We start from the raw sequence: 72,089 nt of genomic DNA on the forward strand, positions 1-72,089 counted from the left end.
CCTAAACAAAAACTATACTTTAGTATTGTCAAAAGAGCCAAAGTGATCTAGGAAACAAGGTTATTATCTTTGAGTTGAAGCCTGTAACCGTAAATCAAATAACTCATTTGAAAATATTTTCCTAGAAGCTTAAATGCAGGCACCTGTTTTTGAAAAAAAATCTCTCCATGTAATTAAGAGAGGAAGCTGACGCATGGGCTTTGCTTTTGCTACTTAAACCGATTAATAGGGGAAGAAACCTGGTTAAGCTGGTGCTCTTGCTTGCTGACTAGCAGGGTTGGTTTTGATCCATGGCCTCTGGTATTTGGATTATTTGCTTTCCCCTCTCTTAATCTCTGTGGGGAAACTTTCCCTCGCTATTTAAATATTAAATCCTCGCCATACTGGAATGTCGCAGTGTACTGCATACAAACAGAGATATAAGGGCTCAGTATTTTCAGTGCAAACCAGTTTTGAGTTTCAACTCAGAAGGCCTTTGTTCATTTGCTCTGAGGATACACGCATGTCTTTTGCTGGGAATTTTACATGTATTTGAGCACCAAAGACCCAATAAGTACTGACGCACATCAGAATCCTTTACGTGTGTGGACTGCAGCTATGGTTTCCCTTTTCTGGCAGCAGGGCCAGGACAGACTGCAACAGCAATCGTAAGACACCAAGTTTCTGCAATTGTGATGTTTAAATACAGTTTATCTTAACAGGCTCCAGACTGAAGCCAGCCCCTTTCAGCCTATCAGATTTTTCCTCCAAAGATGTTGCAATGCCTAGCTAGAGGAGAAAGGTAGCATTATTCCATTCTTAAAAACATTGTTTTGAAAAAAATAATCTTTCCCTAAACCTCCTTTGTAAAGTTTCATCTGCTAACTATTTGCTACATACGTAGCTCACCTTAGTCTTGGCTGACACCACGCACCGGCAGGTAGCTCTAATCCCCTGATAAATCGTCCACTGTTACGATGGGCACGTTTTCCTTGTCTCCCCTTTTTACAGGCTGGTTCCCCGCTAAGCAATGGCAGCACTTATTAAAGATAATGGTGTGATGATCTTGGTGTGATGGGGAGTAACAGAGTTTTAAAAATACCTTTGCAGAAGAGTAATTTGATTGCTTCTTTTTGGAAGATGCATTCCACTCAGAGAAATGCCAGTGTCCTTCCAAGTGCGTGTTCCCATGGTTGCACTGGTACAGCACTGAGCCCACTCCTGAAATGCAACTCTCCTGAGCTCCCATACACTTTAACAAAGGCTAGCAATGACACCGTGTGGGGTTCAGGCACATCTCTGGTGGAAATACGTTAGTGCTTAAGCCCCCGGACTAATCCCACAATTGTTACTGTATAGACACAATGGGAAAATCAGGCGTCTAATATGGAGTTATAAATCCAGAGATTTAGTAAATTGCTTTTATTGCTTCTTACAGCTACTTACCAGCTTAGATTTGTTGATGTGTTCTGTGCATTGTATATACCTTCTGCAGCTTGTTGTAATGTTTATCTACTTTGTACAGAAACAGCAGAGGAAGAGCAAAAGAGGGGAAGTTTTAAAGTTACTGCTCCTTAGCAATTACTAACTTCACAGATTTAGGTATCATGCTAATTAACTAACAAAAGGCCTTTAAACTAGAACTGACATAACAGTGCAGACAGGTTTATCACCAAACATGTGAAATCTCTTGACATGTTAATTATCATGCTACAGATGAATTTAAAGTTGAGGGATCAATATATAATCTGCCAATCCAAGACTGCCAAAAACCAATCTGTCCCTCCAAAATAACCGCTTGCAAAGACAACTGCAAGTGCATCTAGCTCTGCAGAAAGACACTCAGATATGTTCTTAGACTATATATGCTTATGCAGAATATATCAATATCTGGCTCCATCTGGGTATCTTAAACACAGGAATGGCGTCCTCATCTGCAGGCCTGTTGTCCCCACTTTGCTTCCTAGCAACTCTTGTTATGTAGAGATTGTGTAATATAGATTACAAAGGTAAAGCCAATCAGGAAAACCAAAAACCAGCTTTTGCTGATGAGCTAGCTGGGTGCTTATGGTTTTGTGTTTCTAGAATAATCGTTTTAGCCTAAAGCTGACATTGATGTAGAGAGGTTTTCCTACGCTCTTCTCTGAAAGTGCATCTACATACCATCAGTTGTGTGTTTCCTTCCGAAGCACCTTTCTTTCTAATTCCCTGACAATTTCAGCCTGGGGTTCTTTACATGAGGGCGAATTCCTTTTTAAGTGCAAGTGTTGATAAATGCTGCTGGGAAAATCTGGAGAACAGGAATCTCCAAAAAATTCAACAAGAACTGCAGGAGCATATGCTAGGAGAAGTATGATGTTGGGAACACAGTCAGGTTTAGAGCCACCAGATGTAGCTACTGAATAAGGGCAACACACAGTCTGTGGTAATTTGCAATACAGCCACCAATATAAAGATAAAAGGTGAAACTCCATGTGTTATTTACTGATAATCAAATCACTTTTACAATATAATCTTTTACAGTTGTAATAGAATCTATTAGTGAATCTTAAAAAACGTGAGAAGTTAGGAAGGCAGTTTACACATAATCTAAGTAGCAAAATATTTGTTTTCCTTTCACTTTAATTACAGGTACAGGAAATTTACACAACCAATACAAACACTAAATATGTGAAGTATTTTCATTCTTTTAATTTTACAACAAAATACATAATAAAATAGACTTAATTATCCTAAAAAAGCTTACCAGTCAATTGACATTCATTATTTGAGTTAGTGCTTTCATCTTTATTTTGTTGCATCAAATAGTATATACGTTGCATATAAAGCACATAAGCTGCAATATCCTGGAGCAGATAATGTCAGTATCTCCTGCGCAATTGCAATTGATTGCTAGCTGAGGCATTCTGGTACTGCTGTGAGGCTATTGTAGTGTTCACCAAAGGGGAGGATATACATTGCTGAATATAATAAAATGGAGAATAATGAGATATACATGTATATAAACAGAATTGTGGTTATGTATAATATAACATTCAGGAAACATCATTGATGATATCATGTGATATGTTTTCCATTATATAAACAACTGTGCATCTTCATCTGGATTTAGAGGTTGGTATTACAGGGTGCAATGCAATTCACACGAATTACTGACTGAATATCCATAGTTTATTTGAATGCTCTGAAACCAGGAGAGCTGAAGCAGGTTGTTCTTTCGGTGCAGTAAAAATCTAAAATCCCATCATTTCTCATAGCAGAAGATTTCATCAAATCTCAGTTATCTACACTTTCTCTGCAGCTGGGAACTTGTATGACAGTTGTTCACTCTTATCATCAAGAAGAATTCCAAGCCAGTGCCTGAGATCTGAATGTGTATCTACAGCTGGACACCTGTTTAAATGCTTAAGTGTATACTTGTAGGGAAAGAATAGTCGTCAATGTCCATCAGAGAACTTACAGTTCCAGAAACTGGACAGCCTGAGTAATGTCTAGTGTTTATATCTTATTCATGAAACAAAAATCTTGTAGATGAAGAATTAGTGGGAGAAACCTTTGTCACAGACCAGCCAGTCAAGAAGCCTGACTACTGAAAGCCAGGAGAATGCATTGGTGGGGGGAACAGCTTTTGGGTTTTTCTTTAAGTAGGAGAGGCTACGAAGAAAGCCCCAGAGAACATACAAGCTCAAAAATGCTTTAGTAAAACACAGTTAGATCCAATAAAGGTAGCTATGCTATATTAATTGCTGAAAAATACAAAATTTACAAGTTGTTTAGCCATAAAGAATTAAATCTGTAAGAAGGCAGAAGAGAGGAAGCTGATGTTCCAAGTCACACCTACTACTAGGATTCACAAGAAGAGAGGTAATGATGTGCTCTGTGTTCTTTTCACAGTCCCACTTCAAATCCAGGCAATCATTTTGAATTTAGGAGCCTGGATACTTTCTGGGGTTTTTCAGTCTCAAACTCAGTAAGTGGCAAAAGCTTTCTGAAAAAAGAGTATTTTCTCTAACATTTTTGGTAACAGTTTATCCAGTAAAGTATATGAAATATGTGAAAGTATATAAAGCATGTGAAGTACACAATGATCTGTCTATATTTTTTCCTTGGTACAAATATATATAGTAAAGGAGGAGACTGAGAATTATATGGAATTATGAATACTAACTCCTGCATTATAAACTGAACATTTGAAAAGTAAATTTTGTATTTCAGACACTCATCTGCCTATTCAGTTCTTCATATTCCAGGTATCATGATTATTTTGTTTCAAACTGACAAGATCTAGAATATATGAAACAAAATACACTTATTGAAGAGAGGTAATATCTATCACTTTAAGAACATGGCATATCTGCAGGTCAGAGTAAGAATTCATTGTATTACCAATTATTTTATGCACTACCTTGCATCATGCCCCCTTTCATCTCTACGTTATTAAGAAATACAAATTAACTATGAGCTATATGTAGTTCAAATGGACCCTGCTAAATTACTCTTCCTTAAAAGTTCTTGGCACTTCTTGGACTTTGCAAGTGTCTTCAGATTCCAAAAGGAATATGAAGCCAGAGGATGAGGCACTCTGGCATAAACTGTTAAAGCCTGTTTACAGTACCATAAAGGTCATATGTGTATTTTTTTTTTTTTACATAAATAGAAATATTAAAATCTGGCAAGCCAGTTGAACAGATTGATGTCAATATTTTCAATTATATTTTTACTATAAAACAAGCCATAAGGTCAGTCTGTAGGAATTAAAGCTGAACATATTTAAATTAAATACTTACTAAAGGGGTGATTATCTGCAAAACATTTGAAGCAGATGGGTGTCTGGTGATGGCTTCTTGAACGTCTAAAAATAGCATAAAAGTATATCATAAATATTATGTAAACCAAATACTACAATAGAAATATGATTCACAGTCAAATATGCAACACAAAACTTCCCAAAGATTGTGGAAATGTAGTTTAATAGCACTGTTCTTTTCCCCCTACCAACAGCTGCTGAAGTATATGCCGTATCTGTAGTTTTAAAGTTTGCAGCTAGATATTATTATCTGAACAACAAATTTAGTGTCAATAAAGAAATCTAAAGCTAGAGAAAAGAATGCCAGCTACTCTAAGCTGCCAAAAAATATTCCAGACTTAGATTGGCTAGTGACTAACTGTTATTCATTAAAAAGACCGCTATGAAGGTAAACAGTTTTAGTCACTTAATTTGGTAACATGTGAAAACAAAGCCAAAAAAGGGGGTTCAAAAAGGTCACGGTTTAAAAAAGCAATGTACTTACATGACATCTAAATAATTACAACACTTTACTTACTCACAGGTACATACTTACCTGTGCTGACGTGTCCTATAAGACTACCTGTAAAACTTCACAGCTTCTTATTACCAATTTTAATCCCCAAATAATTAGGCAAGCTAATTAATTTTCTAAGATACACACATATATATGTATTACATTAATTTTCACAGTATATATATACATATTACATTAATTTTCACATTTGCAGTCAGTTCACACCTATGATTCTTTCATTGTTTCTTTCATATTCCTTATGTACTTTTCTTACAGTTTGCATAGTTTTCCTTTTCACACTTTGCAAACTTCAGCTTTCTCGCTCCTAGTTCCTTTGCCCCTGTTTCTTTATTTCTCTGTTATTTATACAGCAATTTCTCTTCTATTTTCTTGTATTTCTCTTTTCATATCTAGTTTCTTAACCTGAGCCCATCATACTAAAACTACTCTCTGACAAAAGATGGAATTCTTCACTTCTATTTGCCTGGAAGCAATAACCATGAGGTATGATATAATGAAATTCTGAACCACTGTCTGATGGGAGCAGGAATTGTAAGCTACAGCTGCAGAAATTTTCTAAGTGGTTGCAAAGATCTTTTATTCTGCTGTTGCAGTTTACAGGAAACTGAAGCCTTTTTCCTCCAAGTCAAGCAATCTACCATCTGATGTAGAAACGTATGGATACTGTGCAGGAGTCCTAGTTTAGTTTGGTTCCAGTCAATAGGGAGGTAAACGTGGGTAACCTGACCATGAAATGGTGCAGTCCACATGGAAAGTAAGTAGAATTATAAAATAAAATCAATGGACTTCCAGAAAGCAGACGCTTATAAACTCCAATAATTGGCATGTAAAATTTTATATGAAAAGAGTCCAAGAAAAACATAAAATTCAGGAGAGCTGGCAGTTCCATAAACAGCAAAAATGGCAAGCAGAAGTTATTCCAATGATATGGAAAGCCAAGCAGTCCAGCGAAGAGACCACGTGGACTAAGGCAGAAGGTCCCTGTTGATTTCAAATACAGGATGGAGCACACAAAATGCAGAAACTATGTCAAACCAATGAGAATTTTTATGAAAGACCTGTATGATCATGGAGGTCAAAGCAAATACTAACCATTACGTACAGTAGCAAGAGACCCAAAAAGTATGTTCTACGAATATGTTAGTTATAAAAGGATGATGAATGAAAGTGTTAGCTAACTAATCATTGGAGAGAAAAAATTATCAAGAACAAGTACAGACTTTTTCTCCACATTCTTCAGTAAAATGTCAACTGCAATGGGACAGCTCATATAAAAAGCACCAGTGTAAAGCAGGTAAGAAATTAGCCTGTCACAGAGAAAGAATAGGTTAGAGAATGCTCAGGTAAGTTTGAGATTTTTAAAATAGTTGTTCAAGTGATATTCACATAAACATTCAGGTTTGGCTGCAGTAATCTCAGAACTGTATTTGTGATCTTTAAGAATTCACGGAGAAGAGGAACATCCTAAAAGACTAGAAGAAAGGAAATGAAAAGCCATTCATTATAAAGGGTTACATTTGCAAAAATATAGGGTGTATAATATAAAGGGTAATTATTTGCAAAAATAATTGCAAAAAAATTAGGATTGATGAACACCGGACCAGATTCCTAAGTGAGGCTGATACATCTGTATCTGTACACTTCAAGGAACAGTTTTGACAAACATCTGTTGGAAACAACAGCTACAGTTGGGCTGAGACAGTTTCTGAAGGTGTCCTGCAGTCATATTTTGAATTACTTTTTTTAATCAAGGCAAAGTCACCACTATTTTAAATCAATCTCATTGCCTCTAAGAAAGATTTCATGATTTTGATCTCCTGTTTGCTACATTTATTAAAGAATAATATGAAGAAAATAAGAAACATATTTCTATCACAGGATTCATGTTTTTAATCCAAATTAATCCATGACAACAAAATATAAAGTTACTTCATCACTTGATGTAGGATCCTATTTATTATCAAACTTACTTTGTAGCCTTTGATTGAGATGATCAAGAGACTGGAAAATCTTCTGTTCTTCTATGGAAAGCGCACTCATGCCTAGACACGGGGCCTTGTTAAGCAGCGGGGGCTGTCTGGCTGGTTGCACACTTTCCATAGCTGCCAGGATTTCATCTTCTGCAACTGGTGTACTTGCTAGTTTTTCTGCCATAAGAAACTGGAGAGTGCTTTCTGAAACTGAAGAGATTACAGAGGTAACTTCAAATGAGAAGTGCTCATGACATTTAAATATACTGCTTGCTTTCATGACTATAGGTCTGTGAGACACACAAAATTCACATTAAGAGATCAAAACGGTGGCAAAGCCAGGAAGCACAATGCGTCAGAAAATGACATAATTAAGATCACTAATGCATCTTACAGTTGGCACCAGCGCAAGTTCTACCGACTTGGGAAATACATAACAATAGCAAGCAATACCTGTCCATATCATACAGTTATGTATGATACATACAGCTATCATACAGTTAAATACAAACAGGAATAGAATGAAACTTGACTGTATGTTGTAATGCATTTATAAAACCATCAATCTCATGACACATGATGCTACATCTTACGTTTTTGTGGAAAAAAAATTAAGTCTACACAACGAACTAGAACTACTTAGAATCACTGATGCCAAAAGACACAAGTGATGTTACACAGTGGATATATTAGGTCACTACTTTATGTATAACAAAGAATTGAACTGAGATTTGTTACTATACCTTCATCAGACTTATAGGTGATATTCGTATTTTGTACCGGATCAAATGCAGATTGAACAGGACTCAGCTGGACGGTACATAACAAATTCTATCAAAAATATTATGAGAATATTTTAAGTGTAATTTAAGGTAACTATACTACTTTCTGAACTTTTTTATTTGTTATTCTCTATTACTAAATGTTTTCAAGTGCAGAAATATTAGTGTATACTAATAGTCATAGTGATGTATTCTAGTTGGTTTTATTCTTTTCATTAGCAGTGACAGCAAGCTGACTAAGCACATTGATTCAAAATTGTGTGACACTGAACAAATCTTTGATATTCCTGAAACTCTTTCCATTTTGAGGATCAATAAGCTTTTTCTTTTTTACAGTATCGAATATTTACCTGTGCACGATGAGTAGGCTTCCATCTTGTAGAGGCTACGTTTTGCCTTCTGCGTTCTGAAAAAGTTCTGTGTTCATTTTCATGGTTGTCAAAAATCTGCTTTTGTCTTGTAACAGGAACAAAGCCTTAAATGACATGCATACAAAAATAAACCAAAAATGTGTAAAAACATGATAAAATAGTAGTAGCAAAACTAGTAATGGTGAGCAAATGTCTCTCCCCAAATTTAGACGTTTACCTTGTGTATGTTTACATCTGATCTTGCTAAATGTATTTTCTCACAGTGAAAAGAGAGAAACAGGCATTTCTAAGGCATATTTAATTGCACGCTAGCATAGGACTATAAAATACAGATGTAGATTGTATGTGCACATTTGTAAGCAGGTTAAGTGAAGCCCCACTTTGAATCCCAGATAATAAAGACGGTCGGTACAAAGATAGAAGGTGGTCTCACCATTATAAGAGGGATAATGAACAGTGAACTATGATATAAACAAATATCGAATAATGTGCCAAAAAGTAACGTTTTAGAAAGTAAGTTGCATTTAGAGAATAATCCTAAAGTCTAATTGTCCGACACAGTAAATACCTGTTGCCAAGATGCTTGTATTTTATATCTTAATGGATTCAAACATTTTTTAAGATTACATAGCGCCATGCAGAAAACATGTAATAGTTCACACAGTTTATTTGATTCACAGAATGCTACCATTTTCATTAGCAGTGACAGCAAGCTGACTAAGCACATTGATTCAAAATTGTGTGACACTGAACAAATCTTTGATATTGTCCCACCTTGAGAGGTGGGAAGGGACCTCTCAAGGCCATCTGGTCCAACCCTCCCTGGCCCTCAAGCAGGGCCACCTAGAGCCACTTGCCCAGGACCATGTCCAGACGGCTTTTGAATATCTTCAAGGATGGAGACTCCACAAAGTCTCTGGGCAACCTGTGCCAGTGCTCTGTCACCCTCACAGTAAAACAAAAGTATTTCCTGATGTTCAGAGGGAACCTCCTGTGTTTCAGTTTGTGCCCATTGCCTCTGGTCCTCTCACTGGGCACCACTGAAAAGAGCCTGGCTCCGTCCTCTTTGCACCCTCCCTTCAGGGATTTATAGACATTGATAAGATCCCCCATGGCCTTCTCCAGGCTGAATGGTCCCAGCTCTCTCAGCCTTTCCTTATAAGAGAGATGCTCCAGTCCCTTCATCATCTTTGTGGCCCTTCATTGGACTGCCTCCAGTATGTCCATGTCTCTCTCGAACTGAGGAACCCAGAATTGAACGCAGTCCTCCACGTGTGGCCTCACATGTGTGATTCCAATGCAAAGTCATGGTTTAAAACCTTAGTTCTACATCTTGGTATTTTGTAGTTAATCTTACTAATTTATACATCCATATACTAACTTTAATGACAGTGCTGCTGTACAGTATTTTCCCTCGGCTAGAGAGGCCTAGCCTAGACGCTGTACATCAAATTTATCTCAATTTTGTCTGGTGTAATAATACATTTTCAAAATTAAAGCATCAAGTTTCAAAATTAAAATTAAGTTCTTAATTAAACCTTAATGCATACAAACTGGAGATGCAAATCAGCATCTTCATGTGCAACTCAGGAATCTACATATCCAAGGAGATATTATATTCTCATTTGTAAACGCAGTTACTTGATTTGTAAATGCAGTTACTTGATTTATACTTAGGAAGATATATTACCTATTTATTTATATAATAAATATTTACATGTGCATCTTAATGTACAGTTCAAGATTAGACCAAGAGGTCTTTTAGTGATTTTAACAGAATTTTGTTTCTTTAGTTGTTATCACAGTGATATTTAACAAAGCAGAATTCTTACCATTTGCAGAAAAAGAAAACAATTCATTGATTCTAGAAGCAGATTTGAAACTAGTCATCTGGCTGCTGCTATCAATAGTAACATGGGACACATTAGCTTTAAAAGGTTGCCATTTAGTTATATGTGAATTATTGTAACATGACACATGGTGCTCAATAGCACCTGAAAAGAAAAGGAAATGTGATCATGTTATATTGAATACAAGGGAAAAATTTAAAAAGAAGCAAAGAAGAAACCCCTTATTGTATTAGTAATCACATAATGTTTTTCTGAAAAGCAAAATCCGAAGCTGCTCTATTGATATGGATCAACGTTTCATTTAATTAGTTTGCAAGACATGCTAGATCTATGCCTAGGAAAAGACTCCTTTGAGAAATGTAAGACAAAAATATAATTAGCAATAGTATCTTTAAGGGCATGAGATACTGAGCTGTCTACCCCTGTTTAATTATAAGCATGTGAATTAGTCCCGTATTTGTCACTGGCTAAATGTTAAACACAATTTTAAGGCATTTTACTGACTGAACACCAAAGGACTTAAAATAATTCTAATATCCAGCTACAGTATAATATGTGTCAGCCAGAAGATATACCACCTGAAGCCTGGGAGCCCAATTAAAGGAAGAGCCTCAGGGACAACTATTTTATTTATTCATCTTGTTCTCACTTATTCTTTCTGTACATTTGGCCAAGCATTGCAGCAGATCAAATTTTCTACGGTGTCCTCACAGACCTCCCTGAACTCTGTAATAGTGCCACAGCAGATCTTTTACTCAAGAACAATGCAGTATTCAGTCTCTCATAGCAAGCACTTCAGGACAAAGACTATGGTGATCTATGTGCATTTGCAGGCAATAGAACAAACAATAGTAAGTCATTAAGCGTTATCTAGAATATTTAAAATAAAGAAGACTTTCAAAACACAAAATCTAAGCAGATACTGCCATCTAAGCAGATACAGCAGATACATACCAAATTTTAAAAAGAGGTTACTCAGCTCTTCCTCTACAGGAGCTGGAGCTATGTGACACTAGGCAGTAGCATTTAAAGTTGCAGTGAAGACAGTATTAGCAGCGCACACAACTTTGACCCAGTAAATTTCCCCGATTCATTGATCATTGATCTGATGTGCAAATAAGAACATCAAGAGACAAGTATCTCTGCTGGAGGCGAGGGATGGTAATGCAAGGCTTCATTCATTTCCAATGTAAAATCAAACAGTCACACACATATCTTAAGCTCATCTGTTTGACTTTGAACTGGAATGGACAAGCAGATAACATTTCTCATTTCCCACCCCTGCTTTAGGCCAAGAATATTCACCTACCTCTGCTCTTACACAACAGAGCTGTTCTTAAAACTATGTATTACCATAGATAAAACTAGGAAATAAGCTTTTTTAAGTTATGGGAATTACTTATTTTGCTAGAAAGTATCTTTGAGCTGCATGGCTGATCCTCGGGGTGATCCCAGTATGTGAAGTGCTTTGGAGTTCTACTTGTACCTGAAGCAGGGTCTGCAGCTTCAGGAGCTCTGCCTCCAGCTGCAGCCCTCAATAGGAAGCAAACCAGCATACAATATATGGATTACAGGCACAAGGATGCCGTCAGTGCCCAAGGCACAGAATATAGCTAGGCTGCAGAGGAGAAACAAGGCAAATCAAAAAACATGAAACATATTTTGAAATGTAAAAACCAGGAGATTAAAGTTTATCCTCCCCAAATTTCTTATGCATTTTTCCTCTATCTTACAAATCAATCTCTGCATCACATTGTTCCCAAGCTTAATTTTTAATAAAATGCAGGATTGGCCCTAAAATTTCTTAAAATTCTTTATAAATCAGACATACTTTGCTTTGCAAAGCAGAATTTGTCCAGTAGAAGCTCTTTATTTTCAAACTTAAATTTAATCTTTTTGAGCATTAATGGTATTACTGCAACTAAAACTTCATAATTTTAGGCATTTACAGTGTCAGCATTTAAAAACATGGTAGATCTACATTTCTTTCTCAGGTGGCAGTGACTGTCAGACAACAAGCTATGACTCCCAGTTACCTTGTAAAACTTGCTCATAAACTTACTCACTTCCTCCTATATCATTATTTAGACCACCTGTCACATCTGCTCATTAGTCAGGAATATAATCACAGGGAAAATACTTCCTTTTCATTTAATATTGTAGAGAGCTATTAAAAATGGGAATCGACGTTTGAGAGGCCTCTGGGCACCACTAGCATAGAAATGACAATGACAAATGGTGAAAACTTGTTAAAACTGGCTGTATTGTGTGAATGGATGAAAGGCTGGATGTTTTAACCGAAAACAAATTTGTGATGTAACTGAAAAAGACTTTCTTCTGAACATCCCCCCACCCCAAACTCAGAAACATGACTCTTACCAGTAGCAGGGTCTTTTGGAGCTCGGGCAGTATGTGCTCCTTGCCAGGAGGTACTTGTTTTTCCAGCTGCTGGGATATGATGGAGATGTAATCCATTTTCTGCGTTAACATGTCTTCTTTCAGTGCAGGTTACTGGACAGTCTTGACAGGCACTTGTCTGAATTCTATTTACAGAACAAGTATTTATTGCCCAAGGTTTGTATTTGGCCATGCTGCAGCCAGGTGTAGGCATCGCAGTGGCCAAGTCTGAACGACAAGTAATACTCTCACTGTTTTCTGTACCATTTCTATTTAAAACCTGATCTGCTAGCAAAACATACCTTTCATTTAAATCATTCCTGCTTGTAGTGGTAGCTTGAAGAATTGAAGGCAGCAGTGGCTGACACCCAGGGTTGGCTGCGTTGTTGCCACTTCTGTTTCCCGGCAGAGGTGCGGATGGTGGGTGAGGTGCTAGCAATTTCCCTGGAGCTTTTAGAGTTTTGTTGGCTTCAGTGGCCGACTGCAGTCGGATTATACTGCCTGTTCTCTTCTTGGGCATAAAACTTGGCTGGGCTTTTACAGTTCTTGGTCTTCTAGTTATTTTTGCCTTGGTTTTGAGTTGATTAACTTCATTAATTTTAGAATTATTACTACCTACTGGGGGTTTACTTTCTTTATCTTTTGAGACCATCCAAGCTTTTTTAGCAGAAAAGGATCCAGTAGACGTAAACATATTCAGAGACATGCATTCTTTGTTTGATTCTTCAGTATTAACATTTGGTTTTGATATATGAGAGTTTTCCTGATGATTTTTTAAGAACATGGGGTTTGAAGGTTGAGCAACAATACTTAAATTAGTCTTAGGAGCATTATTTGTAGTTTGAACGTATTGCAGCTGTTCAGAAGATATTTCACTGGTGGTTTTTTCATAGCATTTTTCATTATTTTCTATTATTATCTGGTTAATTTGATCACACCATCTTAGGTTTCTATTGCATTTTTCATTTTCTGTGCATTTCTTTCTTATTTTTGCCAGTTCTAAACTGTCTCTGATAGAAGACACAGGTTGAGTTCCAAAATTGATCCCGTGGTTCATAACCACAGCTTTGAAATGACCAGGTTCATATTTATATTCCTTCTTTAAGATACTTGTGAATAATCTTGCTCTTTTTCTTTCAAGAATATTGTTTTTCAGAGTTTTGTGCTGTGCAGGAGTGCTAGAATTTAACTCCGTATCAGACACCAGTGACACAGTTTCTACAGTATTTACCTTTTTTTCCTCCTTGTTATTCTGTTGCTTAACATCGCACAGAACTGGGGCATTTGGTATGTCCTGAAATAAAGATGATCCTGGATTAATGTCATCAATACATTTAGTATTTTCTCCTTTTGTTTCAGTCATTTTTCCTGAGGTATTTTTTAAAAACCCTGTAGTGATGTTTTTGTGCTTTGGTAATGTATCAGCTGTGCTGGGAATGCCAGTGGAACATCCCTGGTTAGGAAATAAGATTATAGATGTTGCAATAGGTTGACTGGAGGTTTGCACAGATATAGTTCTTTTTTGTGGGGTAATTTTAAAACTCTGATCTTGCATCAGATCCTGAACTTTTTCTCCCGGAATAGAGTCAGGGCTGGCCCAGGCTTTGCTAGGACTGAAAACAGGATGACCAGTGGCTAACATGCTAGCTGTTCCAGAAGGTGGCTTGCTTCTTTCTTCTTTTATATTTTGCAGAAAACTAAATGCATTGTTTAGAGATTTCTTACCAGAGGTAGAGAACTCTACAGGGTTTTTTTCAGATCTGTGAGAAACAGATGATTCCTCTTTTGAATTGTTTACGTGTTCAGCAGGAGATAGAACATTTTGTTTAGCTAAAAGATCATGAATAGGTAAGTTATGGTTGTTTTGAGAATCTACATTTCTCAGACAATTATTTAGATGCATATTTTTAGAAGAAGTACTTTGAGCTGTATAAAGCAAACCATTATTCCTAGTCTGTGATTTTTCTGGATTGTACAGGGCACAGTCACACTGTGTAGTCAAAGATGATTCACTTGGTGTTGTGTAATTTCCATTTTGTTCTCCAGCCTCAAGGCTGTCAAGGCTTGACAAGCTTTCTGAATCATCTGTTGTCTTGACTTCTTGATGAAAATTCTGAAATACAGGCATAAAACCAGACTGTTACATTTATCAGAAATGGTTTTTTTTGCTGATACAAATTTTTCATTAATGAGAGCTCAGGCTGAAATACAATCAGTATTGACCCTAGTGTTTTTACAACTTGGGGGTCATAGCACCACGATTGTTTCTGTCAAGTCAAAATTTACCTGTGTTCAATTAAAAAAGAAAATTACGTGGTTTGGGTATGAAATTCAGAGGAAAGAGCTGCATAGTTCAACAGATTTAATCCTAAGTTTTATATCAATTCTACAATATCAAAAAAGGAACAAGATTTGTCTAAACAATACTAGCGTTTCTGGATTGCCCTATGGCACAGGATGGTTTTTGTATTCTTAACATGCAAGGGAATTTACAAAATGAAAGAAAATCCATAAAAATGCAGATCTGATAGTGGATCTGCCCCAAACTGGAATTTTTCCATACTAGACTAATATGTTTGTTTTCATACAAAGTGCCTCAAATGATAAGGATTTAAACCTTGTCATGGCAAACACAGAAAACATCTCTCGGCTACCATAATCACAGTAATTAACAACCCCCTTCCCCCTAGTGAACTCCCCCTTCTCATCTTTCAAAAGAAGAAAATATCATCTGATCTATGAGGACAGATCAGATCTAAGGGCGTACGGAGGCCTCATCCACTCCCTCAACTTCTTTGTCAAACACTGATGTAGTGATGAATAAGAGCAACAGGCATCATACAAATTGCCGGTGAGATGACTTCATGTATGTACTATGTAGGCATTTTCTTTACTAATACGTCTCCATTCAAACACCAAGATGCCTGACATCATTTAAAATAAACACTTTTTTTTTTAAGTTCAAGATTTGAAAGTACACAAAAACATCAAGGAAAACATGCACATCAACTGTTTTCACATTCCCATACACTCCCTCTCTCTCTGCTACTTCCACACAACTGAGCAGCCAAGTGATTTTATACCAGATGCTGGAAAAAATCATGGTGAAAAACCAAGAGAAGCTGCATTAGATATGCAATCTTACGCAATGAAGATTTTTTTTTTTTATTAGTAACTTTAAATGGAAAATGTTTCAAGTAGCAAAATCTGTTAACCTAGGTAAGTGATTATATATCCCCTGACAATTACAATAGAATTAACATTTTGAAAACTTACTAAAGAATGCATAAAATGAATTATTGAATAAGAACATATTTTTGTAGTAAAACTTTGTTTATTCTAATAAAATTGTTACACCATAATACTGCATAGTTTATAGCTATACAAATATTTTAAATTGCAGAATAAAAAGCTTAGTGAGTCCTGAAAGGCTTTTTATGATTGAATTAAATCTTATCATGCACTAAATGTCCAGAGGTTGGTGCAGTCTTCCATTATAGTTATGATCTGAGATAAAGAAACTAAATAGAAGAACAAAGAACCAAGTGTAAGGAAAGATCCCTTTGGGGAACATTTTCAAACTAAACCTATACAAACTGGTGTCTTTCTAATAGAAAAGAATAAATAATGCTTTGTTAGTTATTTATTAACCTTTATGTTTGGCTAAATTATATTGTTAACCTCTGCTTGAACTTCACCAAACAAAGAAAAGGCATATGTTCAGAGTTTTCTGTACCAGGCCAAATTTAAGAAATAACTTCAAAATTTTCAGATGGGAAAAAAACAGTAAAAAGAAATTATAGGTGTCAGGCTTAATTTTTGTCTAACCTGGAAACTGCACCTGCATAGCTAAACATGCGTTTTTAAAATGACTAAGTTAAATAGAAAAGAAATTTTATAAGGATTGATTTAAAAAAAAACCTGTTCCGATAGCAGGTTAACTTAAACTGGTAAATCTGGAGGGTGGAAGAAAAGTTGCAACTTTTAAAAATTAAGATAAAAAAAATTCTACCCAGTTGTGCTCCAGAGGTTGAAAATAGACTTGATTCTCATGGGAACACAAAATCTGGCATTGAGGCAACGTCCAGAAATAAGTTAGGAACTAAAGAATTAAGAAGGATTACTCATTTAAACACATACTCACTTTTACTTAGTTCATGCAAATGTAGTTAATTTACATTTATTTTGTTGCATCATACAATTTAATCATTTCACACATTGAAGATGCTTATCATTCTCATTAAAGTATTTACATATTTTATTTCCCTTTCTAGCCTACTCTGTAATGAAAGTGAATGTCACATATTCTTGTAAAAATGCATAACTAGAACCTCTTATGCAGACCTCAAAAAGCATTCAACTATTATTCATTCTTTTTTAGTGGTCAATAGCTACTGGGAAATAAACGTGGAAATCCCAATGATTTAATTTGATTTAATCTGTGAGAATGCTATAGGATGGTAAGGAAACAAAAGTGTTCCTAGAGTGTATTATCTTTTTATTTTTTGGATTTGCAAATTGTTTCTGTTATATAAGTACAATTTATTGTATTGACCGTTGCCTCCATTATCTTATGTCCTCACGCATGAAATCTAAACCCAGCCTGTCCACATACTTGGTACTCTGGAAAAGGGAACACTTATGAGGAGTTAAAGAGGTCACTCAGATGTCTTAAGGCTTAGAACAGCTGTGTCAAGCAATTTCATTTCAGTAAAGCACTAAAACAAAGAGAAAATGTGAGCCTAAGAAATCTTTCATGAGGCCAATGAAAGAACAACATTGAAACAAGTAAAATTTTAAGAGAACCTGACAAGTGAATTTTCTGCCGAAGGACTCAGTCAGAACACTATTACGCTAAAGAGCTGCTGTATGTATATTTGACATTTTCTGCAGAAGAAGTGCTGACTGTACACAATTCCAAGAGGTGAATGGCAACACTATTCTGAAGATCAATACTGGAAAAATGCTACCTACTCTGAAATCTCAGGCCCCTCACCTCTCACACTACTTTCTATTTTTGATAATTTTGACTGGTTTACTTACAGGAGTTCTTTGTGTGCTAGATGTGTGTATATATAATGTTATACTTCACAATCATTGTGAAGTAAAAGACAATGGTCATACAGACACAAAGCTACCTCTTAAAGCCAGTGACGTACCTAAACACCTTTACTGATTTTGAGTTTATCAGCTATGGAATGGGAATGGGAAAGTCCATTAGAAAATTAATAATCTCTTTTCTATGTGAGTTTGGAAAACATGAAGTACATGGCACTACACAATCCTGATTTCACAGATGATTTGGGTAGACCCAAGAAAGCAAATGTCACTGAGGCAGGATTTTGGTGCTTATATTACACAAGAGATCCAGAATACTCTGCCAAACCCACCAAAGAAGCTATGGAGGTGTAGGATGACCAGAGAAAAGTTTCCTACCAACACCCCTATCTTTCCTAGGCTAACTCCTAGGTGCCTAGGAAACTAGCTATCTATGAACCTGAGTATGTAAAAGGACCCGATTTGCTTGTTTTGAAAATTATTACAGGATGCTAGAAACACAGGTTCAAACTCCTTGGGATAAAAAGAACTAAAGTTTCCAATTTCTTAGGCACTCAAGTACTTCAGTAAGCTGTAAGGAAGGATTTTTAAAAATAAGTGATCTGAACACTGAGTGTCAGCGTTGCACTCTGACTTCCAGTTTTAATGAAGTCCTAAAGTAAATGTACGTAACTGCATAGGAAACAGGTTTTCAGCTAAGCAGTTTTTTCTGTTGCTTTCTATTAATTAATTTAGCATGTCAGTATTCAGAGTGCTGGTTCTCAGGATCCTTACTCCAGGTGCCTAACTCTCTCACATACTAACATAGTCATTCAACTCCAGAAGTGGAATTCATAATGCTAGTTTTTAAATACTATTGAAATCATTAAGTGATTAAATGTTGAGGCGCTGAGCACCACAATGCATTAGTCCCTTTTTTGTTTCTAACCTATTAATAAATTTGCTTTGAACAGGCACCATCCCCCCTGCACATTTAAGAGATGGGGTCAGGCAAAAATAACATGGGACTGCGCAACTGAAAACCATCATAAGGCAAACAGATACGGAGAAAACATAGGCATGCATATGCAATATTAATTCTAGAAGTTTTTAACTCAATTGGTTATCTAATAATCATTTTAATGTTATGTCATAATTTAATAAGCAAATTAATAGTTATTTATAATCTATGTTATATTCAATGTCATTTTGGTTATCCCAAAAAAGGAGAAAGGAGATCAGTTAAAACTTATCCATTTTCACTTTTTTGGAATTTGCAGGTTGTAGGAGAAACAATGTTTTAAAAAATATTTTGTAGATGCAGCTATTTCTAGACAATACTTTAGAGACAGAAATGAAGGGGAAATAATTCTCAGGGATTTTTTTCCAGTTGAAAGCAAAGAAATAATCCTCCCTCTCACTGATGGTTAAGGTCTGAATGATGAGACTCAAAATCCTGAAATTATTCTTTTCAGAAAAGCTTTCCAACAAAGTCTGATTTATGGGGAAAGAAGGAAAGAATAACTGATGGAGGAAAGTATTTCTTTGTCTTCTAGAAAACTCAGAATCTGTCTTCCTGGTTTATTCTTATTCAGATTTTGGTGTAAAATACACGAATAAGGAAAAGCATTAGGGTTGACAGATTTGAATGAACTGGAGCTGTAGCATCAGAAAAAGATTATTAACACTATTTGACCAGTACACACTTCCTGAAAGACCCACAACTACACAGTGTGTGAGTATAAAATAAAATAATCCCTAGTTCAGCTGAGGAACTATCCTACCAGGTCTCTCTGACTTGCTAAAAAATTAGTGTACATTTTTGCTGTCTAAAGAGCATTACCTTTTCTTTTAGCAATGTAAATACATTGCAAAGATGGACAGTTTTTAACATGCTTCCACTCTATCCTGTGAACTGCACAGCGGCAACCAAGGCAGAAGGTGGATTTACATCAGGAAATCCTAAAGGTCAGATACAGAAATACTTTTAGAATCATAGACTATCCTGAGTTGGAAGGGACCCATGAGGATCATCAAGTCCAAATCCTGATTTCACACAGGGCAACCTAAAAGTTAAACCATCTATCTAAGAGCATTTTTGAATAATACATAGTTATACCTCTCTAGAAATAAGTTTATCTAATGAGACAATTTCATGTAATTGCCAACATTCACTGCGTGCTTCATTAATATAATCACTTGTCTTGAAAAAAATATTTTGTGACTGTTACCTGTTTTACAAATTCCATTTTTTCAATCAGATATTTTTCAAGACATAGATTCCTCTTAGGAACATTACAGTGTACAAGATTTCAGCATCTACCTTCCTCTAAACAGCCTACTGAATTTAAAGGCTAGTATTTATTCTTTTTTCTTGCCGCTATTTGAAACAGCGTAATTCTTCAAATTGTTTGTCACAGGACCTTTCAGTCTCCTGGGTCCCAGTTATTCTCTGCTTATTCCTGTCCTCTGAATTCTGGATGTCTGGTTTAATACTTCTTTTCCCAGTTGGTGAGCCATACTTCCTTATGGAGCTATGGCAGTATCAGGCATAAACTGCACAGCAAAACTGAAGCTGCTAAATCCCACCAAAGTGCTGCTAGGGATTTATAATAATTAATACAGTACAAAATGGAAAAAAGTGCCTAAGTTTCTGTGTACCCAGGCCACCATGAGCCTGCTAGGACAGAAGCAGAATACTGGAAGAAAAAAGTACTTAAATTCTATTTTGCTTTCCACTTCACAAAAAGAGGTTTATCTCTTTAAGAAACAAAACACAGCTCTGCCATCTTCAAAGGGGTAGAATTACTCTGGACAGTGATACTTTAATCTTGATGAGAAAACAATAGATTTCCCAACATCTCCTTGAGACATATACTATCTGTGACAATACCGAGTTATCATAATACAATATAGCATCCTGACAGAGCAGTATGCACAAACTTTTGTATCTTCCACTCCCTTCCTGCAAGCAAACATTTTATTATTACCATAACTGCAGTAAACTAAAGATCAGATACTGTTATTTCTTCCTCTGTTCCTCTCCTTTAACTACATTTATGAACAATTTATTCTGTTCCAATAAAACAAATCACTTAAAAATAGCTATGAAGTATGGTAAAAATAATTTAGTGCATAGCTATATATAACTATTTCATAGATACATATATATATGGATATATGTGTATGAATGTAAACCCAAAAATGGAGTCATGTTAACGTTTATGGCCATTCTTTTGAAAAAGCATATGCTTGTAAAGGAGCAACAGGTATATATTAGATGACAGTTCTCAATTTCCCTGTGTCTGTGGTTTGTGAGCTATGCTGTTTGTATAACAATCTGAACTTATCCACGAGCAGTCTTACTAATGTATTAATCTACCTGTGAAACAAACTATTTTGTACTGAAAGTGCTGTTTCAGCTTCAATCCTACATTATCACCTGTTCAAGCAGGGCTTTGAATTGAGGCAAGACACTCTTCAAATGACTGAACATCCACATTGCCAGATATGAAGATTGTAATGACATTTTATACAACACAGGCTTGGAATAAACCACTACTTTATGTAAAAAAAACCTACTCTTGAGGAATACACAATCAAAACAAGTTCAAGTATTTTGGTAGAATAATTTAGTCTTGAGATACATTTCAATTTGCCTTTATAGCAAATGTGAATTTTGGATTAGTGAAATAACGGGAAGATAGTTGTATGTTGCAATATTGGTTATAAAGCTAATAAAAACTGACACCCCCTGATCTTGCCAAAAGGAAAATGAGTAGGGAAATCACTCAAGTTTGTCATATAATTTAAGTGATCGACATAAAAGATGTTAACATTCACAGTTATAAGTAAAAAATGGCCAACATTTCTAGATTTAAGGTGACCACAGAAACCTATTTTAAGTCTTTGAATGGTCTCTTCAAAATCAAATGTGACTTCAGTTCCAGTGCCATTTTATCCTAACCCTCCCCTTAAGAGTCTGTTTTCGCACTAAATAGCCCTGAACATTCTACAAGTTCTTGACACTGGGGAGAGACTGTACACAGGCACTCCTTTTTTCCATGCTGGTCTTGTCTATGCCTCTGAAGAGTTAGACTGATACAATACACCTTGCAGAAGGAACCCTAGTTTAACTCATTCCAGTCATACTACAAATGCACTTGAAAATTAAGTTTTTCCACCAGTTACCTGAAACACCTCCATTTCATAGACACAGTCCAACCTCAGAAGCCTAGTAACACAAACAGCTAATAGTCATACAGGTCAGCTCATTCATGAAAGTAAAGCTATGTCCATATCTATGCGTTTGCAGCATCTGCTGCTTTCATTCAGTGGAACATCACTTAGAAAATAGTCTTCATTATTTCTCAGAGACTTAGTTCTATATGTAACATATAAACACACACACAGTATAATAGGCTAAAAATTTTATTCTATTCAAGATAATATAACTCTTTGATCTCATGGTTTGGGTTGCAATTTCTGAGAAATGATATCTGTGTTCCAGTCAGTGTCTCAATAAATATTGAAGCATTTTTTGCCAAGGGGAACAGTATCCATAGAAAGACTGATACTGAGTACTTCAATGACTGCACAATATGCTTGGAAAAAAAGGAGAGCCAAGGTAAAATTCCTGCTTCAAATCAGTCAGAAAGGGATTTAAATTTGGATTTCACAGATACTACTGGAATAACCTAATTATGGTCATATAAAGGAGGGAAGAGGAAAATACAACCTCCATGTTGTAATCTATGCCTATTTTGTCTGTGAATTAGCTCTTGCTTCCAAGTGTTTTGTTTAAAAAGTGAAACAATAGCGATAAAATGTTATGTCAATCAAACAGTTTAATTCAAGCATAATGTATTTTTCTGGAAGAGCATAAAAATATTGTACGGATCAAAACAATTTTGTATGGCCACAAAATGAAAGAGGTGTTGAAAAGAAAAAGACAAAAGATATATGAATAATACTATTCCATGTTACAGTTGAGCCCTTTTAATGGAAATTTTCTAAATTATTCAGTTCAAGGCAGGTGCCAGAAATGGAAAATTTCAACATAAACAGTTAGCATTTGGAAAAATGATAAAGCCTTGGGAGTAACATCTTTTGGTGAAAAGCTGCATTCAGCTTTAGCTAAAGACTGTGCTACCAGCTCCACCTTAAAGATTTTATTTATGCCTGCAACAAAACCAGGAGAGGACTGTGCAACAAAGCCTTTGATCGCGAATGGACTTAACAATATTAATTTCTTCAAAACGGAATGTACTTATGGACATGTAACAAATAACAATTTGATGTACTGGCTCAGACATAACTGTTGCACAAAATAAAATCTACGGCTCTCAATATTTCAAGCAAAATAATTTTGGAGAATGGTAGAAGGGTCACTAAAAACCTTGATTTTGGTTGTTACAAAAATACAAATTTTTAGGGATGGAAAGCAGGGAACACACCAAATCTACTGGTAAGGGCCTACATAGAACTTTATTACCCTGTAGGAAAGAAAAGAATTTTAGGAATCTTTATAATCCTGCTGGGCCTGTAAAAACAGAAACAAAGAGAGGTCAAGGGATCTCAATGGATGGTTAGACTGCAAAGCATGTGCACAGTGAAATACTTTGACATTAGTTTCAGAAAGGCAAACACTGTTGAAATTACTTTGGACAGCAGACAGTAACAAGCCCAATAAAGCCTATTCATGTCAGTAAGAGTATTATAAATAATTTTAAATTATAAAATTTATTAGTAAGAGTATTACAAATACTATTTCACATCACAGGAAGTCACAATGCACATGCACACCAGCTCAGTCCAAGTATTAAGCTTCCAAACTCAGGCCTTAGAACAATGACAATAGCTTCTTGACTATTTTTCTAATCAGAGGCCAAAGCACGTAATTTCAAGAAAGAAAGTCCAAATGTTTGAAGTATAAATATTTATAATTTGAAACTATTTATCAGAGGGAAGAAGCTGAGCAACCCCTAGTGGTAGCAGAAAAATACATTCTGGAAAAAAAAGCAAAATTTTTTACAGGACCAAAGCATTTTCAAAAATACATCAATTTGTAAACAGAAATCCTTGTATTACATGCAGTGCCCAAAGCTGATGATAACATTTAGAAAAAACTACAAGTAAAAATCATGCATGACTCACAGCAGTTTTTCCCTAGAATTCAAGTAGAATGTGATAATTGTGTTTAATAAAATACAAAATAAAGTTGTCTTACAATATATTAAGAAGAATGTTTTTATACATTTTTCTCAAAAATATTGCATTTTTTTTCCTAATTCTAAGATGTCCTAATGCAGCTACTGCCAAATTCAGCATCGTCATTTAGGGAGGGATTTGCACACACTATACCAATGAAACGTGCAATGTGGTATTAACAAAAAAAAAAAAAAAAAAAGCTCAGACCTTTTTGTATTTTGTTTGAAAGTGGTATCTAGAATTCAGTTTTATCAGCTGTCTTCTATAAATTGACTGTTGTTCTTCCTTCTTTTATGCTTGGAAATAAGACTGAACACTAATCAACAGCCTTGCCAGTACAAACTGTACTTTCTGTCTCCTCAACCTTTTTGAAATTTACTCCAGTTGAGTGAGATTTTCTGTGTTAGCCATCAGCTGCTCAAGATTCTCATGAATACCCATCAGAACAAAGGCGGTACAAAGACAGAGATGAATGTGCCTGAAAACATCACTGTCAAAGAACTCAAAATATATCTGAACTGTATACAGTCTTTCAAAAGTTATCCATACAGACATATTAAAAGGAAAAGCGCTAGCTCTATTGCCACCACTGATCCCATGCCTCTAGCCATCACCAATATAAAGGGATGGTGCTTCATAGTGTCAAGGTCATTTCAGACACCACGAGTCCAGATACCAGTAGATAATACTATAAAATAAAATAATTAGTCCAAAATTATGTCCTCTTGTTTCCAAAAAATGTAATATCAAAGACAATGTTTCCAAAATCAAAGACAACACTGGCAGACCTAAAATCACACTTAAAAGTGCAGTTATAAGAAATCAATTTGGAGCTCAGTTCTTGATTTTTCACTGTGTTTCTAAGGTGACTTTTGAAACTGATTTTGGGAATGGAGGCAGAAAGTTAATGGGCTTGTTACTGAAACACCTGCATCTGTTCCAAAGATGACAAAAAAGGATCTCAAGAGACTTGAAGTCAATCCCTAAGAAATCACCACACATTGAGGAAAAAAAAACAAGAAACAAAAAAAACCCCAGTATTTGACCTATCATAATTATACTACTATAGCATTTTGTGCTGAGCTGTAGCAATCAGCAAAGCAGAAACTTAAGTGTGAATTGTAAGCCACCAATTTAAGTTTGGAGCTAGCACAAGACTCCTGCGATTAATGTCTAGCTACTTCAGAGCTAAGAAGTCTGACATAAAAATCTTACGTTCACAGAAAGACAACATGACAGATATCTTTGAAGAATTTGTGATAATATTGTTACAAACGTTTTTAAAGATCTCTGATTTCTTACTGAAAAATATGTGTAATTTTACTACGAATAATCTATTGGTAAGGTGTAGTGCAGTGTGCCCTCAGGTGTTGTCTACTTGGTAACATGTGCTTAACAGACCTTTCATTTTTATCACATTCAAGAGACTTTCTACTACATTTTAGAAGCATCATTTAATGAACCACATGAAAATATCATACCTCCAAGTTGCTGAGATGCTGTTTTTCAAGGAGTTGCTGCATTTCTTTCACATTTTTCTGGAAGAGAAGTTGGTTACTATCCATATTTGTTCTACTGCTCTCTTGTATTGTTTTATCCCAGCCAACCATTGCTGAAATCTGCTTCTGATGGAAAGAACCGTTTCTAGATGCTGATGAGGATGAAGTGTCATCTGTGGTTCTTGATGCAAGCAAATAACTTATTACTTTGGATTATTTCTATGCATCAACTGTACACTTTTAAACATGTTCCTTTCCAAAAGTACACATCATCAATAAATGCCTGGCAAGTGAAGGAGAGCTATACTATATGTAACTACAGGCGGTGCTATTAGTGCTATCTAAAACTGTCCAACGCTTTCCAGTTTAAACCTTCTCTTCTGTTATTTATAAATAGTCAGACTTTTGTGATTGGGTTGTTGGGTGACTGCCTCAGGCTGAATTATTCTGGAAAATGTCAGCCAACAGCTTGGTCATTTACAGAAATGGAACACGGAGGGGTTTTCTTTAAAAAAACAAGCAAAATGGCCTTTATTTTTCCATAAGGTTGGCTTATACAGAGGATAACTATATACTGATGCTGTCAGATATTCCCTTACTTCAAATAGCAAGAAGGCTTTGTACTATCTAGAGAGCCCAACTCTACTGATGACATGTAATGTCAGTAATGTGGTACAATAAAGAATTTGTATTTGCTACCTGAGAAAAAAAAACATCTTTGGAGTAGCTAGTGTAACTGGGTACTGTGGTCAGAGTGAGCCCAAGTTAAGACAGAAGAAAACACAGGTTTCTATATGATGAGAATTAGCAAGAACCATGGGGCTGGTTGACATCCAGGAATCAAAGAAGCCAAGAAGCATGTGAAGCCAAAGGAAAAGGAAAATGTGCAATCAGAGACTAGGAAGGCAGGGAGTATGTAACAAGATATGTTCAAGAATAAAAAGCAGATAGAATTGGAACAAGGCTGGGTAAGATCACTAGGAATAGGAACCAAGCTTTGGAAAACAAGAAGCAAGAACTAGATACATATCAAGGATGACAAAACAAGAAACAAGTAGCTTTAACCAATAAGAAAGGTAGGCCTTAAAAAAAGGCAGAAATAACCCACACACCAAAACCCACCAGCTCACAGGTAGATCAAGCTTTAGTCTTATGGAAGTATGGAATCATAGAATCGTTTAGGTTGGAAAAGACCTTTAAGATCATCCAGTCCAACCATTAACCTACACTACCAAGTCCACCCTAAACCAATTAAGGGTAGACTAGACTAAACCATGTCCCGAAGTGCCACATCTACCCGTTTTTTGAACACTTCCAGGGATGGGGATCCACCACCTCTCTGGGAAGCCTGTTCCAATGCTTGACCACCCTTTCCGTGAAGAAATTTTTCCTAATTTCCAACCTAAACCTCCCCTGGCACAGCTTAAGCCCATTTCCTCTCATCCTATCACTAACTACTTGGGAGAAGAGCCCAACACCCACCTCACTACAACCTCGTTTCAGGTAGTTGTAGAGAGCAATAAGGTCTCCCCTCAGCCTCCTCTTCTCCAGACTAAACAACCCCAGTTCCCTCAGCCGCTCCTCATAAGGCCTGTGCTCCACACCCTTCACCAGCCTTGTTGCCCTTCTCTGAACACGCTCCAGCACCTCAATGTCTTTCTTGTAGTGAGGGGCCCAAAACTGGACACAGTATTCCAGGTGCGGCCTCACCAGCGCTGAGTACAGGGGGACAATCACCTCCCTGCTCCTGCTGGCCACACTATTCCTGATACAAGCCAGGATGCTGTTGGCCTTCTTGGCCACCTGGCACACTGCTGGCTCATGTTCAGCCAGCTGTCAACCAGCAGCACCCCCAGGTCCTTTTCGTCCAGGCAGCTTTCCAGCCACTCTTCCCCAAGCCTGTAGCGTTGCATGGGGTTGTTCTGACCCAAGTGCAGGACCCGGCACTTGGCCTTGTTAAACCTCATACAGTTGGCCTCGGCCCATCGATCCAGCCTGTCCAGGTCCCTCTGCAGGGCCATCCTACCCTCCAGCAGATTGACACTCCCACCCAACTTGGTGTCATCTGAAAACTTACTGAGGGTACACCCAATCCCCTCATCCAGATCATTGATAAAGATATTAAACAAGACTGGCCCCAAAACAGAGCCCTGGGGAACACCGCTCGTGACCGGCCACCAACTGGACTTTACTCCATTTACCACTACTCTCTGGGCTCGGCCACCCAACCAGTTTTTTACCCAGCAGACTACGCCCATCCAAGCCATGAGCTGCCAGCTTCCCAAGGAGAATATTATGGGAGACTGTGTCAAAGGCTTTGCTAAAGTCCAGGTAAATGACATCCACAGCCTTTCCATCATCTACCAGGCGGGTCACCAGGTCATAAAAGGAGATCAGGTTGGTCAAGCAAGATGATCTACCACGCACATTTTACCCATCCTCATTTTTAGTGAAGGTGATGGTGATGATGATTCCTTTCATATATGGGCAATATGCAGTGTAGGAACTGCATATAAGAAGATATGACTATTTTATGCCACAGAAAGCTATCTTCCTTAACAGCTGGCACCCCTACTGAGCAAATTGGAACAGTGCAGTCACACAATATCTACACAGACCTCATCCTCCTCTGCTACCTATCCAGCAGAGATGCATTATTAGGAAACATGTATTGTTCCTAGCTGGAGATGGCTACCATATGTCTAATACATGTACAGAAGCTCAATAACCCCTTTCCTTCATTTCTGTCCATTTTTTTAGCTTAAGTTTCCACAATTCCTTTTCCTGAGCCTTCATCTGTTTCATTCTCTTTCTGTATCTAAAATTATACTCCCTGTTACAATCAATCACTTTTCTTTTTAGTACATCTGTGTCAAATGGGTAACTAGTCTAATGAGACCTTTTCTGTATTTCTCGTAACACAATTTTAGGACAATGGACAATGGAAACTTTCATCCCATCAAGATTATTGTTATTTATCTGAAGATTTTATACACTACTCCAAAAAAGTTGGCTTAATTGCACTGACCTAAGAAGAGATATATATTTGGCAGAGTCTAAAAAGGAACTTATTATTTCTGATGAGATGGCTGATAGCAAAAAGTGAGAACAACTTCTCGTATTTATTTATAGAACTCAGAAAACTGCATTCTGTATTCTTTTGAATGGGAGATATCCTCCCTATCCAAAAACATTCTGTACCTATCCACTTTTAAAGACTTTGTTACTGTCAACCAGACTGATGCACACCTGGCCCCCCCAAAAAAATCTGTTGGTTTTTTTTGGGCAGGGAGAAGTTTCTTGATATCTGTTTGGATGTTTAGACCATTTATACTTATAAAAGTTTCTACATTCCAACGTTTTTGAGAGAACATTTTTGATTTGTAATAATTAAGTTTCTATCCCAAGACTGAACCTAATCAAATACAAGTGTTTTTAAACACAAACAGGGAAATGTATCTTGTACAAAGAGCAGCACACCATTTACGCACCTAATGCGCACACATCCCAATCCCTGTCAGCTAATGAGTTGACCAAAATCTTTGCTTCAGCATTTAAGAACTAAACCGTAGTAGAAGCAGAGTAGCTCTACGGCAACCACAGAATACAATGTCTCACTCATTAGGTGTTCCAGGATTTTTTGCCTTTCTCCAAGAGGAGGTAATATGTCTCCATTGCTTAATTTAATTTTTTACAACTTTTTGAACATAGACGTGGAGAATTCTAGAATCTTATAAAATTCACCTATATCCAGTTGGGTTTGCAGCCATAAGTATCTTGAATACTTAATACAGTATTCATTTCTTCCTTTAAAAGGGGACTGTCAATGAATTCTACACATTCTATTTCTGAGGGAGCGTGAATTCTAAAGATGATACAAGATTTTTGGTTTGAGTGTTTACAGAAGTGTAAGAAGAGATAGAAATACAGAAAGGGATCTACTACCTCATCTGAGTTAGTTATTAGCTGTTCCAAAATTTCCAATTAAAGGAATTATCAGACATTTTTAAAGGTTTACAGCTCAGAACTGGTGAGTTTCGAAGAACCTTCACCTCTGAGAACCTTCTCAGAATGCTTTTCTGTATCAAAGCTTACTTTGCTGTACTGATTTGCAAGAAATTTATTTGCCCTCTGAGAGAATTTTGCACAATTTTTGGAACCAAGTCTGAAAACACAGAAATGCCACTTTTATGACCCACACAAACTATGGCACCCAGACCAAAACTAACAGGAACAACCCAGCACTAACATCTTCTGCAGAAGACCAGAAGAATCTGTGCTGCATAGCATGTGTTCAGTTTGCGTCTCAGTGTTTAGTAAGGGATTGTGTGAGATGCAGACAAAAATGCATAGAGTATTTTCTGTCACAAGGAGGGAGGACAAATTGTTAGTATTAGAATAAGCAAAGCTTTATTTCATATTAACCTGTATACCTTGCCCCTACACACAAGCCTGTACTGCAATAACTTAGTTATTTTTCCCTTATTTCCATGCCCCCAATATTCTCTACATCCTCCTTCACCCACCCAATATGGTTCCTACCCAAGCCTCCTAGTTACCAGCTGGGGAAGAGGCAGCACATTCTGTGGCAGGTTCCAAGATATTCGTGTGCTGTCTTATCCATACTAACTGGCTTGTGACCTGCCAATAGGTCAATGTGGACTCAACTTTTAAGCCTTTTTCATGCTGTGGTCACTTGTTTGAATAGTTTTTTCCTTGCTCAATTGCCAATTTCAAACTTGTAGAAATAGAATAATCTTTGAGACTCTTAGCTCTCTGTCAAATTTGGTTACTAGGGGAACACAAACTGGAAAAGAATATGAATGTATAAATATAATTTCCTTAGGAAATCAGGTTATAAAAATGAAAATCAGGAAAAGAACACACTATCATTATTACAGGACAGTGAATTTTTAAAATCATGCAAATATAATACGAGTGACAGCAATGTTATACTGTAAGAAATTAAGGAAATGGTAAGTGGTTTGAAGATGTCCTGAGAGAAAGCTGTGAGCCCTTGAGGCACAAGGAGCAGTCTGAAGAATGATGAAAAATAAAGAAACAAATGATAAAGGCAGGGGGAAGAGTCACTGAGCTGCTGTCCTTTATCAAGCCTATGAGTGAAATGAGACAAACGATCAGGAACCCTGAGACAGGGTTCAGAAACATCTACATTTTTTTCCATAAATTCAACTTATATTTAGCAGGTAGAATTTTTGTTTGTTTGTTTTTATGGCTGCAATCCTCCTTTATTATGTCAATCCAGTGTAATAGCTGCAGAACTTCATGCATGTTGACTGGCAGATAGCATGAGTATTTAGCTCTGAGAGGTATGAAGTATTTTCTCAGTTGCCCAGTTTATTGCCTGCAAACATGTTTTAATCAGCAGTAGAAAAGTAATCAAACTGAATATTAATGTCACAATGAAGAACACACCGAAGCTTAGAAGTAGGGAGACCCCTTTCAGACAGAATTTATCTCTATTCTGAAGATCTGCACAATTTAGAGCATGCAGAAAATAATTATCATAACAGTAATAACAAAAGCAGCAACAACAAAATAAAACCCTGGACTGAAACGTTAAAGAAATGAGAGATTAGGAAGGGGACAATCATGAAGGAGTACTGAATACAGCAGATAAACTATGCATGAAGAAACATTCTGTGATAAGTCAAGGTATCTTAGAAAAAGTGCTTGGGTAGAGTGAAAAATATGCAATTCAAATTGTATGTTGTGATATAAAACGAAACTGCAGGTGAAACTTATCGGGATGCTCAAGATACATATAGAGGATGAGGAATTTAAAGGAATGAGAGCTGGAAAGAAGATAAGATCATGGGATGAATATACAAACTAAACTAACCTTGAATGTCAAAAAGAAAAAATCTGCTTGAGAATAAGAAATCATCTAGACAGACTACTTTATACTTCATAGAACAGCAGATGGTTTGATAACCATGGCAATCTGAGTCAGGCTATAACTGAATGGGGACTGGGTTAGTCCCAACTATTCCCAGAATTCCGCTGAAGGGAAAAGATGTGTGTCATCTCCTCTGCTGTTTTACCAAATAGACACAAACAACTCAAGGATGTTTCATAATGTTTCATTGGAACAGTTCACATAAATGCTTTCTTTGCCACTAGAGAAATGGCCTACAATTTCTTAAAGAGTAATTGTCTGCTGTTTATTGAATACACTAAGCAATTTACTTCCTTTGATCATCAGAGTAAACAGAAATGCTTACCTGAAGTTGGTTTTGTTTCTGCTGGGCAAGCACAGTCCTGGTGTTAAAACTGATCCTTTAATTTGTTCAAGAGCTTCTTCTAACTGAAAAGCTGCTTTTGTCGGGACTAGAGGGATTAGAGTAAAAAAACAATGGAAAAAATATTTTTAAAATTGGAATATTTTACCATAAATGGTTTGGTTAAGTTTGGAAGCCTAAATCCAGACTGTTACAATAAACTGAGTGGTTTAGCGTCATTAGACATGCTGGAGCATCTCTAGTTCCTCTGAAACAAAACCCCAGTCTATTCAAGTGTTTACAGTAACACATGTATTCAACGGTTGTGCTATTTGTTTTTAGACTGCATTGTTGAAAAAGTAGGTGGTTAAAAAATCCAGCACTAACTTTATTTTTACATCATGATTATTCTGCTCATGATCATTCCACTAAGCCAGAGTTATGGCTTCCAGATATTTTATAGAGGCCAAATTGTGACTTACTAATCAAATCAGTGGAGAAAGAAAGAGTCCAGATAGACACAAGGTGTTGCCTCTTTCAAGTAAGCAAAAGTAGGGTAGAAAGTGGCAGAAGCAGAATTTCCATAAAGGAAAACCAAGAAAAAAAATTGTGATTCATTATATCGCTACACAGTCTGGGCTGTCAGTAGAGCTATGAAGAAGCCCTAAACCAGTACTGTTCTATTTTGTTATTTTAATCTGACATTTGATCTTGAAGTCAGAGACATTACCTCACAGTTGGCGCAATTACAGTTGGGAGAGTAAATCTGCTAAAGAATACCTAAGTAATATACCATATCTTAAGAGTTTCAACACTGGAAAGTTGACTGGAAATCAGACTTGGCTGATGCTGTTAAGAACTCCTGCCAATCTGCACTGATTCCAAGAAAGCAGGAACTGAGTTGAAGTGATCATTGCTTCCCAGCAGTGAGAGAACAGCTTAAAAAGCTGACTAATTCAGCAAAAGTTGTGTAATGCATTAGTATATGCTAGGACTACTTTTACTTAATCATAAACAAAATGCACATCCTTGAATACTTCATATTCAGGGATTCAAATAGGGGATCATTATACTATCCTAGTAACTTCCAGTGGCTTTGTAACACCTTGCACCCAGCTGTGAAAGCACAGTATTGTAAGCAATAAGCACACTGCAGTGAAAAATGTGGGGAAAACCCAGGCAGTCACAATATCTCAAGGAGGTAATGTACTTACTGTGACTGGAATATAATGAAATATTTCACAATACAATTTTAGGATTTTTTTTTTTAATTCCCTCTTTCCACTTTCATCGTATGTATCAGATCTGAGCTTCTTGTCAGTTATGTTTTGCTTATACTAATGAATTCAATTAATTAGAGTGAAGTTAATTGTTCTGTTTGCCTCAGTTATATTCTATTAATAGAAAAACACTTGTATTGGGAATAGTGCTTAAATTTTAATTTACAAACCTATTTGCTTGTGCTGAGAAAAAGGCAGATGAACACGCTGGAATTTATCAGTTGCTTCCTGAAGTTTAATTTTCCTCTGCTGCAGAACTTGTTCTCTAAATCTTTCTTCTTTTTCTTCTTCCTGCTTCCGTCTTTCTTCAAAGGCTCTGTATTTAAGAAGCAAAAGTAGATGATGCCTATGTTTTCTAATTACATTTACTGAAATATTAGTAACTTACTTGCTTATCAGTTTGCAATTTTAGTACAAAAGCATGCTTGTCTACAAATTAAATACTATAAACTTCAGCACAGCTGGATTTTTATGGTTTGTCTGAATGTAAATGGGACAGCAGGTGATGAAGAAGAGACACACCATAATCTTTTTATTTTTTAGCCTCAAGCAGAGATTTGATTCTTTCTTATATGTGAATTAACACGCAGACTCAACCAGTTCTTGCCACCAATGTGACTTCTGCCACACTCTTTACAGTACCACTTAAACGTGTCACAGTGGGCAGATTGATAGGATGGTGAACTGCAAATGCTGTGTGTGTGTGCGCCTTTCACGAGCTGTCGGGGAAATAGTAACAGTTTAAAAGTTGTTATTCAGAAATAAGACAAAAGAACTACAGCTTTTACCTATAAATATGTAAGAGTTAGTATCAGCTTCTAGTTGTTGAGAAGCTTCCTGAAAGACAGATTAGTGCCCAAAATGGGATAAAACAGTAATGTGAAACTATGATTGACAGAATCAGTTGTTAATATCAAGTATGCTAAATGTGTCCTTCTACCGGCTGGAAAGCAAATCAGGCTTTAATTGAAAACAACCATCATCACAAAATTTTCCTTTGGTAGGCACAAGTTTGATGATGCTATGTGGAATTTTTATTCCTGTGGACAAAATCATCAACTTTTGCTGACCAACTTAAATTAGCTCCTTGAGTGAAATATACCCTCTACCAATAAAGTTATTGGCACAGTGCCTATGTAGGCAAAAATTACTTAAATACATAACTCTTCAAGTAAAACTTCTAAAGCCTGCCATGCAAGGATCACTACAACTGGAAGCTTCCCATCTTTAAAGTTCTCCCTGTGTTAGAAATGTGATTTGACAGGTCACTAGTACACTAGGTAGGGTCCCACTCCTAGCCAGCATTACTGGAAAGAAAGGTAGCAATGTTGAACCAGATGTTCTTTGTTTCTCTCGTCACAATAAGATACCTTCCCATAACTTTAATCACTTGCAGTTGCTTTATAGACCTTCTTGCTTAATGGAGCAAAGCTGCTACTTAACAGAGCTACTCCTTAAGCTATTTCATTTATTCTTCCCTTTTCTTCTCAGGGAAAAAGTTCAAACTAAACTATTCAACTGGACCTTCTCTAGTATCCCTTCAAAGTGCTAACTGATCAGCTGTGAAAACAAACAGAAAAATAATTTGAAAGAGGTACGCTTTATCTTATAAAGTCTAAAGGCTGTAATTGCACAATAGTAAAAAATAGAAAAACACCCAACTAATTCCCAAGTACACACTTTTACAGGAATATCCACTTTAATCCACCTGGGAGCCAAAGCGTAGCCGACAGAGACATAAAGAACTTTCACTGTTTTGAAAATTCATATATGCATGGTTGTCAAAACGTACTGAAACTAATGACTGAGATTTCCCAATTTTATGGACAAATTATTGCTTTTCAGTAATAGAAAGTGAAGACTATATATATATTATCTTTAAAGTGGAAACAGACTGTAAACAGATCCCATGCAGCTATTCAAACCTTAAATCACCAAGACTACATACTTGCATTCCTGTCATCATTATGAGTACTCCTTAAAACTCCTCCCCATATCATAAGGGGAAACTGGAAGTTGTGTTACACCTGATCTCCTTTCTTCAGTACGACACCTACAATATTGCCAGTGTTAACCTCAAGAAAGACAGTGGTGGAGCATATGAAAAGAGACAAAATGTGCGAAAGGATCCATTGCTTTTGCTAATGTATATAGCACTCCAGATTAATGGTCTCCAAGGTGAGAAATCAAAATGTCAGTGAACAACATAAGCAACTACTGCTTCTACTTTGGATGTACATTCCCCTCAGAAAGCTCCAGATGTCCCAGCAGTGGTATTCCTCACAATTGTCTTGGATCATAAGAACTGCTGAAGCTACATCCTGTAATGTAAACAGACAGTAGCTTATTTTATTTTTACAACCTATTTATTGCAAATGACACTTCATAGTTACACTTTCAAAAATTTGGGTGAATCTCTACAATTCAAGGTAATGCTTCTTCTAGAGATGAAGTTATAAAACTCTACAGCTTCAAATGAAGGATAAGACAGAAGATTGACTTATGCAAAGAGAAACAATTAAATTAAAGTATGATCCCAACGCTGCAGGTTTCATTTGCAAACTTCAGTTTTTCAGCAAGCAGGAATGGCTTCACTTGAGGCATGAACTTAAGCCAGAGAAGCAGTTACCCAAAAGTAGAAAATATCTGCAGAGAACTCTAGCCACATAAAATGTCACATTGCAATTTGGTTAAAATTTGACAGGAACTTTAATTGTTCATACAATCCAGAAGTTAGAACTAAAAAAGTAGAACTAGAGTTCATTATCAACTGTCAGTATTCCTGTATTTCACTCATGTTAAAATCTGATAACGAAATCCGCAATATTTTACATCTTTATCCTGACTCAAGAAATAGGAAAATCACACCAGAGGAAACAGACTTGCTTATCCTAGTAAGTACTTTAAACACATTCCTCTTGATCCCCTTAATATTTCTAGAAGCTGCTCAAGAAGGCCTTTAGTTGAACTGTAGTTGTTACATTCAGACATGTGGGAAATTCTACAACTTTGCACCTGGAGTAATTCCAGAGTATAACTCCAAAAAGGAAAGAGTAAATTCTGACAGAGCCTTTTTTTATTTATTTTTTAAACGATTTTGGAGTATGGCTTAGCTGCGTTCTTCCACATTCTTAATAACTGGCATAAAAAAAGAGACTGTTGTTCCATATAGCTGGAAATGGGCAAGTCCAAATGCTGATGCAAGAGGTCTTTTTCACCACAGCTCATCATGATCACTATTTGGTTTGGATTAAGACGTGAGGGAGAAAAAGGATCTTATTTTAAATGTAAGGAAATGCATTAAAGACATTCAGTGAAGCCTGCATCATTAACTTCTTGCCCTCACAGAACGTAAATTGTGACACCCAGGTGCATTATGTAAAATAAATAATTTTACAAATGCACATTGACATCTTGCAGAAAAACAGTTAAAGCAAATGTTTGTTCATCCACTCTCCTTAAGCCACCAGCTTAGGTTGATATCACAGATGTAACATTGGCAAAAGAGTACAGTTTTAAGATGGAGAGTTAGCAGAAGAATTTCCTGACCGGTGTTTTTTTAACCCAGTTTTTCTGTCTACTATAAACAACCCAGTGGTGCAGCAATTTTTGAAATGGCTGCCAAAATGTTTATAGTGAATTTGGAATACGACACTTAAAATATTTAGCAGTTTCACATATACAGACATTATATGGAAGGCATTTTTATGTTAAAAACAGTATGACCAGATGGTGGAACTATTTCCTGGTTAATTTTATTAAATTATCTTCACAGTGAAGTGATGGATGCTACATTCCCAGGTGGACTAAGTACTTACTACTACCTTGGATGAAAATAAAAAAAGGAATATATACAGTCCATATGCAATGCTATGAAATGAACCTTTTGATAATGAGTTGATATTATTCATGCATTGCCATATCATGTTTGCAAACCAGTGCACAATAATTTTAAAATTGAGGTAGGTGAGTACTTGTATACTTAATGACTACAGCAAGCTCAATAAAAGGCTAGAATGGGGTGTCACAACCAAAATGCCCTTCATGGGCAAACAGGAAACACACCGTATATCCTTAAAAGGATCTGCAGAGGTTGCCTATAAATCAATTTTTTTAAGTGAGATACTTACTAAGACCATAGGGACACATATTAACTCTATTCCCTCATCTTCTCTGATTATCATGTGATGAAGACAAAAGGACGGCCCCAAATTGCTGTAAGGGCTTCAGAAGGACTGACCCTTACAATGCCATTAGGGCTTACAGAGGGCTGTCCTCCAAAATGCCCTAAAGGTTCACAGGAGGGCTGCCTGCACTATCCACCAGTTGCTACACTCTAAATCTTATTTATGGGCAAAAAGTAAGCATATCTTACAAAAAGCCAAGAATGTTTTTTGTTAGCATAATTAAAATCTTAAGAGTCTAATCCCTATTAATCCAGATATAATTGTTACCAAAAAATAACAATACACTTAGAATACTTCCATACAGAGAAAGCCTCAATAAAAGTGATAATACTTTTGAATTGTTATTCACACACTGAGTTTCTGCCCCTTTTCCTGATGCTCATGCTTCCATTGCTCTTCTGCATCCCAAGGCTGGTAGTTTCATGCTGGTGGTGCTGGGGTGTTACAGTGAGCTGTCAGCATCTGGAGTTCCTTCACCAGGAGCAATATGATGTTCATGTTAATGCTTTCTTCTTCTTCACCTCAGGATCCACTTGGAGTAATTTTTATATTTGCTAACACACTTTTACACCTTTGCTCTTTCTTCATCAATCTGCAGCTCCACAGTACCTCCAAATATTCCATACATGGTGCCTTTTACACATACTACATGCTATTCTTTTGTTCTTTTTGTTACCGCTAAAGCCAGTTTTGTCAGATCTAGGTCTGCATTTCTTTAACCGACTATCGGTGAGTTGTTTATAGCTATGGGGTCTCCAGTGCCAAGCCTGTGTGCCATCTCTTATCATCCCCTGCCTGTACTCCTCTACACCACATCCTGCACCTCCGATTCTCAAGGCCTCTGCGATCGTACCAGGCCTGTATTTCCCTCCACTACATCATTATGTTAAGAGTCATAAATATCTCATTCGCTACATAGAATAACTGCTTGTTACTGCTATCTATATAAAACTACGGTCACACCATAAAAAGATAAACAAAGGCAAAATAAATTAGCCACAGACACCTGGTCAATTAGAGAAATTGCTGTTACAGCTAAAGCAAGCAAAACAAAGCTGTGGGCAGGTCAAGAAAAGTTCAGCGAGAGCAAGCCTGGCAAGCGTCCATCCTGAGGCCTTGCAAATTCAGCACAATCCTGTGGCCCGTTACCAGAAATGGCAATACTGGTTTGCAGGTCTACATGCTTACAGTGACCACTACTTTTCACGGTTTCATTCTGATGTAGAAAGCAATACTAAATTCTTAACACTTTGCCCTTTCTGTTTACCAAGTGCTAACATTTTGCTCCCATTTCTGGAATTAGACTGCTTTTCGTTCTGTATCAACAACACTGATGAATAATTTAGAGCTTTTATTAAATAATCAATGATAATCAGCCAGTAGGTGGAGCACAAAGCTTGTGCATATGTTGAAAATAAAGTATTTTTGAAAAACCAGCAATAATGGGAATAGATTGGGAGGTGATGTAAACGACGAAAGCATTTCCTTGCCCAATTACAACACATGGATTAGCTATTCAGATTTCAAGGTAATTCAAAACACTGAACCAAGCCAGCTGACTGTAAGGCTTATTTAAAAACGCACATAGAGAACTGCATGAGGAGATATTCTATTTCCACAACCAACTACCTGCAACCAGTAACATCACAGTAAAATGGGATACACATTTTGCATTGAGCAGTAACAGCAGGATGGCTGCAGTCCCCAGAAAATCGGCAGCTGGTATTTGAAAAGTACTGTGGTATATAAACACAAAATATGATATCCTATTCATTTACATCAAGTATGTGTTTAGCCAGTAGCTCTTATTTCTGGAATACTGTTATTTAAACAAAAATACCTGTCCCCACTGCCCTGGAGCATATTTAATTCTTAAGCTGATCTTGAAATCGCAACTTCATGTATTAGTGATCCAATAAAGGATTGACTTTCTTGATATTCCTGCAACTTGTGTAAAGACAAGCAGTAGGCTGGTCGTTCACTGTGTTGAAGCACTGCTGTTAACACAAAACTAAGGAGCTTGGTCAGTACCAGAGATGCAAAGAAACTGATGGCATCAGATAGGATAGGAATATGGGTTCCTTTAAGTATTCACTTTGAAAAAGATCTGTGACTTAAGTTACCGAGACTTTGCTTTGCAAAGCTATACTTGCTTTTTTCTGTGCAAGTAATATTTTTGTATTTTACTAATAAACCCATTAACTGAGCACATCTGGTCAGAATTTTTTAATGCTGAACCTGCTGCATTTTAGAGGTATTGACAACAGATCAATACCAACCCTGTCAGGGGATCTTATGAGTGTCCATAAATACCTGAAGGGAGGGTGCAAAGAGGACAGAGCCAGGCTCTTTTCAGTGCTGCCCAGTGACAGGACCAGAGGCAATGGGCACAAACTGAAACACAGGAGGTTCCCTCTGAACGTAAGGAAATACTTTTGTTTTACTGTGAGGGTGACAGAGCACTGGCACAGGTTGCCCAGAGACTTTGCAGAGTCTCCATCCTTGGAGATACTCAAAAGCTGTCTGGACATGGTCCTGGGCAGCGAGCTCTAGGTAGCCCTTCTGTAGCTGGGGGGTTGGACCAGATGACCTTGAGAGGTCCCTTCCAACCTCAACCATTCTGTGTGAAGGTCAGAAGTAGAAAACAAACTGTCATACTTCACAGTGCACTCATGTCTACTCTCTGTATGTTGAAAGAAAAAAAATACAAGAGAAACAACTTCAGTTTTGAAATTATAGAACAGCAGTGCCAAGAATAACTTCTGATACATGCCTGTAAGCCCTGTCAGAGAGAGAATTTAGGGTGCTGCCAGGTGAGAATGTGGAGCTTAAGGAAGTCATGCTACCCTTGAGAAACCATCATCATAGCTAACACCTTTACATGTGTTACAAAGCTAATGGATCTTGGCTCATGCACAACTTTGAGACATGAACTGATGGTTGATCCATTAGAACATAAATCAGTTCCTACCTGCACAACTGTCAGGAAAAAAAATACTCAATTTCAAGGAACTTTTTATTTCCAAATTTCTTTTCCTCCATATATGCAATGACCCTTAATTTTGAATTATATTTCACAGCTTATTAATACTGTATGCACTTACTACTTTTCTAACATTAGACAACTAACTCCTTTTCAGTTATTAGGGGAAGACTTGTCATCACAGACTTCCATTTGAACTGCTTATTATGTTTACAGTTATGCCATTCTCAATTATCACAAATGGAAACAATTTCATTTTATGAATACCACACCTAGATTTTTAACTGGCTCACCTGAGTAACTTGGATTTATACTGTGTTTCTTAAGGCTGCAATGAAATTCATATGGAAATGTATTTATGTATCAATGAGTATTAGTTTAACTCTACCAGCCTATCAAAAATATGCAGGCTGTCTGGCATTTGCTTTTACATTACAGTATAATATTTCAAGATCAGTAATACAATAAACAGTGTTCATCTGAGGTGCGTAATATTACAGTGGTGCTGTTCCAGAAAACCAAACAAGATATTTAATCTTTCAGCTGAGACTCAGTTTATTATCTGCAAAGGTTGTGGGTCACACACTGTCTTCAATCATTCCGAGGTGATTATACTTCTTATACCATTTTTCTTTATATTTCCAAACATAGGCTGACAGCACATAACTGTCAAGCTAAAATGGCAGTGTAACCAGTATCTACTGCCTCTCTTATGAGTTATCAATGTGTTTCAATAAGTAAACATTGTACGACAGAAATCACCTGACATGGGAAAGATGGGGGATGAGCATTAACGAGTTAACACTGGGTAGAGGAAGCTGGTCTGAGGCTGGGGGCTTGCTCTGAATTGTCTCAGGGAGGAACCCAGCTGCCTCTGCAGCATACAGAGCCGAGTCTCCAGTATGTGCGCATGCGATCTCAATGCTAAGGAAAAAACCCCTATGCCTATTAAAGTTTTTGGCACTTCACTGAAACATCTCAATGTATAATTTAATTAATCCATTTGTCACAGGGTATTTCATGACTTTGCATTGTCATGTATGCGGAAAGGCAGAACGTTCAAAGCTCTGTTTAAAATGACAATGCAGAATAACTTTATTACAAATATAATCCTGTACTGGAAAGATTTTGCATTGTGTTTACTGGGAAGTGGGAGCACAAAGGCCCACCACGTAGGGGAGGCTGTGCAGCTGTTACGCCACGCGGATGGAAAAGCATACACGTCAGAAGGCAACGACAACCGCCTGCCTGCTGACCTGTACTGTACATCTGAATGCATTTTTCACACACCCACTGAAGCTAATAAAAACCAGAATAATACTAGAAATGCAGATCCATGAAATGAAAGCGCTACTTACCTTTACTTTATAGAATAAGAGGTGACTACAGTGAGTTTCCAAGAAGTAGCAAGTAACTCAGAATATTGTTCTTTTTATATTTTATTTGTCCTATAGCAAAAAACTGGATTGGTGAAACTTTTTGGCCTAGATTCCTCTAGAACAAAGCAGTGAGGCTATTTAACAATGTGAACGTGCAAATAGTAGAAATATACTGAACTGTTTCAAGGTTTTGACTCGCCTTTTTTTTTTTTTTTTTTTTTACAATCTCCCACCAAAGAAGCCCTAGTTACTTACCTCCTTCTTCTGTTTGTCTCTATCAAATATTTCTGTGCCCTACTCCGACACATTTTTTGATCTTCTTTCAATGCCTGACGTTCTTCTTCTAAATCCTGTTCAAAATGAAATGGTAAAGCTCTGTCCCTAGCGTTGTGTTAAGGACAATGGAAACTGTATCAAACAGCTCATTAGAAGACTAAAAGCCTGCATGATTGACTCACATACGTTTTTCAGGAACGGGAAAATATCCATGAGACACAAAACACTGATATGCCTTTTGACTAAGTACACGACAGTTGGTCCCACAAATGTATATTATGGTCATACCTAACTTTATGTTTATCCAGAAAAAAATGTAATTGCATTTTAAAGTTCAGAGTGATTTTGACAGAAGATTTGCACTCACCTTTCATGGTATCTGCAAATGAAAAATCTCACCTTTATTATGTGTATTTGAAGATACATCTTCCTGCTATTATCTAAATCTAACACATGGAAACATTTATCACATGGAAAATGTTTCAATAGTAAGAACAGCCACCCTCCCAATCTAAAGGATTAGATTTTTATACTGAAATTCATTAATATCGCTGGAGAAAAGCTCTCCACAGTGCAAGACCAGTCCTGCCTCACTTCATTAATGATTTAAGTAGCACTGTACAGGTGCAGCTTAGAACTTGTATCAGTACTGCTCATTAAATTCAAGAAAACAAGGATCCCCAAGTTAGGATGGAAAATACAGTTCCCAACGGCAGTACCTCTCTCTGAGAGGGAAAACAAAGGCCACCACTCCAAAGCTGCCCGAGAAGCCAACTTTTCTACAGCAGTTTAAAAAAAAACGCGCAAGTTTTATTTCGAGCCGCCCCTGAGGCGACCCCTGACGGCGGGGCAGGGCGGGGGCCGTGCCCCCCCACCCCACACGGCCCCCACACGGGCCCACTCCCCCCTTCGCAGGGCGCAGGACGGCCCCGGCGCCCCGCGGGCCCTGCCCCTCTGCGGGGAGGCCGGCCGCTCCCGAGGCAGAGCCTCCCGAGGCAGACCCGCCCCAGGGCCGCCCTCACGGCCCGCCCCAGCCCCTCGCCCCCGGCGGGGCCCGCGGCGGGATGCGCGGAAGGATACACAGCGGCGAGCCGCCTCCCGCCGGCCCAGTCCTGGCGGCCGCCGGGGAGGCCTCGCCCCCGCGCCGCGCCGCCGCCCGTCCCGCTCGGCTCCATTCAGCGCCCCGGGGCCGCCGCCGGCACAGCCGAGCGCGCCGCGGTCAGCGCCGGGCTGCGGATCGCTCCTCAGCGCGGCCCCGGCCGCGCCGCCGCCACCCCAGCAACCGGGGACGCCGCTTGCTTCGCAACGGGGCGGGGCCGCGGCTGCGGGGGCGGCGGGGGGCGGCGGCGGTTTGGCGGGCGCTGCCTGTACCAGGCTTCAGAGCGGGAGCGAGGGACGGGGCGGGCGAGGCTCGGCAGGGAGCGCTGCCGCCGGCGCCCGGCCCGGTCCCCCCCGGTCCCCCCCGGTCCCCCCCGGGCCCCGGCCAAGGCTGGGCACCATGCGCGGGCTCCTCGCTCTGCCGCCGGGCGCTTTCGCGCCTGCCCGTCGCCTCAGGGGCCGCGCTGCCGGGCTCCCTGCGAGGGCACGGCGCTCGGCTCTCACCGCGCTTTCCATCCTTTCTCCGCTTTCATAAGTAACGGGATGCTTTTTTTTAAAAAAAAAGAAAACAAAAACACCCACCAAACAAAAAAATCCCACAACGGTATCCGGACAAACGCATTTCTCATTAGTTTTGCAGGGCAAACGAAGCACTTCCCGGAGCCCGTTTGCTGCTTGTGGGTTTGCAGAGCTCTGTGCAGATGTCTCTTAAATCTGTTGACGGTAAAAACTTGGAGCTAACAGGATAAACACTTTTTTTTTTTTTTAACCACAGGGTGTAGAAATGGCAATGCAGAAAATAAAAAGATATGTGAAATATGTAAAATTGTATAAAATTTTATACAAAAACGTAAAAAGTATATAAAAAAGTAAAGTTAAACAAAATAATATATATATATATATATATATAAAAAGTTATTAGTTCTTAAGACTGAAAAAGTTCATTTTCTTTTTCAGGCAAAGCAGGGTGTGTTGTCCTGGGATATTGCCATGCCTCGGATGACTTGTCAGCAGAAGGCTAAATGCCTTGGTGATTTCCTGGCGAGACATTTCTTGGCTGTTGTGTTTGAGCTTAAACCAATTCTTCTCTTTTTCAGTGTGCAGCTGTTCTAGGTCTTCGACCAGGAGGGTAAAAATAGCATTCAGCATTCATAAAATACTTTTTTCCACAGACACCCCTCCCCCCGCCCCCCCCCATATTTGTAGCACTGCTTGTGAAGTAGGTGTTACTATTATCATTTTACAGTCAAGACCACTGATGCTCAGGTTGCCAAATGTGCTTAGTATTTATAATATCCCAGTTACCACAGTTGAGAAGATGACCCTACAATGGGAGTCTTTCACCTCTAGTTCAGGATACCAGCCCCAGGGTCACCACCTCTTTGCCCAGTCTGAACTCTCCTGCGTTGCAGGTAGAAGACTGGTTGTCACTTTACTACCACGTGCTTTTCAACCCACATATACTTTTAAAATCCCAGTTTGCCTGACACATTGCAGTGCTATGTTTAGGATGCAGTAGAAGGCTTTGTCAGTGTGGAGAACTGAGTCACCCAAACAGGACTGAAGCAGAGCTGGGAAACAACTGCAGAATCTGAGCCCATGTCACACCTAGGAAGATTCAAGTTCATGGTCAACTCACGCTGTCAGAATTTGAGATTCTTTAGACTTACTGCAAATTTTGATCTTACCCAGCTTCACCTTAGATACCTTCTGAAATTTAGAATTAAGAACAGTCTTTATATATTTTCCTGTGCTTTCCCTTTTTACCTTTTTCTTCTTCATAGCCCTCCTTTAGGGTTATTAGATAATTCCTCCTGGTAAGTAACCTCACGTCTTTCAGACTGTGGAATGAGAAGGTGACTAGCTGAGGACCATGTATTTCAGAACTGTATGTTTACTCTGGGACAGCAAGCAGCCTGATCTGAAGTGGTTACAGAATGGAAGGTCCCACTCTGGCAGCTGGTTTGAAATAAGTTTCATAAATTTTACTGTGGGCTAGAGACTGATATTCCAGTGAAGGGTAAAGATCAGCTCTTAAATCTTTGTGAGATAGATTCTGAATTTATTACATATCTTATTTGAAGGCTGGAGCATAGCGATGCTGCTGCAGAAACACATTTTTCTTTTCTTCTTGTTCCGGGGGGATTAGTCTGCTAATGCCCTTTAGTTTTCCTCCAAGCTTCAGTTTAACTGTGTAGGCGACTGCATGGGAAAAGGAGTTCAGCCAAGGTTCTGACTACTTTAACCATTCCTTCCTGAAATTTGTCTCCTCTTCCTATTTCTGTGCATAGGAAGAGGAATAAAAACTGTTCATTCCCCCTTAATGCCACACATGGATAGCTATGAAAATCTTTTCCACCTTTTTACTTCCCTAAGACTGTACTATGGATCACAACCTGCATCTTTTTAAGAGAGCCTCAACTGATGCACTAGTTAAATTCTAATAACTCTTATCTTGGAAAACTATAATGTGCCATGCAGTATTGTAGAACAAATTACAAATTTTATTTTGAGAGATACTGAAGAAAGAATGTGATTAAAAATTTCACAGGCAGTTGAATGTGCTCCTCTCAGGAAGAGGCCAGGTACGGGTTCTGAGTGCCCTTTAGCTATTACTTTTGAAAGAAAACATTGGATTAAAAAAAATAGATTAAAATCTGGATTTAAAGCTGTATTAATACCCCTCTCCCAACTGCTTTCATATCTCCTTGTAGCAAAAACTATTTCCAGTGTATTCCAACTTCAGAGAGAGATGGAGATGAACCACAGTATCGAGACAAATTTGGAACATTGTCCAGCTGTACCAGTGCAAGGTGATGTTGAACAGTGTATTCTGATGATCCTGTAGACAGGCTATCTCCCAGTGGTATGGTAGAAGCTGAGGTTTCATTTATTCGGCCAGATCACAAACGAATTCTCTAATGTGCATGAGGAGTTGAAAATCTGTTGGACCTTTATGAACTTTCCAAATGAGCTTTCCAAATAATTTGCTTTTTGGTTAAAATGGCACATCCAGTTTTTAAGATACAAAAATAGTGGATCTGAGTGTGTGAAAACTGTAAGATTTTCAGGACATTCTCTTCTACTTCGACATTTTTCAGGGATAGAAATTATTGTATTTGAATGATTGTCCCACTCAATACTTCTGTTCCTAAGGATGGGCTACCAGTGAGACCAAGAGACTGCTGTTGTCCTCCCGGTAAACAATTTTCAATGTAACACGAAGCATTATTTTAAAGAAATATTTTTCAGTTTTCTATTTAGAATTTGCTTTTAGGACATGTTCTAAAATTGCCTCCACAGCCAGTTCTAGTGCATTACCACCACACCAATGTAAATGCCTTCATTTTAATGATAAAAACTTTTGTAAAAAGTTGAAAACATCGATTGATACTTGTTTTTGTTTCAAATAGCCCGGACTATTCAATATCAAATATATACCAATGCTCAAAAATAGCATGTAAGTAAATCTGTCGCAGTTTTATCACAATGAAAATATATATGTTTGATGTGTCATGTAAAGGTGATAAGCAGTAATTGCTCTCAGGATACAAGCAGTGGTATATAAAATCTACTGTGCAACTGAAATGTGGTTTATTAAATCCAGGCATTAAAGGAGTGATGTGTTGGCTGCTCTTTGTGCTGTAGACATTCCCAAATAGTTAGCTCAGGACTTCATAGCGTACAATCCTTTCCACAGAAATTTGAAACCCGTCAAAACGTTTGCATTTCTTCGAGTAAAAGATGAACTGCTTTAGGGTAACTTCACTGATTTGTCTTAATATTTTTTTGTTCAGTTTAGGAGAGACTGTCATAAGTAATGTCAAGCCTTGTTCATCTAAGGTAAGATTTTCAATTACTTTGCTTAGATAAGGTAATGAATGTAACCGAATGTTTTCTCAGAAAAGTGACAGATGTTTTTAAAATGTAGATTGGTTTACTCAGGGTAGATACGAAAACACAGAAGAATCAGGTATTTTCTGATAGAGAAAAGAAACCACATTGAAACTGTAGGAATTCAGTATATTAGAACATTTTTGTCTTAATGTCCTTCATCACAGCTCAGTTGTTAGGCCATATTTTTAATCTCATCTGCATGACTATAAATGCAGAGTAACTGTTGTTTTTGGCAGAGTCATAGTTTTTGCTTGAATTGCTGAGGTCACATTTACTTGCCTGTTTCATGTTGGCTTTTGTTAAAAATAAATATTGATTAAATGTATTTGCTTGACACTATTTAATTGAACATCTGGTGAGTAGCTGGTATAAAGCCCTGGAACAAACCATAGTTTCAAGTGATCTTTTTATAACTCTTACAGAATTTTTCTTCCTTTTCTTCCTTTATTTTATGCTTATTTCAAAATTAAAGAAACATATTCTTTTAGTTATCTAGTATTTATCTCCAGACACAAAATGCAATTACATTAATAATTCAGAAACCTCTTTTTTTTTTTTGTAAAATCTCCTTGTTAACAGTTTTATGTAATTTTTACTTTCACTTTTTGAAAGCAAAAATCAGGAAGAAAACTGTTCCGTGCTTTGCCAGTGTAGTGCCAATACCAGAAAGAGAAACCTGAAGCAGGAAAGGAGAGCAATTATGTTGAAGATATACTCAAGGCTAAATAAGTTTTCTTTTTCATTAAAACCTTTAAGTTTCTAAGGGTCCTGCTTGCATTTGGAAATACAGCATATGAACATACTACAATGCTTTGCTGAGATTATGGAATTAAATAACAAAGACTCAAATGAAGACATGTTTCTTAGTCTTTTTACAATGACACATATTTCAGGTATTACTTTTAGCATTTCTTTAAGTGATGTGTCAGAGGCATTCCCTTATTTTATGTCAAATGACACCATGGAAGAAAAAATATTAAATATGAAAATATTACTTTAAAAGAACATTAATAGGTGTAGCTACTTTAACCAATGCTTTTATTGTTACTATTTCAGATAATTGTATGCCTGTGAATAGTATCCCTTTATTCTTTCCTCTATAAGAGCATTTCAAATATTTTTTTAATGTTGGGTTTGTCTGCAAGTCTGCTTGGGACTGCTTGTGTGCATAGATTAATAACCTGTGCAAGTATTTCCATGATCGGAGTCTAAGTAGTTAATTTAGGGACTTTCAAGAGTGAACGTGTTTTGCTAATACATGGTAAATCCAAAAGCCTGCTCCTTTCCAGTGAAAATAACTGTTAGCATTTGAGATGTCTGTTGGGTGTGGCAATTCCTAAAATGTGAGCTTCTTAAATGCAAGATTTGCAAGTTCTTGCCTCCAGTTCACAGTGCTCACAGGTAGAATAGAAACGTTGGTGGTATTTTTTAAATTTATAGAGGCTATTCTTTACTTCTGACTCTCTCTTTCTCTTCTGAGATATGGCTAAGCAGAAGACACCTAACAGGCCTTGGTCTCAGCTCTGTCAATTATCACTTGATAAAGCTTTAAAAAAACAGGTTTTGAAGGATGATCCATGGAGTAATCTACTTCATTTTGGCAGACTGAGCTATTTCATATATGCTTTATGATCAATTTATTTCCCCCTCCATTGTTTGGTACAACAGGGCACAAGGAATGTTGGAGCTGTGGAGGAACCACTCAAGGCAGAAGAGAAAAATAAATCTGCAGATATTTCAAAACAAAAAGAACAATGCCTTGTACCATGTGATGTTCAAGCTAAAATTTTACGAGGGGAAAAACATTACATGTGCAGTATGTATTCATAAAGAATACTCTCAGCGACAAGCTATGCAATGCCATGCTATGCAATCCTCTGCTATGCTATGCTATGCTGTGCTAATTTATTTTTTAACTTTCTTGAGCACATGTGACAGCCTTTGATGCTGCTGCCCAGGCTGAGAATTGTTCAGAAAATTTGGGGTGCCGTGTTTTTGGGGTGCAGCTGGTATGACAAAGTTAGAGTATAATCATGCTAGTCTCTCTTCATAATCACTGGTTGAGGACAGGCAAGTCCAAGCAAGCAGCTCAGCCCACCGAAGTCTTTGCCAATCTCTGAATGTTGGTAGCTCTCTCCATTAGAGAGGAAGAGTAGGGTGTCTGTCCTTAATTTTTAAATCATAGTTAGGTGTGTGGGAGTTAGTTAAGTGGGAGGAAATCTATGCTTCAGCTTGCCTTTTCTAGATACCTATACAGGACATTTTCTATTCACTGCCTTGACAAACTACACAGCAAATCATGTAATCAGCCTCAGAAAAATTTGTCAAAATTCTTGTCTTTCCCATATGATTTTTAATATGTATTATTAATTATGTGACAAGTTTCATTTTTGTATTTTTAGCATTTTTGCCTATATTTAGGCAAAAACCAGAAGCATGAGTAAGTAGCAGAATGAATGAGTAAATATAGGATGACAGGAAACATTATGTATTTGTCTTTTGTCATTTGCATTTGTATTTCTGTGGTATCCATTAACTGGTTATCCAGGTTGCCCAAAGATAAGATGAAATTCTTCTTCAAATCTTAACAAGAGCCATCTCTTCTTAAAATGTCTTCACTGCAACCAGTGAGGCTGAGGTTCTTAGCATCTTTGGATTTAATCTGTGGTCTCTGTACTACTTTAATTTCACTTTGAGGTACCCTGAGGTTAAACACCTTCAATATTCACTTAGATATCATAAATAAATGTGTCATTATTCAATCAAGAATATTTCTAGATTTATGATAACAAAGTGGATGAACATATTTCTTTTAAAGGAAATTTGCAGAACTCTCTTGTTGAATATGCAAGAAGTACAAAAAAACTGGTAAGAAACATGATGGATGATCAGCAGTCTTCTTTGGATTACCTTTCTAATCAGGTACTTTTTTCTTCATCATACAGATTTTTATTTATTATTTAGCACTATGGGTATTGTCTAACTGAGGAAAATTAAGCATTTATATTGTCATTAAAACCGTAGAATTACAGCCGCTATCACCATTCCTTGTACCTCAGGTAAGGTGTGAGTTCCATTTCTACAAGGAGTGACTAGCACCACCTGGTCCATAACTTAGTGGCATACATGGCAGTAGGGCAAGTGATGGACCACTCCTTCACACTGGTTCCTATCTGCAGTCCTGTCATATTTGTGTAGATTACGTATTATTTTATCATTAACTCTGACAGTAGTTTACAAACACTCTGCACTCAGTACAGATAAAAAGCCTTAAAATGAAGGACTTTTCTTTAGTTAAACAGAATTGTGTCTAAGAATGATTTTGGATGCAAAAAGTAAAAAATTGGACCAATTCACATAATGAAGGTACAAATCACTCACACATCACAAAAATTAACTTCAGCTTATATTCAGTAGGAGTCAAAAAGAACAACTTTAGAATGTAAAATTCCTCATTGCAACCTATTTAAAGATCTTTTATTTGAATTTGCAGGTAAATGAACTCATGAACAGACTTCTTCTTTTGAACGCAGAAGTTTTGAGAAAGCATTTGGATCCACTTCCTTACAGAGCAGTTCAATCTCATGGTAAGTATTTTTCTCATTTAGTCTTGACCTCTTCCCTTTTTATCTTTGTATCTTGACACAGAACTAATTAAAGCAAGGGTAAGAAATTATAACATTTACAGTATTTTTTCTGTGTTAGTATGCACGTATAAACTCTGAAAATTTGTGAACTCTTTAAGAATGTAATCATAAAGACTGCTTTGAATCATTTGCAACTGATAATTCTGGGCATCCTGTTCATAAACAGTCTGATGTTGCTAAATGGCACTTTCTTTTGTAATGAAATAAATTGTGCTCAGCATTTGCAATATCCTTCTTCAAATGACATGGAAGTCACTTGAACACTGGACAGTTAATCTTCTTTGTAGTGTCCATCCCAATTAAAGGAAACTACCTCTAAGCAGTCCTATTGGCCGTAGAAACTGCTTGCTTGAGTGTGTTCAACACAAACCTGGCTTAACACTTAGAATCATAGAATCATAGAATGCTTTGGGTTGGAAGGGGAAGCAAAGGGTTTTTAATGTATACATTATGATGTAAATGCTTTTAGGGGTATAAACACAAATATGTGCAGGAAAAAGACAACCCTTCCCAGATAATATGTCTTTTTACTCAGTACAAGTGTCACCCAAATAAAATCTGTAAAATAAGACCCAGATACATAATTTTTAATTTCTCTATCATACCATTAAGATTAGAAAGAACTTTCTCTTTACAATATACTTTATACTTCTGTCTGAACTTAATGGAGTTCAGAGAACTTTCATTTATACGTAAGTTCATGAAAAAATATCGTTTTAAAGTTTGCATGACAAGAAAATGCTATTTGATATCGTTCATATGTTACCAAGAAAAGTAATATTCTGTGCTTAAGGTGTATTTGGGTTTTTTTTTAACATACTTTGCTAATGAACTTCATGAAATACTTTGTTCTCTAGGGTTGGATTGCACCGATATTAAAGATACTGTTGGTTCAGTTTCAAAAACTCCAACTGGTCTGTACATTATCCATCCCGAAGGATCAAATTATCCTTTTGAGGTAATGAATTTATCTCTCAGGATAGTCACAATTTGCTTGAGAATATGCACTTAGAATATATTTAATAGATTCAAAGTGTTTTCCTTGACAATTTCTCAACAGATGAATAAGAAATGTATTAAATCATCCAAATGTATCTGCCATTACTATAATTTTGACAAGTTTCTCATTTTCTACAAAGAAATTTAATCTCTGTCATAAGATCCCATCCTCAGTTTTCATACACAGTGAAAAATGTACCAAAGAGGATAACTAAGATATTTTCCAGCACCCCTTTTGGACATTGAGAAGTGCTGTTTGTTTCTATTTTAGAGGTGGAAAACTGAGCAGCCCAGTGACTGATCCATTTGGCTCCTAAAATGTGACCTTTGGCGTTTTGAATTATTCTGCTGGACGACTGTATACCGTTGCCTTCTCTTGAGAGGCGACTCCGCTGATACCTGTAGCTCGGACCGTGAAATTGTGTAGGCATCTAAATATAGGTGCAGATGTACATTAGTTTGATGAGTAGGTGCTTAGCTCTTGTCTGAGCATGATTATAACTCAGTCTTGAGGCAGAGAAGCATCTAAACTTTTAGTCTTCAGATCCAGTTTGCAGGATATACATTCTTAAGACAAATTAAAAAGGATGAAATTCAGCATGAACTGCAGCAGTCATGCTTCCTATTGCCACCTGCATTTTCTGTAATTGCTCAGAGTTAGAGTGCTCATCTAGGAGAAGAGAGTTTTGGGTTAATTTCCTCAGGCTCAGGACATTCAGATCCATGCAAACACAAGGAATACTTTGTTTTTTTCTGTTTATTTCAAGCTGTTCTACTTAGGGAAGTCTATTTATGCATAGTCAAAAGACAGATATGGCACTTTCAAGCCTTTAATTTTGCAGTACATGCTGGGGTCATTAGTTTTTGGAGAAAAAATGTGGAGTTTAAGCCAGCTAATAAATAGCAAAATTTAATATCCAACTTTATAGTCTTCCTTTATATATAACAAAGGAAGGATGAATCCCTTTATCTCCAGCCAACTGGAACCCTACAAAATACTACAAAAAAAAAGCTCAAACTGGTTATGAAAAGGCTTCTGAAGTATGCTGGGATCTCAAAACAAAAAATGAACTTGGTTCTGCAGACCCCAATAGAAAAACCTGTCATTCTCTCTATGCAATGCAGAGAGCTCAGGGAAAAGATCTGTAACTCACTGGCAAGTTCCTTCCAGGTGAAAGAAAGACGAAGACAGGTAGAAGTGTTCACAGAACGACCATATTTATAGTACGAAGAAAATGCTGTCTGCCTCACCTCAGGATGAACCATAGCACAAAATGCATCTGTTTCAGAATTTCTTCTGGATTGAGGGGGATTCCACTGAGGAAATATTCATACCTCACCCAAATTACTTTTCCTGAGAGATGGTATGACTAATCTATGTGAGAAGAGTGATTTCTCAGTTCACTTATAGCTTTTGGCAAATAATCTGAAATGATAAAGTTCCTTTCACTTCAAAAGTATTTTTGACAGTTTTCCACATTTAAAGTTACTGCCAGAATCTGAGAATCAGTTATATGAGTGGAAAGGTTCCTTAAGGAGAACAAGAAACAAAAGGAAAAATCATAATAATTTGATTAAAAGCACAAGGTAACAATAAATAATGAGAAGAAATGTCTGCACTCCTGAAATGAGTGTCTCATTTCTTGTCTGGTAGATGTTACACAGAACTGAAGAGACAGTGCCAAAAAGTTCTCAGAGAAAAATATCTAAAATATGTGTGTTTCATAAAGAATGTTATTTTAAGGAAAACTGTTTAATGCAAATTATTCCATGTGTTGAAGCATAAAAAGGGTACAAGAGAAATGATAGATGAACAAAAATATCAAGACATTAAAACATAAACAAGAAATTGTAATGCATTTGAAGTGGCTAAGAGTTCTGGAAGTTCTGCAGACTAGCAAAATAAGAAAAATACAGAGAGACAGAAAACCATAGTAAGAAACGAAAAAACAGAAAACAAAGCCAGCATGAAACAATTTATTTCAATGAGGACCTTTTCAGCAATAAGCTGCCCTTTAAATGTAACTGAAACTAAACCAAAACATCTTTAGAATCATTTGCATAAAGATACCAAATAAATGAAGAAAACTATTTAGACAACTTGATCCTGTTCTCATGTTTTCATGTTTAAAACCTCATGTTTTCAAAAGTGAGTAGTATAGATTTTGATGCTTAATTGAGGCTAATTGAAACCTGAATTCCAGGAGCTCTAAGAATATCCAGTTTCAGTGGTAGTGACAGGTTCTCATCATCTCAGAAAATTAGTCCCAAATGGGCTTTTGTCTGAGCATTCAAACATGAAGCAATTAAAACCAATTTCACTTCTGGAAAATTGAATCATGTTCACTTTCTGATACATTTTTCAATGAGTAAATTTAGATCAATGATATTTCTAAGGTGGGTCAGACAAACTAAGCAGTTGTTTGGAATATACCTCTTACACTAAAGATGGAAAGGGAAGAAATAGTCAGTAGAGGTATCCTCCTGCTCATTTAATTTAAATTGTACCTGGCACAGTCATGCCTCTCATACCTTGCACGATATGAGACACAGAACAAGCGGTAAAGTGGATTAACTATTATAAGGCTCTAAGAAAGAAAATTGCATAATTTCCAGCATATAAGGGATTAAGAAACTACCCAGCGATGACTGTTTTTTGTATATCTATCTCATATTTTTACTTAGCTGTTGTATGTTTTGGTGCCATATCTAATTGGATGATGACCTTTCATGTAGAACTAAATCTGCTCCTTCTGAGAATTATCAGCACTCCACTGATTTATATTGGACTGAAGATTGATGTTGTGACCAAGTGGGCTCCTCTTTGTATTTATGACTCACAGTGAGAGGAGTAGCCAAGCATGCAATCATCTTCTCAAGACAGTGGATGAGGCAATGGGATTATTTTTAATGAGTTTAGGTATTTGCATCTAAATACTCATTTTGGAATCTTCTGTATTTCTTTTTATTCCAGTTCCACCCTCCTTGGGTGACTGAAATAAGCATGTGATTCTCCAGGGAATAAAGCCCATAATTTTCTTTCATGCACATGACCCTTATGATTCATTCAGTACTTGTGTTGCAAGGAGTGCTCAAAGCATCCAACGGCATTGACTTACTTGAAGATCCAAGATTCCCCAGGTTGTATTAGATCACATTGCAGCTCTGTCCTGTTGCTTTCTTGTTCATAGAGAAGATGTTGTTAAGTCACAGAGGTTCTGAATATGATGTCGATGTGTTCCTGCCAAGGAACAAGTCTTTGGTTTCATGAAAAATATCTGACTGGTACAGGCAATGGAGGTGCAACATATAAAGCTCAGACTGCCACAGTTTTTTTGAGGGTTAAACTGACTTCCACCTAGACTCTACTTTTAGCAGCTGGCTAAGATTGCAAATCTCTCTTTTCTGAAATGTTTCATTGTGTACATTCCCTGTAACATGAACAAAAAAATCCTACTTTACTTCATCACTTGTGCATCTGCTTACTGTTATGATTTACTGATAGCCAGCATTATATTCTGAACTTACTTTTGTTATCACAAGTAGCTTAATAGCTCCATAGCTATAAGCATTTTCCAGGTTAGTTCTCCTGATATTACTCACATTGGGAGACACAAATGAGCCTCTGTTTTTAAACACTAATTAAGCATAGTATCCCCTAGAACTACTTTGAACAGCTTCAGTGGTGCAGTGTCTAAATGTGCGATATGCACCTTTCTACATTAGGATGCCCAGACTTTCTAATCCCTGTTAGAACTGGTCAAGCTCTGGCACTGGGGACATACTTGAAAAATACCCAGGGTCACCTGGATACATTCCACTTAACTTTAGGCACTTAGCTGAAATCCCTAGAGAGGAGCCAAGGGTCTAGGGGCCCTTTCTGTAGACAGTGGAGGTGACTGACATCTGCAGAGGGTGATTTAGACCTTGGTTTCCTATTTCCCAGAGCCATGCCATGAACGCACATTTCTCTGTATAAGGGGGATTACAGGAGAGACAAGGGCAATAAGATGCCTAACTTAGGGAACTCAATTATGTGTCTAAAGTTAAATGGGCTGAGGAGAAAATGTGCCACATAATGTGATACTCCATAGCAGAGCAGAGGGCAGCTGGACCACTGCCATTTGACATACCGTTGGGCACAAATTTTAGCAAAGACTCATAAAGACTCATAAATTTGAGAATTGATCTTATGTATTCAGTGGGACTGCTCAGTTGCAGGCTGTTAAATGTTCACATTGGGACTTCCCTGGATTGGGGCCCCTTCTTATGTAGAGTTTTTTGCTGCTCCAGTATGGATTATTATATACTGGGTTATTGCTACCACTTTTTCCATTTCCTCACCTTTATGAAGGGCTCTACATTTCCCAGGCATTGCAAACACAGTATTTCTGGGGAAGAAGGTATCATGGCGAGGGAGAACACATAAGAAGTTGTGTCTATTTTTCTTTGCTGAAATAAAGGTATATTCAGTGTTAGTGCCTGTATCTATAATATTTTGCATGATTAATACATGACATTGTATGTTGCTTCCACTTCATGCTATTATTAATACACAGTAACATTTACCAAAGATTATTTATTATACCTGATACGAGTAGACATTTGCACACAACAGTTTCTGCTGGTTGAGGAAATATCCAAATCAAGTAGCCCAACAAGAACATTCAAGAAAATACTGCAGTGTCATTTTTTCCTTTGAGCTTTTTGTTAAGATATTTGAAAGGTACGTTGCTTAGCAAAACTCTAAAGAGTCCACCTTTATTTAATGAAAATGTTTTCTTTGTAACAGCTGCTTCAAGAATGCTTAATGATACCTATGTCTATTTTAGGTTTTGTGTGACATGGATTTTCAAGGAGGTGGATGGACTGTCGTTCAGAAAAGAACGGATGGAATCATTCCATTTCAGAGAACATGGTCTGAATATCTGGATGGATTTGGTGACCTTTCTGGTATTAATTTTAAATACTCTAAAGCGCTTTGGACCCAACATTTCTGCTGTCTTTATGTGAGCTACATTCCACTAAATTGTGTGCGATTTTTAGTAGTATAGAGAGTAAAGTTCTTGTTTCTTAAAAGTCCTATTTATACTTAGGTTTGTTTCATCAAATCTGTTGTGTGATCTTTTCAATAATGACTATCACCCTACTAGAGTCTTTAGCCATTGTCCATCCTCAGTCTCAGAAGAGGTGTTTAAAATGTTGTGATATTTTTTTTCCTGAAACAATTGTATTTCCCCTTTTTTCAGATTTAAAAAAAAAAGCCTTAGTTGGTTTTAATCACATTTGTGAAATATTTCCTTAAAGCAGAGAAAAATCACTAATATTTCACCATAGGGCATGTGAAGTTAGAAACAGAATGGAAATATTTCAGTAGCTAATACCAATACAAATGTGATACTACTTTTTTAGTGCCACCTTTCATCCAGCAAGTCTAAAACCAGTTGATTTTTCAGGAGTTCATCTGGGATTGCAGTGGAAGCACACAACTTCTCAACTATACAGGAAAGCACAGCTCATATGGGGCAACCTTTCATGGAAGAAAGTGTGATTTACAGAGGCAAATCTCGAGAATAGGGTTTGAGTTTTGTTGCATTTCTTACAATGCTAATATTTATAATTTCTCAGTATTGCCCTTAGGAACACTACTGAATTCTGTTTAATCAAGTGGATCTTTAGCGCATCCAGTTTTTGTGGTCTTCTAAGGTATATTGAAGATTAACACTTGAAAGTTACCACCTGGACAACTTTCTAAAAATGTCACAGAGAAAAAAGATGATATGCACATGGGAATTCTTTCAATGGATTTCCCAATGAAGTAGGAAGATTACTCTGTACCTTCATTAGTCTTTCAAACACATCAGACAACTTTTATTACACTTGGTTCAGGAAGGAAAGTACAAAAACTAGAGGAATCCATTTTTTCTTTTACACCTTCTGTTTCTAGAAGTTTATTGACTATGTATTTCTGTTTTAGGGGAATTTTGGCTTGGACTGAGGAAGATTTTTCACATAGTAAATCAAAAAGCCACTAGTTTTAGTCTTTATGTGGATTTGGAATCAGAAAATGACAAGCATGCCTATGCATCGTATGATGGATTTTGGATAGAGGACGAAGCATGTTCTTTTAAGATCCATTTGGGTCGTTATTCAGGAAATGCTGGTAAGAACATCCTCTTCAAAGTATTTAAAGATAGCTGCTCCTTTTCTTAATGTGAAAAAATACTTTCAAAAGAGTAATACTTAATTAAGAGAACTTTAAAAATGTTTATTTCTAATGTGTTTTTCTCTGGTGCATAATGAACACTTATGCAGATAAATGGTTAATGATGTAGTGATTGCTTATGCCAACATCAATCTTTACATAGTAAGAAATCATTTTATTCTATTGCTTCAAGGTCTTTAATGGAATAATTGAATAAACACTCCTTTAATAAATAAAATGAGTAAAGAAAATAAAGGAACTTCAATGGATTCAAGTCCACAGAATATATATAATACATAAGGGATTTTGTGTGTGCTTGTGTATATCCATCTAATGGTCCAATTCTTTAGATGTCCATTATCTCATCCCAAATTTGCTGATGTTAGTGGAAGTCTTCGTGATGTTGTTGCTCTGGTTAGCTCAGAAGTGCCCAGACAGTGGCGTACAAAGGACAGAGAAGGAAACCGACTGGAACAAATTAGGCCTACAGCATGTAACAGTTACTGGCTGGTATATAGACACAAATTAATTTCCAATTCCAAACCTCCCTTAATATCATAGCTATACCAAATGTGCAAAGATTTGTGTTAAGTATTGCACTATGTCTTACTGCTTTTTTCTAATTTTTTTTGTGGCATGTTTACTAACATACAAGAATGCTCCTTATTACCAATGTAATAGTTATTCTCTAAATGTGTTGGTGCTTAACCTGTATTTGTAAGAAACATTATTTCTTTAGTAAGACAGCAGAACCAGTAATCATTGACCTTTGCATTTTAACAATTCCATTTTATCTCATGACTCACTCACTCTGGGGCTTTGGGCACATCACTGGAAAATCTGAAGTTAACAACCCTTTTCGTTTCTTTTATCTTTTCTTCCACTGTCTTTGAGGACAGAAGCCTCTACCTTCATAGCTGGTGTGCATCACTAAAAGCAACAACAATATGAAGATGTTTCATCGAATTTCATCTTCTTCCATACTTCTCAGTATTTTATACTTTTTCTTTCCTACATCTTTAACACATTGTCATCTCATTACTTGCTGCTCTTGAACCACTTTTGAAGAAATCTATTTTCCTAATAAATTCAGAGGAAAAGTTTGCTAGGTATGCAACAAGTAAGAAATGCTATTTTTCTCCATAAATAACTCTTTTATCCTTCTGTTTTGTCTGTTGTACTTAGGTGATGCATTTAGAGGATATAGAAAAGAAGATAACCAGAATTCAATGCCTTTCAGCACATTTGATGTTGATAATGATGGATGCAGACCAATGTGCACTATTAAAGAACAGCCTGTAAAGAGCTGCAGTAACTTCAGTGATAACACTGGATGGTGGTTCAACCAGTGTGGCCTTGCAAATCTTAATGGTGTTCATCGCTACACAGGTAGATTTCTTGCAACCGGGATTCACTGGGATACATGGACAATGAACAATAAACCAGTCAAAATTAAATCAGTTTCAATGAAAATTCGGAGAACCTATGATCCATATTTCCATTAACCTATGAAAATAGAAATATATCTCTTCTTGCAGTTATGTGGGATAATGTATCACTGCATCATAAATACCTTTTATTTTCACTTGAACAGTTCAGTCTTAAAACTTTATCTTTCCATAATGCAGTTACACATTTTTATTATGAAATATCAGCATTTGTAGTGTTCCCGCTTGAGTAGGAAGGTCCTAAGAACAGGGTTTTCAGTAAACAGATGAAGCTTAGTGGTTGTCAGCTTTTATTCAACTGCCTCGTATGGAATCTCAAAGGCAGTGGAAAACTATAAAAAGGAGTGTCATGCTGACTTTTGAATGTGTTTTTTCTATGCTCTCTGCATATCTGAACTGCCAAGAAATTTCAGCAAATTTTCTTTAAAAAAGCTGTATACCTGCCATTTCCATCATTATACTTGGGAAAAATACCTTTTCTTCACCTTAGGTTACTTTTCCAGAATCAGCTCTTCTTTCTATATTCCTTATCAGGCAAGCTAACACCGACTTATTTCAACACATATGTAAGGTTCTGTATACTCTCAGGGCCCGATTTTTATACAAGTAAGGTGGATACTGACATGCAAGAACTGTGGTCTGTTTTGTATTTAATTTTCACAGTCAATGTGTTTCATAATCAGGTTTTTACTCTACCATTGTCTATTACACAATTCACTACAAATAAACACTTTTTTCCCAAAGAAAATGTATAACATTTCATATAACCTTTGGCGTTTTAATTTTTGGATATATGGGCCTGATCTTCTGTTTTTCATTCTTATTTGCATTCACTTTGTGAATGATTATGTGGTAATGAACAAAACCAATTTGAGTTGTATATTTTAAATTAAGTAGTGAGAATTGTTTGCATTTGTGTCAGTAAAAGTAGAATAACATCAATAAAAATGTGAATATTGTCAGTACAGCAGTGTTGCTGGAACCTGGCATCCATTCTGTAGCAACTAGGCATGGTATTTCTCATCTCTGCTTCAGTTTCAGTACATAAGCTCTGTAGTAACATGTGGAATGAAATCAGTTAAAAACTCCATGGGTTTCCTCTTTGCCCTCTCGCACTTTGACCAAACATTAATACAGTGAGCAGAAATCATCATCAGTTCAGAACCACCACGTTTTAGAACTTCTTTCCAAAGATATATGTGGCTATTGGAGGAAAGGAAGCTTGCGATAGGGTATGTATACTGTTACAAGGTTAAGGGAGAGAAAAATTTCCTCTTTTCTTCTATGCTTGACTAGTCCTTAACAATTGGAGGTGAAAATTTGCTAAGAAGGTTTCTTTCTGCTAGAGAGCTATCACAGGCCCTGTAGAGGGATTGTGATAGAGGGGGTAGCTCATGCTTTTGGGGGAGACTAAATTCTCTGAGTGCGGGGGGATTTTGTTGTCAGGCCCTGTAGTCTTTGGAATTAGAGGTGGAGAGATAGTATGAACACCTTCTTTAGCCCGCTCCCCCCCCCCCTCCCCCCCCCCCCCCCCCCGGTTTATTAGACACACAATCCTGTAATCCCTTTCTAACAGCAACATGGACCCAGCAGACCTATAAAGGTAGATACTAAAGTGAAAGAGCTTCTGCACTAAGATTAACAAGCATTAGAGCAGTATGTGATTGTTTAAAGAGTATTTAAATTCTGGCTGCAAGCCTAGATGTTGTCACTGTATTAAGGCTATTATGTCAGAAAGAGTCCCCAGGCTGCAGTACGACAATCGTACTGGAAAATGCTGGTTGCTAAATTTCATGGAAATTGAATGGCTTTGATGAAAGCCTCAAACTTTGATGGTGGGACCTCTGCTCTGAAAATAGGTCCAAGCCTGTGAGCAGAAAGGAAGTCTAAGTAGGGAATCTGGATGCTGGAGCGTAGAGCTAGAGTCTACTGACACCTTGAGGCTCATTTTGGCTTTATTAGAATCCCTGCTTAACAATGAAGGTGGAAGATGAAGATTGTAGATCTGTACTGGCAGATATTGCCACATTGAATTACCAGGTTTAATTTCTCCTTTGTCAGCATTGGTTAGATTAGCTGGCAGTAACAAATCACAGAAGAGATGGGCCTGAAAAGATAATGAAAGCTTGAAGGATCATTTTTTCAAACAGACATTGGATCTTAAAGTCAGGTGAAATTGAAAACCTGTACAAAAAATGAATTGAATTCTCAATATCAGTACTGGGGGGACATGGGAATATTTACTGTTCCTTGGAAGATAAAAACATTTCCAAGATTATTTGCAGAGGCTGCTTTGAACTCAATACGTACGCTGTAATACCATTAAGTACTGCTCTACTAGCAAGGTCACAGGTAGACACTGTGTTCTCTGTGGCTTAGAGTTCCTTCCCTTTGTAGATAAAATGAATTCATTTTGCCACAGGCTTGACGTTGTGCTGTGAGAGCTGGATCTGCAGTGTAAACCGCAAAACAGGATGAAGTCCAAATTGCAAATACTAGTCAGGCTTTCACTCCTTTAAATCATTCAGGTACGATTTTTCAATATAGTGTTCTTATGCAAAAGATGGACAATGCTTATTCCTTTTTCAGATTAGAAACCATATATGAAAAGAGAGATTGTTATGAATTTCTCCTCTTGTATTTGCTATATTATCTACTAGTCATGATCACACTTAGTGCTTCTGTGGCACCAAAACAAGTAATTAGATAATAATTAATATCATTTAATGAATTTATTTCCTTTCGTGGAGTCTTGCGGCTGAGAGGATCTGAGTACGGTTTCTATGAAAAGCTTCTGAGCACGGGCATCTCATAGTTTATCATCATTTGAGCGTGCTGAAATGAGAGTATTGGTATAGTCTGATTTTGTTTTAAAATTTAGCGTATGCTTAGAAAAGCAGAGTGCTAGAGATTAGTTGGCAGCTTGCCTGGTGCGAATGTGAAATGCAGCAATGACAACAGAACATTTTCCATGTGATAGATGGCTACTGTCTTCAAAGGTTCATTCCATTTCCTCTCTAAGAATAAAACAACTGTGAAAACAAATAATTTTTTAGTTAAACACAGAAAATTTACAAGGACATTAAACTGATTCCAGGGGCCTGTATTCCATATTTACAGCTGATGGTTCCCAACCACCATACATAACATTTTTGTGGCCATATATTAGGACTGGTAATCAGCTGGTTATTGCCCAAACAGTCTTGTTTCAACGAAATAAAAAGGAACATGTAGGGTATTAAGAGACACTGATTGAGTGTTCCAAATAAAAAGTAGCTTGGTTAAACAACACTTAATATCTATTCCAGGAATTATACTCCTGACTATGAGAAATTGTCTTTAAAGGACATGTAATCTCTGATGTTATGAAACTGCTTTTCTTTCTTTTGTTTTCTTTTTCCAAGAGTATGTCTTCAATTTGTAAATCTCAGTTTGGTGAACCCAAATTATTTGACCCAGTTTATGATGCTACAGTAATATAAATAAATGACAACATGGTTTCCATAGCCTGAGTATTACTGACGTGGCAGTGCAGGGTTCAGTGTATTAGACATCTGGAAATAACAAAACAGTACAACCAAAGGCATTTTACTTTCCACTTGGAAAATCTTTAATTGGACAGTAAAAGATCCTCTAAACTGCTTAGAGTTTTTTTTTTTTAAACTGTAAATTCTGGCATGTATTTAAAACTTTATAATCATCCATATTTCTTTAACATGAAAAAACATCTTGGTTTTATTACTGGTCTCTGTTATGGAACATATTTATAAAAAAATACTCCAACATTACATTGTATTGATGCTTCGCTACAAAATACATAGCATGTTTATGTACGTTGCAAGTAGGAAACTTTGATTCATAGCTTGACTCTAAATTTTAGTTGGTTGCATGCAGCAGCTTCTGTAAGTCCTCCCACTTATTTAAAGATCACTAATGTCATGCAGAATTAAGATGCAATTATTTAAAATACCATCTCAAGAACTCTTGCTTGAAATCTATTATGTTGGATGTTCTGCAAATGTTGGCAGCATGATCACTGACATGAAGATGCTACAAACTGAAAAGCTTGATACCAAGAAATTCTGGTGCATGCCTCTAGTGGGTTAAAGCAGAGTGCACTACTCCACTGCCAATGCACAATGTGATAATAAAGTACAAACCGATATGAAGAAGTTTCTGAGACTGAGGGAGTATCTGCTTTTCCCTCTTCCCCATCTGATACATAAAAGATAAAATACTAAAACACTAAATGCAGTAACACGGTAAAGTTCCCTTTAGCCTCACCCTAATCTCTGTAGATGCCCCTGAACAGAACCTGAGGTGGTTTTAATGGAAATACTAGCTCGTTGGGATGCAGAGCTCAACATGAACTCAACATTGTAGTGAGCAAGGAAAGAATGAAAGGTGAGGTAAGAGTGGGCCTATAGTTTAACTTGTACACGACTGCATTTTGAAGACAAGAAAGAAGTAATAGCAGATGATTAAAATTCAAAATCTCCCCACTGCTGCTAGTTTTGAATGTCCAAATCCGCTATTCTTTTCATGAAGGTTGTAACTATCAATTACATGTAGTTCACCATGTAAATGCCCATAGCTTCACCTGGAAACTCCATTCAGTGACTGGTCTGGGTAGAGCTGGTTAGTTTTGTGGCTTACTTGAAAGTATACAAACTAAGCCCATAGGTAGTCTAATAAGCATGGGCTCTCATTCTTCCTGACCAAGGTTGCTGGATGATCCAATAAAACAGAGAGAGTCCTGACTTGTCCTGATCTTCAGAGCAAATTGTGATCCCGTTTTCTACAAGTCATCCAGAAATACCAGCCCTAACAGGTACTGTCTTTTATCGGCCTTTACCTTTAACAGAAACCTAAATAGGTACTAGAAGCTCCTTGTGACTCCTCCCCAGTCTTGCTGGGTCTGTTTAAGGGACCAGACTCCATTCAGGCTTATATAAAGCCAGTGTAAAGAGCTTAGATGTGTGTGTGTGCACACGTGGCATTACATGTATTTTCATGCTTTAACATGTATTTTCTGGAAACCTTCACTACAGCCCTTATTCTCTCTCACCTCTTCTAGCTGTTCCAGCTACATTTTGTCACGGTGCATGTAAAGAACATAGAGACAGAGGTATTCATTATATGGGGCTATAAACCAAGGTAAAGTTTATAGAATCATAGATAACCTCCAGAGCTCATCTAGTCCAGCTCCCTGCTAACAGCACGTCTAATTAGGTCAGGTTGCTCAGAGACTCTTCTATTCGAGTCTTGAACACCTCCAAATATGAAGATCCCACAATCTTTTTGGGCAACATGTTCCAGTATTTGACCACTCTCATGGTGATTTTTTTTTCCTCTAATATCTGATGGGAATTTCACATGTTCCATCTTGTGTCTGCTGCCTGTTATCCCATACTGACTGAATCTGATTTTTTGTGTATGTCTGAAGTGGGTTAAGTGATCCCTAACTCTCTCTTCATCTACTGTGGGTCCTGCTTCACTCCCAGACTGCGCTAGTAGGCTTGAGCAACTGGGGGAGCCTAAGGACAAGCCTTACCAGTGAAAACTGAGGCAAAAAAAGCATGGAGTACCTTGTCCTTTCTCATGTCCCTGGTCATGAGGTCCCCTGCTCCCTTGAGCAATGGGCCCACACACTCCTTACCTTTTCTTCTGCTCCCAATGTAATTATAAACCCCTTTCTTGTCGCCCTTCACCTCCCTTGCTAGTTTCACCTCTGGTTGAGCTTTGGCTTTGCAAACTCTACTCCAACATGTGCAGGCAAAATCTTTTGTGTTCCTCTCAAATAGCCTGTCGCTGCTTGGGTCCTTCTTTGTGTCTGAGCTCAGTCAAGAGCTCCACATTCATCCATGCTGGCCTTCTGCCATGCTTGCTTGACTTCCTGTTCTTTGGAATGGATAAGCACATGTATGCATTTTGGGGTGTTTATTCTAAAGCTCTCCAATGATCATCTTTCTTATTGTGTGGGGTTTTTTATAGCAAGTATTACAATGGAGCAGGGACCAGGGCCTGAGGGCATTACTGCATTTCACCTACAAGAACTCTACATTTCTAAGAATTGATTACTCCCCTTTGTGGAGAAAAATCTGGCTCTGCATAGTATGTACTAAGTCTTTAATTAAAAAGTCCCCCAAGTTCATTGCAGTGGTGACATCATCCCGGTTACAGAACTACAGACCAACAGCAAACAATAACATCAACTTTCTTTGTAAAGTCAAGTTTCTGCAACAAGTCTCTAATGCACAGCGAAATTCATGTGAGCTCTTCCTGTCATAATAGTAAATTGAATTACTTTGCCAGGAATGAAACAGGAGGATAGGATTGTTCTCTTCAAACTTAAAATAAAAAAAATCCTTAGAACTTCTTCACATATTTTTATTTTTCTCTACTTCCAAAATTGAAAGGTGGCTGAAAAGTAATGTGACAGTGGCAAAAAAATAAGACTTTAGCAGACAAAATATCCACCCTGTAGAAGTTAGGTTCTTCAAATAAGTACTAAAATTGCAGTGTGGTGATTTTTTTTTCTGAATCTCTGCCTAAACTAGGAACTTAACATAGGATCCAGTGTCCACAGTGTAGGCCCAGATGCACTTGAAATTCTGCTGCCTAGTCCTGAGCAATGACACTGACACTTTTTTTTTTGGGGTACTGTTTCAACTTCTGATAAAATCAGAATTTAAATTCCAATAAATTCCGATAAAAACAGAATTATAGAATCACTGAGGTTAGAAGGGAACTTTCGAGATCATGTACTCAAGGAGGGTCACCTAGAGCAGGTTGTCCAGGACCATGTCCTGTCGCATTCTGAATATCTCCACAGATGGAGACTCCACAACCTCTCTGGGCAATCTACTCCAGTGTTCAACCACCATCACAGTAAAAAAGTGCTTTCCACTTTCCAGATATCTACCTTATGAAATCCTCCAGAGATAGTTCCAATGCTTTATTCCCTTCATTGACTATACAGTAGAAAAGAAATTTTAGTGCCCTCATTCACTCAGGATCCTAACTCCTCCCCTTTTGTCAGGATACATTTGGATTTTATATTAAAAAAAGATAATAGCAGTGGAAATGCTCCCTGTTTACATAATGGCTTACAGTGCCATGAAGTAGGAGTTTAGATCAACTTGAAGCTTAGGATTTATATCAGATCACCTGTGTGTAGGAGGTTATTTTGGCCATAAGCTCTAGGGCAACCTCTTTCTGGAACTGGCCACTCAACAGTCACGAATATGAGTCAAGGGGTGAGATAGAGATTGCTTTCAGTAGATAGGACATGGTTCTGCTGGACTTCCAGCTGAAGACTGTGTAAAACTAGCTGTCCCATTTCATGGGTGGCTGCTCTAACCACTGATCTGTTAGGCAGAAGATAGCTGTCATCATGATAAGCCATGTCATGACAAAAATGCTTCAATAAACCTTTTAAAAAAAACAGTAGGAAACAATACTCTCTGAGCTTGCACTACAACGTAGCTGGGTTTTGAGACATACAGTTCTAAACCACACTAAGTGATTTCACTCCTAGTAATAGACAAAATTAGGTTTTGTAACACCATATCTTAAACTAAAAGCAAAGAGAGCGAAGTCAAACTATGCTTTCCTACAGAGAAAAGATGTAATTGGCTTCTGATGGTAAGACAAGAGTATTACTGGACTAAGTCTAGTAATGATTCAGTAATTGAATCACTGTTCAAACTTAAGGAGCGATTTATGTGCATAAAAAGCTCTAGTATGCAACATTCCTATGATGGTAGTTGGAATTTCACATCAGAAAGTTGATACAGGGGTGAGAGGCCTAATTACAGAATTCCCATAGATGAAAGAGTAAGACTGTAAAGATGACACTGGGAGAATAAAAAATATACTTGTGTTAAATATGTGGGGAAAAAAAGGAGAACATAGCCAACTTTGCCAATCTTCCCTGCTTATAGATGCTTTTGAAACTTGAAGAGACTCCAGTGCATAAAGGAGAAAGTTCAAATTTATACCGCTTCAGCAGACATTTAGAAAACAACTGTGCAGAGGCTCTGCACCTCTGTAACAGGCCCTGACAAACTGCTTCTAACTCCTGTGATGTAAATGAGATTGATGCGACGAAGAAGGTGAGAATGAATGCATCTGCTAGCGTTTTGCTAGTCTGAATCAAGATATGAGTACTGTGAAAAAAGTGACCTAGGTGCCATGGAATACTTTGACACAATTTTTGAGAAATTACTCTGATTTTCTGTTGACTCTGCAGTTATAATATTTAGACGTCCCAGACAAGTACATTTTGAAAGATAGATAATATCTGCTTTGGACTTGCTAGATGCTGCAAAATAGACTTATAGCCATAAACCACAAATGCTTAACGACATCCTCTTTCCTTGGCAAGATTATTCTCATTACTGAAGGCATGCTCCAGTTGCAGATAAAGTGCATGGCACTTGTCTTCTCTTTGAATTGTTTTGAAATTTAAGAGAAGAATCCAATAAAAAATAAAGATTGAAGTTGCATTGCAATGAAGAAAATTGAATAGAATACAAACTCTAGTGACTAGGCTTGATCATTTGCAGCTTTATGTTTAAAAGCAACTTTCAGGAGAAACAGTAAAGGTAAAAGAACAAATAATAGCTTTCCAAACACATCACTACTAAGAAGCCTAGCAAAGAGTTCATGGGACCAAGAAATAATGTAGATACAAATGCTGTGCCTGCATCTTGAACACTGCATGTGGCTCTGGCCATTCCACCTCTGAAAGGTCACAGTAGAAGAAGAAGTACAAAGAAGTGTGACAAGAATGACTCACGTTAGATAAACTAAAGGGAATGAGACTCTCTAAGTTAGAAAAACAAGGGTATAATTAGGACATCTGTGATTAACTGTTAATGTCATAGAGAAGATGAAACCTTGCTTATTGTTTGTGAAGTGGCTCCCAGTGTAATCTGTGAGCAGCTGCCTTAATACAAAGAGAGGAAATATTTTTCATATATGTGATTAAATTGTAGGACTCATTGCCATCATGTATTGTGAAGGCCAAAAATACAAGTGTGTTCAAGAAGGGACAAGACATAATCATGACTTTAGGCACTATTAAATGCGATGCAAACTCCAAATGTAAGACCCAGTTCAGTAAGTTCCTGAACATTGAACTTCCGGAAGGTGGGAAGGTATAAGGAAGAAATCACTCTTTAACTGCTCTCATCTCACACTGATTCCTGGAGCATCTGAAACATCCACTGCAGGCCAAGTCAAAGATGTGATATCAGGCTGGGTATGTCTCTGAGCTGTGCATGGGGTCTGGTGCTCAGTGCACTGTAGAGTGATGGGTTTTCTATCTTGCAGCAGGGCAAAGACCTCTTTTTAACAAAGAAGAATTAAATTTCAAAAGGAGAGGTAGGTAGCAATGCTGCCAAGCACTTCTTTGGAATAAGTGACATTCCTGACCTGAAAGTATCAAGAAGTAGTAAGATACTGCAGACATAAGAAGAACACATACCGTGAGGGAGAAGACAGAAGAGAAAACCGATGGCTTTTTTTTTTTTGCTCTGAAACCAATGAAGGTAGAGAGGGTGTGAAGGGTAAGTGTGCCCACTAGGCGATTTATTATGAAATGCAAAGGGAGGAGACCACAGCAGCCAAATCACCACATTCTGTGGCTTGACAGAGAGACCTATGAAGGCTATGGTGGAAGGTTCTTGTCTGATCAAAATAGAAATAAAGCCACTGTGTACAGCTGGCATTCAGCACCAAGAGGAGATTGCAGTGGGTAAGGAAGTTTTGATGCGTGGGTCCTTCTCCTCATGGGCAAAAGAATGAATTGACTAAGAAGAAGTGAGATAAAATAAGCACACATTCATTACATCTGGAGACCATGCGATTAGAATTTTTCCAAGATTAAAACAGAGAATAAAATCATTACTTTTTTTCTCAAAACAGTGATCTGTCCAGGTTAGGCCTATCGCTTTGTCTTTTATTGCAAAAAAAATGATGTAGGAAATAGTAAGATAGTTCTCTTTTGAGTGACTGCTCTCCCAGTATGAATAACAACAGGCAGCATTCTTTAAACTTAGCTTTAGTTAGATTAGTAGGAAAGAAGATGACTTGGAAAACATTGCAGATAAGAAGTTGCAGAGGAGTATTGGTATAAACCAATACTTTCCACATGCAAAGGTCAGAAAGCCAGCCTTAACATAAATTAACCAAGTTTTCTAAACTTCCATACCTCAGGACAGGATAATATTGCTTATAGCTCATGACTTTGTATGGATCAAGATTAATTTGTGTTGGTCATTGGTCAGTAAAATAAGGAATCTGCATCAGAGTGGTACTCCTCCAGCACTGAACCTGTGCTTATGCAGAGGTTTCCATCTGCAGGTGCCTGAAGTCCTTGTCGCTTACCTTCTCAAGAATTTGTGAACTGTGCTCAGGCTTAACAAATAACCATCTGAGCAGCCAGAATTTTATGCTGGCTTCATCACTGGAATTAAAAAATTGAAAAAAAAAAAAGTTTAAGTTCTGACACGCTGAGATTTTTGAGTGTAGTTACTCAGTGCTCCCCATCTCATCAGTGGAAGGCATGCACATCAAGAACTTGAGCCAGATCTTAAATGGCCCTGAGGAAAGTCAGATTGTCTCTATTGATTATACAGCGAGCAAAGGAAACCTGCACTTCTTACCTGAGCTCCTCTGGAGGGTGACTGGAGCTTGGCGCGACAAATCAAGTCCTGCGTGCATGGCAACCTTTAGAAAGGGATTAATTTGCCTACAGAGGGGCATCAGAGCCCTTGGAAATGTCCTGGCACATCCGAGGTGTCTCACACAGGTCCTGTAGGAGACACTGGCTGCCCTGGAGCTGCAGTGGAGGCCAGACAGGATACTGAAGGACACCCCGGATGGCTTGAGATGCCTGAACCCTTCCCAACAGGAGAGGTCTGGCTGTCTGTAACGACAGAGAAGAGGTTAGAAGTAGCTTTGATAGTGACATCCTGGCAGGGCAGGCCAGTATGAAACAAGTCTCCGTGGGAGTGAAACTGTGCCTCCCTCTGAGGTCTTATGAGATACAGACTGATGCTACCTGTTCTCTCTTTTTGACCTCCACAGTTGTGGTTCATACCAGAAATGCTGCCATAGATGTATTTGATGTCATGACTAGAGATGAGCTTCCAGCTGGCAAACCGCATTGAGCCGTACATAATCAGGGAGTTACCAAGATGTTGCATGTATGCCAACTCTACTTTTGACTTAGAACCTTTCTAAATGCAGCCACTGCAACTAGGTTTATATTTACTACACCTAAACCTGAAGATTAGGATATATTTTACAGTTACAATCAGTGAATTGGAAACCTTTCCAGTGACTTTAGTTTTGTTTTGCACCGCTCCGTCTGGAGCATGCCCTGCAGGAGCCCCGTTACCAACCCAGAAACCAGCAGAAAGAATCCGTCGGCACGGGAGAGCTGCTTTGTGGGATTTCTGTTTGCATGGCTGTACAGGGAATGGAAGTTTACAAAAAGGGTACCGGAAACATGCACACCCATTTCCAGGCTGGGTATTGATCTGCCACATGTTCTAATCTATAAAGACAGGCTGTGCTTCATTTTGCAGCTCATTGTAAAATGAGTTAAAATTGAGGAAAGGCAGGCATCCTTGGCTTTCAGCGGACGCAGGTTTTGCTGACATGTTCTATATTCATTGACCAGAAGTTAAGTTCTTACTTTACAACATGCTCTAATAAATACTTCTTATTCAGAACAGTGCAAACGACACCGTATGGCGCAGGATTGTATAAAGATACAACTCATGTGAAGAAGGGAATAGTCCTTTCATTAAACTTTTTCCTCCCCGATTTCAAATTTTAGCTTTGCGTGTGCAAGTGTGCGCGTAGAAATCACACACGGGCAGACGCACCCAGGCACGTAATTCTAATGCCCGTCCCAGTGAGAGAGATGTCTGGCAAGACTGGCATAAAACGGGCTCGCAAGCATGGATTTTCCATGTGCTTTTCTCCATTGCCTCAGCTTTTCCCCAGCCTCATGTGGTCTGACAGTTCTGGTTTTTATTTTTGCAGAAGACTGTCCTTGGCAGGTGGCTTGCAGACAAGGCTGTGTAGCAAAAACAAGCCCTCAGAAGCAAATACCAGGCTCGGCTTTTGAGGCCAGCGAAGCTTTGTTATTAAAACCGTTCAAAACTTAAGAGAGTTTTTCCAGGTACACCTCTTCCTTCTGTCAGCTGCGGAGGGCTGCCAAGTGCCTACATTGCGCTGGATTGCAAACCCCTGGGGTGGGACGGGAGGGGAGGCCCGCCCGCGTGCTCCCTCCCGGCGGCTCCAAGTCTTAGCCAAAACAGGCGGGACGGCCCGGCTCGGGTGGCGGCGGGGCGGGGCGGGGCGGGGCGGGGCCGCCCGCCAAAGGGCCGCCGGCTCTCTCCCGCTGCGCGGGCCGGCCTCCAGGGCCCAACCCCTGCGAACGCGGGGGCTCACCGGCCCCGGCAGGCCCCGGCTGCCCCGCGGGGCCCCGCGGCCCTGCGCTCCCCGACGCCGGGCGGCAGCGCGCTGCGGCGGGGCGGGGCGGGGCGGGGCGGGCCGGGCCGCCCCACGCGTTGCCGTGGTAACGCGCCTGCCGCGCGGCCGGCGCTCGCGGGCGCTGCCGCGGCGCGGGGCCGGTCGGCAGGGGGTGCCAAAGGGCCGGGCGCCGCGCGCTCACGGCCCCGCCCCGGCCCCGCCCCGGCCCCGCCCCGGCCCCGCCCCGGCCCCGCCCCGGCCCCGCCGAGCCGGCGTCTGCTGTACCGCCCGGCCTCCCCGGTGCCGCTTTCCAACAGGTGTGTCCGATTTCCTTTCCTTTTAGTTTCTATTTTCTATTTCATTTCATTTCGTGTCGTTTTCTTTTGATTATTTCATTTTGATTTATTTTATTTTATTCTGATTTATTTTGGTTTTATTTGACTTTATTTTGATTTATTTCATTTTATTTTGATTTTTATTTATATTGTTTTGATTTATTGTGTTTTATTTTGATTTTTTATTTATTTTGTTTTG

The 72,089-nt window shown here is 37.9% G+C and overlaps 2 protein-coding genes across 2 annotated transcripts; one reads left to right on the plus strand and one right to left on the minus strand.

Moving 5' to 3' along the window:
• Positions 1–2,840: 2,840 nt before the first annotated feature.
• Positions 2,841–42,941, minus strand: CEP126 (centrosomal protein 126). The gene is made up of 11 exons (XM_075727776.1): positions 42,847–42,941; positions 41,746–41,871; positions 33,112–33,257; positions 31,665–31,770; positions 25,402–25,600; positions 12,656–14,786; positions 8,406–8,530; positions 8,017–8,104; positions 7,274–7,555; positions 4,766–4,831; positions 2,841–2,947 (listed from the first exon to the last, which is right to left on the minus strand). Exons 1-11 carry the CDS (start codon positions 42,939–42,941, stop codon positions 2,841–2,843), a joined length of 3,471 nt encoding a protein of 1,156 aa, XP_075583891.1.
• Positions 42,942–46,608: 3,667 nt separating this feature from the next.
• Positions 46,609–59,117, plus strand: ANGPTL5 (angiopoietin like 5). The gene is made up of 8 exons (XM_009478319.1): positions 46,609–46,707; positions 48,430–48,577; positions 49,580–49,683; positions 50,255–50,348; positions 51,266–51,366; positions 56,240–56,360; positions 57,385–57,570; positions 58,798–59,117. Exons 1-8 carry the CDS (start codon positions 46,609–46,611, stop codon positions 59,115–59,117), a joined length of 1,173 nt encoding a protein of 390 aa, XP_009476594.1.
• Positions 59,118–72,089: the final 12,972 nt, after the last annotated feature.

The sequence above is a fragment of the Pelecanus crispus genome, chromosome 1, assembly GCF_030463565.1.
Source record: "Pelecanus crispus isolate bPelCri1 chromosome 1, bPelCri1.pri, whole genome shotgun sequence".
In the NCBI taxonomy this organism is placed as follows: domain Eukaryota; kingdom Metazoa; phylum Chordata; class Aves; order Pelecaniformes; family Pelecanidae; genus Pelecanus; species Pelecanus crispus.

Bases quoted from the DNA above. Each gene is read 5' to 3' on its own strand.
- ANGPTL5 (XM_009478319.1), top strand. From the start codon at position 46,609: ATGAACTGCTTTAGGGTAACTTCACTGATTTGTCTTAATATTTTTTTG. The intron at 50,349-51,265 runs GTAAGTATTTTT...TTTGTTCTCTAG, and splicing joins CAGAGCAGTTCAATCTCATG to GGTTGGATTGCACCGATATT. The intron at 51,367-56,239 runs GTAATGAATTTA...TGTCTATTTTAG, and splicing joins GATCAAATTATCCTTTTGAG to GTTTTGTGTGACATGGATTT.
- CEP126 (XM_075727776.1), bottom strand. From the start codon at position 42,941: ATGGAGCCGAGCGGGACGGGCGGCGGCGCGGCGCGGGGGCGAGGCCTC. The intron at 25,601-31,664 runs GTAAGCATTTCT...GCTTGCATCAAG, and splicing joins AGAAACAAAACCAACTTCAG to AACCACAGATGACACTTCAT. The intron at 7,556-8,016 runs GTATAGTAACAA...ACAGACCTATAG, and splicing joins CACCTATAAGTCTGATGAAG to TCATGAAAGCAAGCAGTATA.